The 72089-nt window shown below is 42.0% G+C and overlaps 1 protein-coding gene across 4 annotated transcripts; it reads right to left on the bottom strand.

Annotated features, from left to right (window-relative positions):
- Window positions 1–532: 532 nt before the first annotated feature.
- Window positions 533–59595, bottom strand: clcn6 (chloride channel 6). 4 transcript variants are annotated; one of them, XM_061902410.1, is made up of 23 exons: window positions 59433–59595; window positions 56140–56199; window positions 52521–52586; window positions 50534–50590; window positions 50385–50451; window positions 46674–46780; window positions 42271–42397; window positions 40589–40656; window positions 40426–40484; window positions 40230–40362; window positions 37838–37951; window positions 33781–33947; window positions 33607–33718; window positions 31432–31561; window positions 25140–25293; window positions 24797–24953; window positions 19077–19186; window positions 16474–16660; window positions 10628–10788; window positions 5934–6090; window positions 2617–2724; window positions 2429–2554; window positions 533–2341 (listed from the first exon to the last, which is right to left on the bottom strand). In XM_061902410.1, the coding sequence occupies exons 1-23, from the start codon at window positions 59502–59504 to the stop codon at window positions 2261–2263; spliced, it is 2580 nt and encodes an 859-aa protein (XP_061758394.1). In that variant the 5' UTR covers window positions 59505–59595; the 3' UTR covers window positions 533–2260. The 4 variants fall into 4 exon arrangements, with proteins under 4 accessions (XP_061758394.1, XP_061758392.1, XP_061758393.1 ...); XM_061902408.1 differs by having other exon boundaries at window positions 50525–50590; XM_061902409.1 differs by having other exon boundaries at window positions 19077–19183; window positions 50525–50590; window positions 59433–59594.
- Between the last annotated feature and the right edge of the window lie 12494 nt (window positions 59596–72089).

Here is a 72089-nt window from a genome sequence, read left to right on the forward strand (position 1 = left end):
AAGAAGGGACACTGAAGAAAAATAAAGGTACATACAATTATGAATACATTCCAACTAAATTAATAATAAATAACATTTATGATTCTTAAATAAACTGTCAGTAAAGTTGAAGTGCAAATGAAAATGTTGTCATATTTTTTGCACTTGAGAAAATTGTCAATGACTTTAGACTTGAAGAGAATTGCTAGCTTGAAGTAAAATGCTGTCAACAATTAGGGAATGATGACACAAGCAATATGTACATCGTATTTTAATATTCATACCAAAAGGCTGATCACCTTCTGTCAGCCAAGTACTAAAACACACGTTTGTATTTAAAGCACTTCTGTTTGAAATGTATCAACACAAATAAATCAATACTCCGATTGTAAAGAAAGAATTACTTAGACATAAAAGTGTGAGTAGAAATGTATCATCTTCTTTTGGGATGATATAAAGATGAGTTCATCATTTGGGTTATTACACTGTAAGTACTGTACTGGAGGAATCTGTCAAACGTATGTTTGGTCTTGTAGGAGAGAAAAAAGTCTCATCATTTCAACACCTTTAATAAAACAAAGCAATATCAGTAAATACAAACAAAGAGTCTAATAATGGGTGATAATGAGAAGAGAGAAATATGAAAGTACAATTGTGAAACTGTACTAAGGATGGCTACTTTCACTTTTTAGCCCCGGCTGTGTTTTTCTTTGCTGTAACACATGCTGACTTGTCAAATATTTTCTTTTCATTTACACTCTTAATATTTTCTTACACTTCTGAGTCTCACTTGCAAGGACACGCTCCTTTCAGTGTGTTGCTGCAGCCAGGAAGTAGTCTTTGCCATGATGTTAAATGTTCTAGTCGTGTCCTAAGTGTTTGTACTGTAAGTATTGTACTTTTTACACACTGTCACTTACCAAATACAGAGGTGTTGATGTCGCCATGTAAAATTGCTAATGCTAATCAGTAGCATGTATATGGCCTATCTAATGCACATTAGCATTGAGCTAGCACATTATGGGAAAGTGGAGGCTTGCTTTGGAGCACTTTTCACTCAGAGAGGTTGGTTTTGTTGGCTCCTGCAAAAGTACTGAACTTAGTAGCCATCCCTAAACTAGCACGTGTCGGTATATATCCGTCAAGAGCATTCGCTTTGAGAAGTAGTCTTTGCCATGACGTTAAATGTCTCAGTCTCTTCCTTTGTTGGGTCCTACAAAGTGTTTATACTGTAAATATTGTACTTTTTACACACCTAAACACGGAGGTGTTGACGTCGCCATGTAAAATTGCTAATGCTAATTAGTAACATGCATAAGGCGTATCTATTGCAAATTAGCATTGAGCTAGCGCATTATGGGAAAGTGGAAGCTTGCTTTGGAGCGCTTTTCCATCTGAGAGGTTGGTTTTGTTGGCTCCTGTAAAAGTACCAAACTTAGTAGCATCCCTAAAGTAGCATGTGTAGGTATCTATCCGTCAAGAGCATTCGCTTTGAGAAGTAGTCTTTGCCATGATGTTAAATGTTCTAGTCTTGTCCTAAGTGTTTGTACTGTAAGTATTGTACTTTTTACACACTGTCACTTACCAAATACGGAGGTGTTGACGTCGCCATGTAAAATTGCTAATGCTAATCAGTAGCATGTACATGGCCTATCTAATGCACATTAGCATCGAGCTAGTGCATTATGGGAAAGTGGAGGCTTGCTTTGGAGCGCTTTTCCATCAGAGAGGTTGGTTTTGTTGGCTCCTGCAAAAGTACCAAACTTAGTAGCCATCCCTAAACTAGCAAGTGTCGGTATATATCCGTCAAGAGCATTCGCTTTGAGAAGTAGTCTTTGCCATGACGTTAAATGTCTCAGTCTCGTCCTTTGTTGGGTCCTACAAAGTGTTTATACTGTAAATATTGTACTTTTTACACACCTAAACACGGAGGTGTTGACGTCGCCATGTAAAATTGCTAATGCTAATCAGTAGCATGTATATGGCGTATCTAATGCACATTAGCATCGAGCTAGTGCATTATGGGAAAGCAGAGGATTGCTTTCGAGCGCTTTTCAATCAAAGAGGCTGGTTTTGTTGGCTCCTGTAAAAGTAGCAAACTTAGCAGCCATCCCTGAACCAGCACGTTTTGGTATCTATCCGTCAAGAGCATTCGCTTTGAGGTCCAACGCTCACATTGTTTTTCACAGACGTCTGCTTGGTACCTCGACTGTAGCTGGACCTTCTTGGCGAGTGGAATGGTGGGAAAAGAGCGTTGAAGAAGTGAAGAAACGTAAGGCCGTTAAATGGTGATGGAATGTTGTCGAAGTTTGGCCAGGAGGAACTCGTGGGTCAGGTTATGTCTGGTGATGATGCCCACCATCTGGAAGCGGGAATGAAGCGTGAGAAGAGGACACAGGACAGAGGACAGAGGACAGAGGACAGAGGCTGAGGGACAAGAAGGACTCACTTCTCCCACGGCGTTGACCACAGGTAAATGTCGCAGGCCCATGGTCCTGAAGAGGTTGAAGACCTGCGAGATGCGGGTGCTGGGCGACACGGTGTAAGGACACGGGTTCATGTAAGGAGTCACGTCCTGCAGACACAGGAAGTCATCTGGGGAACCTAATATGGTCACGGCTGCCAAACTGTACCCACCACGATCATGCGGGGGCTGAGCTGGGTCAGGTCCAGGTCGTGGATGTCGGGGTAGCGGGGGTAGTCTTCTGTCATCTCCGCGTACGTCAACCTGGGCTGGCTGGCACTCTGATGACAGGAAACTTAGCAAGACCACAAACTACTAATAACCTCATCAACATGTATCGCCATGATCAATGTCCATGGAGATGTGTTTGCTTCTTAGTCAGAATAAACAGGAAGTATGCAAGCAAGGTTGGTTGCATGAACAAAGTCACTCGCTCTCTGGTAACCAGGAAGTGATCAGTGATCACGCCCCAGCATCAACTATCATGTTTGGTTGACTCTTTGCATGCAGTCAGAAGAGGAAGTCAACATGAAGAAATTGTGGATAAAAGAGAAGTCACCTGGACATGTGACCTGCTCTAGTTGATGAAGTCTATGTAGTGCTTGGCTTCACCTTGCATGATAATATAATATAATGCATGCAGAGGTGGACTTAGAACCAATTTGTAGACAAATGATAGTATTTAAGAATGTTGATAAGTACACAGTGCTATGCAGAGGTGGACTTAGAACAGTTTTATACACAAATGATACAATCTATGAATGTTAATAAGGAGACAATGTTATGCAGAGGTGTACTTATATACATTTTGTACAAAAACTAAACTATGTATATTTGCTGTGGAGAATGTGTGTGTGTGTGTGTGTGTGTGTGTGTGTGTGTGTGTTCTTCCTGGGGGGCATAAAAGACAATAATTGAGAAGCACTGCCCTGGGTTGAAACAAAGACATCCCATAACTTCAACTTGTCTTCTAAGTGTGTTTATTTGCCAAACTACCGGGAATTCTGGCCTATAAGCCGCTACTTGTTTGCTACTCTTAGATCCCTACAATTGTTCTACGCTGGCGGCCATAAGGCAAACAGTTGTCATAAAACACATTGTTTGTGCTCTGGCGCCATCTTTTGGAGCAGTTCTCTTACTGCAGGTCCTGCTGGGTGACGCTGTGCTGTTTCCCGCCGTTTAAAGCTCTGAACCCAAACCGTCTTCAATCCATCCGTAGCGTTTCTACTCGTATGGATTCTTCTTTCATCACTCCCAGCAACGTTTGTGACTTTTACAATATAACTAAAACAAGTCTTAGTTACTAGAGTGTTCCATGTGTGATGTCTGCAGGAGTGTTTTCATGCATAAATTACCATAGCACATACAAATAGATCAATAAAGTACTATCGACCTATCTATTTGTACGTGCTATCGTAATGTAATCAAGCTAGCGTCGTAAGCATTAGCTAATAAGCTAACACGTTTACAAGTATCTGTGTTAGTAATATTAACTTACAATGACATTCTTTTTGTAGTGTTTCACTTTCTGAAATCCCTCAGTAAATTCAGCAGAACGTCAGAGTGGAGTGTTTGAGTCTGATTAGCTGATTGGAGAACTAGCTTGTGCAGCTAGTGCGTCCATGACCATGACTTCTGTTTTGTTTGATCAGCCGTTTTACTGCCCTGTTACAGACACTGTTTGGAAACAATTAAGGTACATTTCACAACGTATATATCTGCGGCTACTACAAATCACGTTTCCATATGAGTTGGGAAATTGTGTTAGATGTAAATATAAACAGAATACAATGATTTGCAAATCCTTTTCAAGCCATATTCAGTTGAATATGCTACAAAGACAACATATTTCATGTTCAAACTCTTAAACTTGATTTTTTTTTGCAAATAATAATTAACTTAGAATTTGATGGCTGCAACACGTGCCAAAGTAGTTGGGAAAGGGCATGTTCACCACTGTGTTACATCACCTTTTCTTTTAACAACACTCAATAAACGTTTGGGAACTGAGGAAACTAATTGTTGAAGCTTTGAAAGTGGAATTCTTTCCCATTCTTGTTTTATGTAGAGCTTCAGTCCTTCAACAGTCCGGGGTCTCCGCTGTCCTATTTTACGCTTCATAATGCGCCACACATTTTCCATGGGAGACAGGTCTGGACTGCAGGCGGGCCAGGAAAGTACCCACACTCTTTTTTTATGAAGCCACCCTGTTGTAACACATGCTGAATGTGGCTTAGCATTGTCTTGCTGAAATAAGCAGGGGCGTCGATGAAAATGACGGCACTTAGATGGCAGCATATGTTGTTCCAAAAGCTGTATGTACCTTTCAGCATTAATGGTGCCTTCACAGATGTGTAAGTTACCCATGCCTTGGGCACTAATGCACCCCCATACCATCACACATGCTGGCTGTTCAACTTTGTGTCGATAACAGTCTGGATGGTTCGCTTCCCCTTTCGTCCGGATGACACGATGTCGAATATTTCCAAAACCAATTTGAAATGTGGACTCGTGAGACCACAGAACACTCTTCCACTTTGCATCAGTCCATCTTAGATGATCTCGGGCCCAGAGAAGCCGGCGGCGTTTCTGGGTGTTGTTGATAAATGGCTTTCACTTTGCATAGTAGAGCTTTAACTTGCACTTACAGATGTCGCGACCAACTGTATTTAGTGACAGTGGTTTTCTGAAGTGTTCCTGAGCCCATGTGGTGATATCCTTTAGAGATTGATGTCGGTTTTTGATACAGTGCCGTCTGAGGGATGGAAGGTCACGGTCATTCAATGTTGGTTTCCGGCCATGCTGCTTACGTGGAGTGATTTCTCCAGATTCTCTGAACCTTTTGATGATATTATGGAGCGTAGATGTTGAAATCCCTAAATGTCTTGCAATGTCACTTTGAGAAAGGTTGTTCTTAAACTGTTTGACTATTTGCTCACGCAGTTGTGGACAAAGGGGTGTACCTCGCCCCATCCTTTCTTGTGAAAGACTGAGCATTTTTTGGGAAGCTGTTTTTATAGCCAATCATGGCACCCACCTGTTCCCAATTAGCCTGCACACCTGTGGGATGTTCCAAATAAGTGTTTGATGAGCATTCCTCAACTTTATCAGTATTTATTGCCACCTTTCCCAACTTCTTTGTCATGTGTTGCTGGCATCAAATTCTAAAGTTAATGATTATATGCAAAAATCAGTTTGAACATGAAATATGTTGTCTTTGTAGCATATTCAACTGAATATGGCTTGAAAAGGATTTGCAAATCATTGTATTCTGTTTATATTAACATCCAACAAAATTCCCAACTCATATGGAAAATAATGTTTCCCTTCTAAAATGTAGTGGGCGCAGCTTATATGCCGATGTGCTCTATAGTCCAGAAACTAGGGTACTTCTGGGTAAAACTTGCCAAAAATACCTTCATATGCCGGTTATCTGTTTGGCCATTTTGCCTGATTTGTTGATGGTTTTGAAAGCAATATCGATTCTTACCGACTGGTTCTCAGCGTAACAGACGCCTCTCATGAGCAGGTTGACCAGCTGAGAGCGCAGGATGAGGCCGTGGAAGGTCAGCGGTCGGAAACGCTCCTCCATGGTCCACTCCTCGCTGGGGGACTGGTCTGGGCACAGGTTGGGGTACGGCATATGCCTAAACATGGCGTAGAACTGGATGAGTGTGATTTGAAGGAGCTGAATAGTAGCAGGCATGGGAGTTCAACTTCATGAAAAAGACTGAAAATAAGAGTAGAAATAATGATGTCCGCTACTGTCTTGTTGTAAAACACCAATGAAAATGACATGTAGCATTTAGACGGGCTACACTGTCGCAGAACTCATCCAGGGCTCCAACTTAACCACAGCAAAAGCCAGGACCGCCCTCGTCAATTGTCCTAAAGCAATTGACCAACATCTGACCGCCCTTGATGTTTTACTTGTTAATGGTCGAGGGATGTATTAATAAATGCTATAATGATAACGTGTGATAAAATTCCAGACGGTTAGTAATACGTCTCATTTTTTAATTGCTGAAAAACTGTCATTTATTAATTAATGCATTTTAGGCAACAGGAAGTCAGGCGTGGTCTGGTTTGATAATCATGGCGGAGCAGATTCCCCCTCGGAGTAAACAAAGCCAAGTGCTTGGTTTAAGCTCAAATTCCCTCGCTTCCCTGCTGTGTTTAGATGGAGACAGGTGTGTCCCAACACTGAAAGTATACCCTGCAGTGTTTAGATGGAGACAGGTGTGTCCCAACACTGAAAGTATACTCTGCAGTGTTTAGATGGAGACAGGTGTGTCCCAACACTGAAAGTATACCCTGCAGTGTTTAGATGGAGACAGGTGTGTCCCAACACTGAAAGTATACCCTGCAGTGTTTAGATGGAGACAGGTGTGTCCCAACACTGAAAGTATACCCTGCTGTGTTTAGATGGAGACAGGTGTGTCCCAACACTGAAAGTATACCCTGCAGTGTTTAGATGGAGACAGGTGTGTCCCAACACTGAAAGTATACCCTGCAGTGTTTAGATGGAGACAGGTGTGTCCCAACACTGAACGTATACCCTGCTGTGTTTAGATGGAGACAGGTGTGTCCCAACACTGAAAGTATACCCTGCAGTGTTTAGATGGAGACAGGTGTGTCCCAACACTGAACGTATACCCTGCTGTGTTTAGATGGAGACAGGTGTGTCCCAACACTGAAAGTATACCCTGCAGTGTTTAGATGGAGACAGGTGTGTCCCAACACTGAAAGTATACCCTGCAGTGTTTAGATGGAGACAGGTGTGTCCCAACACTGAAAGTATACCCTGCAGTGTTTAGATGGAGACAGGTGTGTCCCAACACTGAAAGTATACCCTGCAGTGTTTAGATGGAGACAGGTGTGTCCCAACACTGAAAGTATACCCTGCAGTGTTTAGATGGAGACAGGTGTGTCCCAACACTGAAAGTATACAACACACTATTTGATGTTGCTTTTATTTTCCCAACTCAGCTGCTGTGACTGAGAGTTAACACGCAGCAGGTGATGGATGTCACAACATGTTTATAAAGTCTTTACTTTGTTTACTGGGATGTTCACTCCTCCTTCATTTAACTGCTGTCAATCTTTATTTTTGTTGGCCAAACTGTTGCACTGATGGGAGGGAGGCGTTGGAGAAGAACAAAGCTCGTTTATTAGACTTCACATTCATTAGCTAAACTGTTTGGTGTTTTAATTTTGATATCAAAAAGTAAACACCATGTTTTTAGACATTACTTGTGTATTTTTCATGTCACAAAGGTGTTACTTTAAAAATCACTCATGTGACACAGCATTTTGTTAACGAGTTATTATGTATCGTTAATTCCTATATGACATATTTCTGCTCAAACTCTTAATGGATCTGTCCAGATACAGAATCTACATATAAATGTACATAACATAACTCCCTCTATTAAAATTTAAAAATAAGAGGCGTCATGTAATGACAAAAAGTTGACAAGTTTATATTAATAATTAATTTAAAAAAAACTGTTCACGCACGCACGCACGCACGCACGCACGCACGCACGCACGCACGCACGCACGCACGCACGCACGCACGCACGCACGCACGCACGCACGCACGCACGCACGCACGCACGCACGCACGCACGCACGCACGCACGCACGCACGCACGCACGCACGCACGCACGCACGCGCACGCACACACACACACACACACACACACACACACACACACACACACACACACACACACACACACACACACACACGTACTGTATATGCCTGGAAAGACAATCATGTTTGCCTTGGTGCCCTAAAATATGAGCCCTCCTTTAAGGCAACACTTGCCTTGACGTTAAAAAGTGAAAATTGGAGGTGAGTGGAATCACATGTGGCCCTGCGATGAGGTGGCGACTTGTCTAGGGTGCACCCCGCCTTCCACCCGATTGTAGCTGAGATAGGCACCTAAGCCCCCGCGACCCCAAAGGAAATAAGCGGTAGAAATGGATGGATAGAATCCCATGCCTGCCACAACCATGTGTGTTCTTAAATGTGTATTCCAGTTTTGATGTGGTCTTCCATGGTGAAGAAGTCTAATGAATGTTTTATTACATTAGTCCAAATGTGTCCAACATTGTGGGTTTGCTGGACGGGGTCCACATGGCTAACAGAAACATCTCTGCCATCTTAAATGGGTTGTACTTGTATAGCGCTTTTCTACCTTCAAGGTACTCAAAGCGCTTTGACACTACTTCCACATTCACACACACATTCACACACTGATGGAGGGAGCTGCCATGCAAGGCGCCAACCAGCACCCATCAGGAGCAAGGGTGAAGTGTCTTGCTCAGGACACAACGGACGTGACGAGGTTGGTACTAGGTGGGATTTGAACCCGGGACCCTCGGGTTGCGCACGGCCACTCTCCCACTGTGTCACGCCGTCCCATCTTCCACTGGTTCTTTATATATGCATCTTCTCTTCTCTTCTACGACACTTTTGTGAATTGTGTGAATTATATTTATATAGCGCTTTTCTCTAGTGACTCAAAGCGCTTTACATAGTGAAACCCAATATCTAAGTTACATTTAAAGCAGTGTGGGTGGCACTGGGAGCAGGTGGGTAAAGTGTCTTGCCCAAGGACACAACGGCAGTGAATAGGATGGCGGAAGCGGTAATCGAACCTGCAACCCTCAAGTTGCTGGCACGGCCACTCTACCAACCACTTCTTGGTTCCATGACCCGCCCTGTCTTGCCTCTGACTGGCCTGTCCCTAATGTCAACCAATGGTGACTCATCATCATAACGTAACCAACAATGATGTTCTAATACATCAGGGGTCGGCAACCCAAAATGTTGAAAGAGCCATTTTGGACCAAAAATACAAAAACAAATCTGTCTGGAGCTGCAAAAAATTGAAAGCCATATTACATACAGATAGTGTGTCATGAGATATAAATTGAATTATGAGGACTTAAAGGAAACTAAATGAGCTCAAATATAGCTACAAATGAGGCATAATGATGCAATATGTACATACAGCTAGCCTAAATAGCATGTTAGCATCGATTAGCTTGCAGTGACCAAACATGTCTGATTAGCACTCACCCCAAGTCCATAACATCAACAAAACTCAACGTCATTAGTTTGGTGGACAAAATGAGACGGAAAAAGAAGTGGCATAAATCACGTCTTAGAAAGTCGGAGAAAGTTTTGCATGTAAACAAACTAGGGTGAGTTCAAGGACCGCTAAAATTAGTAGGACAAAACGGCGCTCGCCAAATACTGGAATCAGTGAAGCATGTTTAATATAAACAGTGTGCTTTATAGCAATTAGGGAGGTTTGTGTCATGTTTGTCCTCCAACAGAACCAAATTAAAACAAAAAATATGTTTTTTCCCCCTCATCATTTCCATTTTTCATATATTTTTGAAAAAGCTCCAGAGAGCCACTAGGGCGGCGCTAAAGAGCCGCATGCAGCTCCAGGTTGTTGACCCCTGCTATACGTAAACCAACCAATCATCATTGATGTTTCCCCTATATTTTGTGGACTTGTTTCACTCCGCAGCTTTCATTTTTGTTGGAAAACCCTACTTTTTACCACTAGATTATCCAAAAGAAAAACGGAAAATATTTAGTTTTTTACTTTTACAGAGATAATAACGATAGATTAGTGACTATTAGGGTTGCAAAGGGGTGGGAACTTTCCGGATATTTACCACGGGAAGTTAAGCTCAGGAAGTTTGGAAATTTTGAGCATTTTTTGATGATTCAAAGTTGGACCCCCTGGCTTGTAAAAGACTAATTCAATGCCACACATAGTCAGCTAAATGATTCAAAGTTGGACCCCCTGGCTTGTAAAAGACTAATTCAATGCCACACATAGTCAGCTAAATGATTCAAAGTTGGACCCCCTCGCTTGTAAAAGACTATTGCAATGCCACACATAGTCAGCTAAATGATTCAAAGTTGGACCCCCTCGCTTGTAAAAGACTAATTCAATGCCACATAGTCAGCTAAATGATTCAAAGTTGGACCCCCTGGCTTGTAAAAGACTAATTCAATGCCACATATAGTCAGCTAAACAATTGGAGTAGTCTTGCAAAATGTTTTTGGACAAATGACTAGAAATATGCTAGATGAGTAAATGAAGAGTCAATCAGCATGCTAAATCAAACTAGTTTGAGTGTGGATCTTACCTCCTGTCCAACATCTGCTGGAAGAGGTCCTCTCCCTCCCCGGCCGGCTCTACCACAGCTGCCTGCTCGTCGCACACGTTCCTGAGTTCGCTGGAGGGGTAGGACTTCATGGACTGGCAGCGGCGCCGTTGCTCGCCGGCACGCGACACGATGCTGGATTTCTACACGAGCAAACGTCCAAACACCAACATTTGACTCTCTCAAGCAGGGCAGACCCAACTGTGGACGCTCTTTACTTTTCTTGGACCACAACATATTTCCCAGAAAAACAGTAAAAAGGTAAGTAAAAAAAGAGCAGAAAGACGTAATGTAATTAGAAAAAAGATTAATGTTTTATACAAAAGTAATACAAATTAACTCAAAAAGTATGTGGGGGACTTTGTGATGTTTATTTTATTTTGTAAAGAAAAAACCGCTCCAAACAGACATTACATAATATCAAAACTTGTGTTACAGGTGATTATTGTATTATTACGAGTATGAAAATGTAAGCTTTTTCTCATGTATTTCCACTCTTTTTTCTTTTCCAACTATATTCCAAGCGAAGCCGAGCAAATTGTTGCACTTAAGACCCGCCTGTGATAACTCCTGACTTTGTCACCTGTAACACAAAGCTATGTCATCTCTCTTCATGCAATGCAGGCTTCGCATGGCCCCTTTTGTCCTGCTTTACCCGACACATGAAAGGTGACACATTTGGGGTACGCTCTATCCACCACTGTTGAATATCTTGAAATGTGTGTTAGGCTATTCAAACTCTGACCACAGCGTCAGTTACTATGCAGAGAGGTGCTTTCATTTATTTTTGGCAGACTGCATTGCTAATTGATTATCCCCTCTCTTCCTCTCATGCGAGATGTATGTCTGTTTTCAGCATTTTTGTTTTTTTTTACAAAAAGAAAATGGTCCCCATATAAGTTGACTTGATGCTACTCGGTGAACACAGTTTGGCCGCCCCTTATGTCATATTGCTCCAAATGATATGGGCTGGCATGGAACATGTCTCATACAATCAATTCTGTCTTTTCTTCTATTCAGTCAAGTCATTTACAAAAGGTAAACATGTAGGCTACTAGGAGCTAGCAGCTACACGACAGCTAAGCACACAAGTTAGACATAGCTAGTAAGTGTCCTTAAAGGGGAACATTATCACAATTTCAAAAGGGTTAAAAACAATACGAATCAGTTCCCAGTGGCTTGTTGTATTCGCTATTTGCGATGCGACTGTGACGTCACACAGTGCTGCCAATACAAACAACATGATGGTTACCACAGCAAGATATAGCGACATTAGCTCGGATTCAGACTCGGATTTCAGCGGCTTAAGCGATTCAACAGATTACGCATGTATTGAAACAGATGGTCGGAGTATGGAGGCAGATAGTGAAAACGAAATTGAAGAAGAAATTGAAGCTATTGAGCGAAAAGCTATTGATGCTATTCAGCCATAGCGTGGGTGTACCTAATGAAGTGGCCGATAGCATGGCTGCCTTATTAGCATCGCCGGTAAAATGTGCGGACCAAACGATCAGGACTTTCGCATCTTGTGACACTGGAGCAACTTAAATCCGTCGATTGGTAAGTGTTTGTTTCGCATTAAATGTGGGTATCTAGCTTCAAATGTACATACAGCTAGCGCAAATAGCATGTTAGCATCGATTAGCATAGCATGTTAGCATTGATTAGCTGGCAGTCATGCCGTGACCAAATATGTCTGATTAGCACATAAGTCAACAACATCAACAAAACTCACCTTTGTGATTTTGTTGACTTAATGGTTGCAAATGCATCTGCAGGTTATCCATACATCTCTGTGCCATGTCTGTCTTAGCATCGCCGCTCAAATGTGAAGACACTCTGGTACATTCAATGGGGGTCTGGCGGCAGATTTCTTGCCAGTGGTGCAACTTGAATCCCTCCCTGTTAGTGTTGTTACACCCTCCGACAACACACCCACCAGGCATGTCTCCAAGATTCCAAAAAATAGTCGAAAAAACGGAAAATAACAGAGCTGAGACCCGGTGTTTGTAATGTGAAAATGAAAATGGCGGCTGTGTTACCTCGGTGACGTCACATTCTGACGTCATCGCTAAAAGAGCGATAAACAGTAAGTCGTTTAATTTGCCAAAATTCACCCATTTAGAGTTCGGAAATCGGTAAAAAAAATACATGGTCTTTTTTCTGCAACATCAAGGTATATATTGACGCTTGCATAGGTTTGCTGATAATGTTCCCCTTTAATTGAACAATATTGCAGTCTATGGCGGCAGATTTGTCAATATAATCAAGTATCAAATAATGATAGCTGCTCTTTATTTACACATGCAAAGTCTCCCAGGCTGAAGTCTATTAGAAAGTACGCAGTTAAAAAGGCGTCGACAAGCATGATTTTGTACAATATTGTGATTGTTTCCAACTGTGTAACACTACAAAGTGCAGGTCTACCATAACAATATTGTGATTGTGTCCAACTGTGTAACACTACAAAGTGCAGGTCTACCATAACAATATTGTGATTGTTTCCAACTGTGTAACACTACAAAGTGCAGGTCTACCATAACAATATTGTGATTGTGTCCAACTGTGTAACACTACAAAGTGCAGGTCTACCATAACAATATTGTGATTGTGTCCAACTGTGTAACACTACAAAGTGCAGGTCTACCATAACAATATTGTGATTGTTTCCAACTGTGTAACACTACAAAGTGCAGGTCTACCATAACAATATTGTGATTGTGTCCAACTGTGTAACACTACAAAGTGCAGGTCTACCATAACAATATTGTGATTGTTTCCAACTGTGTAACACTACAAAGTGCAGGTCTACCATAACAATATTGTGATTGTTTCCAACTGTGTAACACTACAAAGTGCAGGTCTACCATAACAATATTGTGATTGTTTCCAACTGTGTAACACTACAAAGTGCAGGTCTACCATAACAATATTGTGATTGTTTCCAACTGTGTAACACTACAAAGTGCAGGTCTACCATAACAATATTGTGATTGTTTCCAACTGTGTAACACTACAAAGTGCAGGTCTACCATAACAATATTGTGATTGTTTCCAACTGTGTAACACTACAAAGTGCAGGTCTAACATAACAATATTGTGATTGTTTCCAACTGTGTAACACTACAAAGTGCAGGTCTAACATAACAATATTGTGATTGTTTCCAACTGTGTAACACTACAAAGTGCAGGTCTACCATAACAATATTGTGATTGTTTCCAACTGTGTAACACTACAAAGTGCAGGTCTACCATAACAATATTGTGATTGTTTCCAACTGTGTAACACTACAAAGTGCAGGTCTACCATAACAATATTGTGATTGTTTCCAACTGTGTAACACTACAAAGTGCAGGTCTACCATAACAATATTGTGATTGTTTCCAACTGTGTAACACTACAAAGTGCAGGTCTACCATAACAATATTGGAGCTCTGAGTATTGCTGTCCAAAGCTATGTAGCAGGAATCAAACGTACTTTTGTTTAGTTTGGTTGGGAAAAATACGTTAGAAAAGGTTTGACAAATGAAATGAGTCAAACAGAACAATGGAAGGTATAAAAACACTAACCTATTTATTATTAACCCTCTGGAGTGGACTTCTGCTGTCTTTAAGTTAAGGTGAAGTGGTAGTTGCAATTTGGCCACAATAATTCATAAAGTTAAATTCATGACGTATGTTACTGGATACTGCATAATACTGCCTTGGAGACTTTGTATGTGGAAGTCAGGGGTCACCAACACCAGGTCGCCCGTAAGGACCAGATGAGTCGCCCGCTGGCCTGCTCTAAAAATAGCTCAAATAGCAGCACTTACCAGTGAGCTGCCTGTATTTATTTATTTATTTACTAGCAAGCTGGTCTCGCTTTGCTCGACATTTTTAATTCTAAGAGAGACAAAACTCAAATTGAATTTGAAAATCCAAGAAAATATTTTAAAGACTGGGTCTTCACTTGTTTAAATAAATTCATTTTTGTTTTTTTTAACTTTGCGTCTTATAACTTTCAGAAAGACAATTTTAGAGAAAAAATACAAGCTTAAAAATGAATGCGTGGGTTCCTTCCGGGTACTCCGGCTTCCTCCCACCTCCAAAGACATGCACCTGGGGATAGGCCCCTCCCACCTCCAAAGACATGCACCTGGGGATAGGCCCCTCCCACCTCCAAAGACATGCACCTAGGGATAGGCCCCTCCCACCTCCAAAGACATGCACCTGGGGATAGGCCCCCCCCACTTCCAAAGACATGCACCTGGGTATAGGCCCCTCCCACCTCCAAAGACATGCACCTGGGGATAGGCCCCCCCCACTTCCAAAGACATGCACCTGGGTTAGGCCCCTCCCACCTCCAAAGACATGCACCTGGGGGATAGGCCACTCCCACCTCCAAAGACATGCACCTGGGGATAGGCCCCTCCCGCCTCCAAAGACATGCACCTGGGGATAGGCCCCTCCCACCTCCAAAGACATGCACCTGGGGATAGGCCCCTCCCACCTCCAAAGACATGCACCTGGGGATAGGCCCCTCCCACTTCCAAAGACATGCACCTGGGGATAGGCCCCTCCCACCTCCAAAGACATGCACCTGGGGATAGGCCCCTCCCACCTCCAAAGACATGCACCTGGGGATAGGTTGATTGGCAACACTAAATGGTCCCTAGTGTGTGAATGTTGTCTGTCTATCTGTGTTGGCCCTGTGATGAGGTGGCGACTTGTCCAGGGTGTACCCCGCCTCCCGCCTGATTGTAGCTGAGATAGGCGCCCCCCGCGACCCCAAAAGGGAATAAGCGGTAGAAAAGGATGGATGGATGGATGGATTTAAATTTTTTGACGAAGAATATTTGTGAAATATTTCTTCAAACTTATAATGATTTAAATTCAAAAAAATTATCTTGGAAAATCTAGAAAATCAAATTTAAATCTTATTTCAAAGTCTTTTGAATTTCTTTTAAAATTTTTGTTCTGGAAAACCTAGAAGAAATAAGGATTTGTCTTTGTTAGAAATATAGCTTAGTCCAATTTGTTATATATTCTAACAAAGTGCAGGTTGAATTTAACCTATTTAAAAAATGTCATCAAAATTCTAAAACTAATATTAACCAGGAAAAATTACTAATGATGTTCTATAAATTCTTTTTTAAATTTTTTCAAAAAGATTCGGATTAACTAGTTTTTCTCTTCATATTTTTCGGTTGAGTTTTGAATTTTAAAGAGTCGAAATTGAAGATAAACTATGTTTCAAAATTAAATTTTCATTTTTTTCGTGTTTTCTCCTCTTTTAAACCGTTCAATTAAGTTTTTTTTCATAATTTATTCTCTACAAAAAACCTTCCGTAAAATTAAAAAAAAAGTATGACGGAATGACAGACAGAAATACCCATTTTCTATATATATATAGATTTATTTATTAAAGGTAAATTGAGCAACTTGGCTATTTCTGGCAATTTATTGAAGTGTGTATCAAACTGGTAGCCCTTGGCATGAATCAGTACCCAAGAAGTAGCTCTTGCTTTCAAAAAGGTTGCTGCCCCCTGCTGTAAGTAGTATGCAAATATAATTATTTTAACTTGTTTATGTTGACAATTTGTTTGATTATGACGTGCTATTGTGCGCTTAGCTGTTGTGTAGCTGCTAGCTCCATGTAGCCTATATGTTTACCTTTTTGTAAACGACTTGACTGAAATAGAAGACCAACAGTGTGTGCTTATTGGAGGACGTTTGGATGTTAAGTGGACTGCTGTATCGCAGATTTCAGAGACGAGCCCATTGAATGCGATACGTACATATTTGCTGATAGGAACGATATCAATAGTCCAAGAAGGGGAAGTACCTTGAAGTGGATGTTGTTGCTGACCAGGATGTTTCCCTTCATGAAGTCCCGCTCGTTCTGGCGATTCTCGGTGACCACGGGGAAGGCGTGATAAATGGTAGTCCGCAGGATGCTGACCAGGGACTGGACGCGGGTGTGCGGGTACACGTAGGTCAGGTTGGGCTCCATGATGTCGCTGGCCGTCAACCTTTGGTAGATGGAACATAAGACAGGCTGTTAGAAGAATGATATACAACTTATCACACAACTCTTATGCTTTAAGGCCGTTGCTCTAGTTATTATTTATTGTGCTCAAGCTGTACTTTGATTTTCTTACAAAGGCACACAACTTGTTATCTTCCACTGCAAGTTAGGAGTGGCCTCGCCGCAGATGTTTCTGTCTTTCAGGCTGCTAACAGCCAAGCACGAACCAGCACCTCAACGAAGTTAAAGCGACAGCAGGCAGACAAAGCAGAGACAAGGCGCAATCACAAGGCCCCCAACACATTTCCGTTCCGAATGATTAATTATTGAGCGTGCTGAGCTGCTCGCATATAATGTGTGACCCCTCCCTTTAGAAGCAGCCACAGCGATGTAACTAGGGAACTCTCAAACTGAATAAATAGAGGAACACGTGGGCTGTTCATCAGAGCGTAGGGTGAGACTGTAACTGAGTGTGCAGCTCCATGCGTTCTCCTCATGAGCAAAATTGAACTCTGTCTCTGCCTGATTCCTTGCTTCTTGTTCTGTTTAATAGATAGTTCGGTGTTTAAACCTGACACAGGTGTTCAGCGATCCTGTTCTGTCTCCCTGTAATGTTTGTCTGATCTTGAATGGGATTGTGCTGAAAATTGTAACTTTCCTGAAGGAACTCTCCTGACGGAATAAATAAAGTACTATCTATCTATCTATAAAGTTATACTGATTCAGGACACCTTGAGTACAAGGTTTTGATTCAAGTTTGGTGATTATAGCTCATAGAAAAGGAAAACCCACAAATCTGTGACTCGGAAAATGCAAATATCGTCAATACTGGAATCATGTCACAACCAAATCAATCAATCAATCAATCAATGTTTATTTATATAGCCCCAAATCACAAATGACTCAAAGGACTGCACAAATCATTACGACTACAACATCCTCGGAATAACCCAGAAAAGGGCAAGTAAAACTCACACCCAGTGGGCAGGGAGAATTCACATCCAGTGGCAATGCTGACTATGAGCAAATGAACTCAAAACATTTCAAGTGTCCAAAGTAGCTCATTTTTATTAATGGCCCGCGGCACAAAAGTTAGCTTTCAAATATTATTTTTATTAATTTTGCAGAACTACGCCTCAGCTTCTAATATTTTGATACTTGCTTGTCAGCACGTTAACTGCTATATTTTTTGAAGCTAGTTTTGTAGGCGTACACCCCAGTCAAATTTTAGTACTGGATGCATGCTAACATTAGCATGCTAACATTAGCATGCTAACATTATAAACAGATTCTTCAGGTACACACCTCAGAGTAATATACAGTATTTGTGTACTTGACGCATGTTACAGTTAGCATTTTAGCATGCTAAAATTAGCTTGCTGGCTTTTTTTATAGCGAATTTAACAGGTATACACTTCAGTGTCATATATTTTGGTATTTCACTAATGCTAACTGTACGCATGCTATTGGTGGTAAGCTACTATTTTTATCTAGTTTTGTAGCGACACACCTCACTCATATTTTGGTACTTGATACATGCTAACGTTCGCATGCTAGCATATTAAACACATTTTTAGGTACATACCTCAGAGTAATATATTTTGGTACTTGACAACATTTTAGCATGCTAATTTTAGCATGCTAGCTTTATTAGGTAATTTATCAGGCATACAGCTCAGTGTCATACATATTGCTACTTCACTAATGCTAACTGTAAGCATGCTAATGTAAACACAGTATTGTTAGCATGCTATGTTTTTAGCTCATCTTGCTAATATTTTTGTTACTTGACACTATCAGTCCAGCATGCTAACTCTTAACATTTCAGTCTAACTTTCGCTCTTCAAAATTCACACAAAATTTGTAGCAAAATTGCATTTTCTAGCTGTTTGAAAAAAAATCGACATATCATACTGGTTTTGAAGATGAACACTATCAAAATGGGCCCCACATTCTTTGATTTGTCAGTCTGTGGCCCTCAGTGTAAAATGTTTAGGCCCCCCTGCTAGTGTATATGAGAACAACACGCAATTGACAGGTGTTCATACACCAATCATAGTTCAACAAAGCATCGCTTTTCAAAATAATCTTAAATACCAAGCTGTGTCTGAAAACTACATATGCTGCCATATTTACATCTAACACAATTTCCCAACTCATATTAAAACGGGGTTTGTTCATTTGAGTTTTTAAAAAATCTACTAATAAAATGCATAAAAAATGCTGTAATAATAGTATTCACTGTTAGAAGCGGCCCTCTGGGGCCAAACATACAGTAAGTGCCATGTGGCCCTCAGTGAAAACCACTTCCACACCTCTGGTTGGGTGCCACGGTTGCTCTCATCCCCAGGTGGCCCAAACATTATCAGATGTGCAAAAACCTTGCGGCACTTTTCTCCAAGTCCAGAAATCCCACGTACTTGTCCATCTCCACCTCAGTCTCCCAGTCCAGAAGCGGCACTCCCCTCAGCTGAATGTGGATGTCATAGATGCCCTTGTTGAACATGTCTCCGGTCCACTTGGCCACCTGCTGGCCAGAGGGGCAAATGTTCAACAAATGACTTCATGATGTTGATACACGTATATTAAGGTTATTTATATATGTCCCAAAGGGCTGAACACATTTAAACAGAAAGGTTAACAACAAATAATAATCACAATGAGTACGGATTATTCTATGCATAAAACATAGTTGAAATGCACAAAAATACAAAACAAAATAAGGTGAAAGATGAATTTGCTATGTAAATAATAATAAAAGCAATTTAAAAGGAGTTACAATTGCTGCTGTAAAATGTTCCCTCTAATGTTCCAAATGCGTGAGCAGACACAAAAACTCCTTGAGCGTTGAGGGGAGCACATGTGAGCGATGTTAGATGTAGACGTGCACATGTGAGCGATGTTAGACGTAGACGTGCACATGTGAGCGATGTTAGACGTAGACGTGCACATGTGAGCGATGTTAGACGTAGACGTGCACATGTGAGCGATGTTAGACGTAGACGTGCACATGTGAGCGATGTTAGACGTAGACGTGCACGTGTACTGTGGCCACAACAGAACAACACCGCTAACAAACATGACTAAATAACAAGTTAAATGTTTTATTATTAGAATCAAATGACAGCAGTGATTTCCATGTGATTATTTTCTAATATAAGTATTCCGGCCCAATTACTATGACAATAACAAAAAATATTGTTTTTCATGAGCTGTGTACTAATATTGTATGTCTGGGTGGAGTTCCTGCTTTGGAAATAATTTGTACTCCTTTCAGATATCCAACAAAAACCTTCCCATGTTACACAATAAGATGCAAACATGGGATCATGAGTACAGTCCTGGAACTTTGGTTGTCAAATATATCTTTATTAGTATTTATTTAATATAATAACATGGTTAATATTTATAAAATAAGATAAAATTAAGAAAAAAACTTTTTTATTGTTCACTAAAGAAGGGTTGGGTGAATGTGTGTATGAAACTGGTGGGCTTGGGTACCTCCAACAAGGTTTGGAACCACAGCTTTAAGGTGATGCAGTGTCACACAACTGCAGTAATAAGAATAAACATATTGTTAAATGTATGCTCTCTGGCAATGTGATCATTTTGAATATTAAATGGCTTATTACTGTTGAAAGGGCTCATTAGATTGTGGCCTGGCATATTGGACCACTGAGGTTCGTGTTAACTTTTTGTTTACCCTGCAGTTGGAAAGTCTTCTATGACAGATGATACTTTAAGATGATTAAAAGCGGAATATGTTATTAAAGAAAAAGAAGGAAGAGTTACAGTGAAAAGCATTTTTAACGCTGCACATAGTGCAGAATGAGACTATCTCATTGATTGAGTTTACAAATTCAAAGGCATAGTTGTTGCCTCGCCAGCTTTCTGGTCCACTCACATACTTTCTGGTCTACTCACATACTTGGCCATGTGATCGGGGATTTGTTGAGCATTGATGCATTCATTTTGAAGGCAAGGAAAATGTTGTCAATGACAACTTTGACTTGCTTGGGGTCAGATTTTGTTTTGTGTGACAGCTCGTTCCTTTTCAATCAATCAATCAATGTTTATTTATATAGCCCCAAATCACAAATGTCTCAAAGGACTGCACAAATCATTACGACTACAACATCCTCGGAAGAACCCACAAAAGGGCAAGGAAAACTCACACCCAGTGGGCAGGGAGAATTCACATCCAGTGGGACGTCAGTGACAATGCTGACTATGAGAAACCTTGGAGAGGACCTCAGATGTGGGCAACCCCCCCCCCCCCCTCTAGGGGACCGAAAGGAATGGATGTCGAGCGGGTCTAACATGATACTGTGAAAGTTCAATCCATAGTGGCTCCAAGACAGCCGCGAGAGTCCCGTCCACAGGAAACCATCTCAAGCGGATCAGCAGCGTAGAGATGTCCCCAACCGATACAGGAGAGCGGTCCATCCTGGGTCTCGACTCTGGACAGTCAGTACTTCATCCATGGTCATCGGACCGGACCCCCTCCACAAGGGAGGGGGGGACATAGGAGAAAGAAAAGAAGCGGCAGATCAACTGGTCTAAAAAGGAGGTCTATTTAAAGGCTAGAGTATACAGATGAGTTTTAAGATGAGACTTAAATGCTTCTACTGTCTTTTGCGTTTTCCCGCAATAATGTACCTGAAGTGTTATAAATAACACACTGGGTACCGATCCTCGGTCCCATCTTGAGTCTTCCTACAATTCCAACAGCTTTCAAATAACTGTTCTGCTGAATGTGACGCTTGAGGTGGTCCAACTTCCATTCAGTCCACATTTTTCCCTCCAAAAACTCATTTGCTACTTTAGCTTGGCGGCATGTTTTGCAGAGTAGACATCTTCTCACTCGAAAGAGAAAAAAATCTCACCCAGCTTCACCGCTTGTTCTTCTCTTTGAACATACTGGGACAGCCATTCCGTCTTAAAAGAACCACATTTGTTTTTCACAAGGTCTTGGTGAGTGCATGTGTCGTTCGCCATGATAAGGAGTTATTGTCAACATCAATGGTGTCAAAGCTATGATTGGCTGCGTAGTGTAAGAGAACCGAGTCGTGTCATTGGCTGGACGCCTGTCACTCACTGAGTTACCTTGCAAAATGGTACGGAAAACAAAATTATTATTATTATTGGTTTAATTGATTAGACAAGATTAGGACTAATATTAGCTATTAATTAATATGTTTATGTTGAATTTTATTTTATGCGCTGCATAGATTTCCAGTGAGGGTTGGACTCCGCCAAGGCTGTCCTTTGTCACCCATTCTGTTCATAACTTTTATGGACAGAATTTCTAGGCGCAGTCAAGGCGTTGAGGGGTTCCGGTTTGGTAACCGCAGGATTAGGTCTCTGCTTTTTGCAGATGATGTGGTCCTGATGGCTTCATCTGGCCGGGATCTTCAGCTCTCACTGGATCGGTTCGCAGCCGAGTGTGAAGCGACCGGAATGAGAATCAGCACCTCCAAGTCCGAGTCCATGGTTCTCGCCCGGAAAAGGGTGGAGTGCCATCTCCGGGTTGGGGAGGAGACCCTGCCCCAAGTGGAGGAGTTCAAGTACCTAGGAGTCTTGTTCACGAGTGGGGGAAGAGTGGATGGTGAGATCGACAGGCGGATCGGTGCGGCGTCTTCAGTAATGCGGACGTTGTACCGATCCCTTGTGGTGAAGAAGGAGCTGAGCCGGAAGGCAAAGCTCTCAATTTACCGGTCGATCTACGTTCCCATCCTCACCTATGGTCATGAGCTTTGGGTCATGACCGAAAGGATAAGATCACGGGTACAAGCGGCCCAAATGAGTTTGGGTCTCTCCCTTAGAGATAGGGTGAGAAGCTCTGCCATCCGGGAGGAACTCAAAGTAAAGCCGCTGCTCCTCCACATGGAGAGGAGCCAGATGAGGTGGTTCGGGCATCTGGTCAGGATGCCACCCGAACGCCTCCCTAGGGAGGTGTTTAGGGCACGTCCAACCGGTAGGAGGCCACGGGGAAGACCCAGGACACGTTGGGAAGACTATGTCTCCCGGCTGGCCTGGGAACGCCTCGGGATCCCCCGGGAAGAGCTAGACGAAGTGGCTGGGGAGAGGGAAGTCTGGGTTTCCCTGCTTAGGCTGTTGCCCCCGCGACCCGACCTCGGATAAGCGGAAGATGATGGATGGATGGATGGCATAGATTTGTGCGCTGAGAATGTGTGAGCAGTGCAGGAATGCCCGAGCGCAGCTTAGATGGAACATTGCTGCTGTATTATTTTCTCAAAACTATTATCAATCCACTCTCTGACTCACTGTTAATATCGGCCGTGACACTTCTGTTCCAGTGTAATGTGCACTTGTGCATATGTAATATATGCTCCATTGTTTGTGTATACAACCTAGTGCAGTGTTTCTTAACCATAGGGCTGGGGGCCCCCAAAAATATTTGTTTCTCAGCTGTGGTGTCCGTACTCAGTTGTAAGACCCTTTTCCACTACTTGTGGCAGCTATGACAATATCAACCAAACAGAAGAAGGCTGGAGCTAAAGTCAAAGAGAAGTTTCTTAAGCGCAAAAATTATGACTAAAGGGGTGAAGATGTAGTTTCATTTGCTCTTCAATTTTATTAACAGTTTAGTTAATAAACATATTCATTATAATTTTACATTATTTTTCACCAGTCATTTATATCCATCCATCCATCCATTTACTACCGCTTATTACCTTTTGGGGTGGCGGGGGGCGCTGGCGCCTATCTCAGCTACAATCGGGCGTAAGGCGGGATACATCCTGGACAAGTCGCCACCTCATCACAGGGCCAACACAGATAGACAGACAACATTCACACTCACATTCACACACTAGGGACCATTTAGTGTTGCCAATCAACCTATCCCCAGGTGCATGTCTTTGGAGGTGGGCGGGGCCTATCCCCAGGTGCATGTCTTTGGAGGTGGGAGGGGCCTATCCCCAGGTGCATGTCTTTGGAGGTGGGAGGAAGCCGGAGTACCCGGAGGGAACCCACGCATTCACGGGGAGAACATGCAAACTCCACACAGAAAGATCCCGAGCCTGGATTTGAACCCAGGACTGCATGAACTTCGTATTGTGAGGCAGACGCACTAACCCCTCTGCATATCGTTAAGTATATTTGGTCAGTATTTATTTTTCTAATTAACCTGACCAAAGTGTATGTGTCCAATAAATAATAATGATCTTGATTAAGACATCCTTTCATGTTTTAAAAAATCAAGAGTAATTCAGTCTTAACATTTGAAGTGGAAAAGTCGGGCCCCCAAGGTGAAAAAAGTTGAGAACCCCGGCCCTATGGTATATTACAAGAACAATATTTCCACTGCTTCCTTCATTTGTGTCGGCCCCTTCGAACTGATGGGATGGCATCATATTTAGCTTCCTCACATGGAGGTGGTCTGCCAGAGAATAAGAAAACGTAGCAGGAGGGATGAGTGTTAAGTATTCAGCACCTTCTGGATTGCTTTTTTTTCTCCTATGTCCCCCCCTCCCTTGTGGAGGGGGTCCGGTCCGATGACCATGGATGAAGTACTGACTGTCCAGAGTCGAGACCCAGGATGGACCGCTCGTCGGGACCCAGGATGGACCGCTCGCCTGTATCGGTTGGGGACATCTCTACACTGCTGATCCGCTTGAGATGGTTTCCTGTGGACGGGACTCTCGCGGCTGTGTTGGAGCCACTATGGATTGAACTTTCACAGTATCATGTTAGACCCGCTCGACATCCATTGCTTTCGGTCCCCTAGAGGGGGGGGGGTTGCCCACATCTGAGGTCCTCTCCAAGGTTTCTCATAGTCAGCATTGTCACTGGCGTCCCACTGGATGTGAATTCTCCCTGCCCACTGGGTGTGAGTTTTCCTTGCCCTTTTGTGGGTTCTTCCGAGGATGTTGTAGTCGTAATGATTTGTGCAGTCCTTTGAGACATTTGTGATTTGGGGCTATATAAATAAACATTGATTGATTGATTGATTTTCAACTTTTTGTGGTCTTTTGGACAAGTCCGTATGGCTCTTCTCAACCAGCTGCTTTTTGCTGACCTTTATTGTCAACGTCCCTCAAAAAATGGTCATGACGACGTCATTGACTGCCGCCCTGCGGTAAACATTGTTTGAAATAAATACGGACAGACATACCATCAGGGTGATCATGATGGGGAGCCCGTATGTGATCTCGTTGGTGGACTCGATGAGGATGACGGTCAGACTGATGGTCATCCGGACCACTCCCCCCAGGAACGCAGCCGCTCCAATGAGGGCGAAGGTCCCGGCGTAGATGTCCATGCCCAGCTTCCTGCCACAGGATACACAGGGTGAGAACCTTCCCGCCTTGGGCACGACAACAACAGAGCGCAAAGTGTGAAAAGTGAAGTGAGAGAAAGTCCTGAAAGAAAAAGAGTCCAGCAGGAAGGCAGCAGGACAGTTGCAAATAAAAGACCTCAAAGTCAACCTGGGCAGACATGATGAGTTGCTGCTTTACACTTTAAGGATGTTGGCAACCAAGCGTCCAAAGGCGGCCCCGCAGAGCAGTGAAGGCACAAAGAGACCGCTGGGTACGGACACACCGTAGGTCCAACACGCCAACAGGAAGTAGAGCAGGAAGAAGACTGACAGAGTCACGGGGCTGAACGTACCTGAGAGGAGGGACAGGTAGCAAGCAGGAAGTCAAAACCTCTTCACATTTTTCACACCATAAGGCGCACCGGATTATAAGGCGAACTGCTAATGGGCGGCTCCATTTCCACCTATTTTGATAAGGATGATAAGGCGCATTAAAGGAGTCATATTATTATCAGTTTTGTCTAAGGGTAAAAGACTTTTATGCGGCCTACTTAACATGGAATGCTGCTTCTTTGCTCCAAATGTTGCATAGATCAGAGTTTTTCAACCTTTTTGGAGCCAAACTGTCAGGCTTTCCCCCGACAGTTTGTCTATGTTTTAGTTTTTTTCTCTGTATTTTTCTGTTTCCTCTGTGTTTGGTATCTCCTGTCTAGTGCTCTTATTTTGTCAGCTTCCTGTCTTGTTCCCTGAGTGCTGTGTTCCTCCTCAGCTAGGGGTTGATTGGCACCTGGCCACACCTGTTGCCAATCAGCCCGCTCCTATTTGTACCTGCTTTGTCTTGTGTGAGTTGCTGGATGATTGTATTGTCGTTGCCACATGTTGTGTCGTTTTGTTACAGCTACTACCTGTCGTGCTACATTCTGTCCTGGTCGTCGTAGCGGTAAGCTGTTTCTGTTAGCATTAGCCATTTCCAGTTTTTTCTGTTTGCTACCCGCTAGCTTCCACGCTAGGTCCTTTTCTGTTTCTTGCTAACTTCTATGCTAAAGACCCTTAGTTTGTTATTCCGCCCATGTGCGCGCTTCTTGTTTGTTCTTGTTCTATTATTTCAATTAAATCATGTTTCCCATTCAATGCCTGCCTCCATCTCTGCATCTTAGGGTTTGTCACCAAATAATATTGACACAAGCCACACCGCCAGCAGAAATCATTCAAAAACGAAACACAGCAGCCGATATTGACAGTAAAAAGTTGTTGTTGCAATTGTTGGATATGACTTTAAAGCAGGAGTGTCAAACAGTCCTTGAAAAGGTTTTATCCGGCCCGCATGATGAATTTGCCAAATATTAAAATGAGCTGCTTTTTTTTTTTTTTTTTATGAAATAAACTGCTGTTCTAAATGTGTCCATTAGATGTCACAATAGCAATTCTGTTAGGCAAGCACGGTTTATACCTGGGGCAAGCAAGAGGTACACAATAAAGGGTGACTGTGGCTCCTCCTCCTCGACCCACAAGAAACCTAAAATCTGCAGTTTTTTGTCTTGTGCTTCGAACACATGGTCATTTGGTACCCTCGTTGCCCCAAAATGTCTCTGTCAAACACGAGAAAAGAGAACTTAACCCTTTTGAATAGTTTTTACTTACGTTTCTTACAGTTTGTTGAGTTAACAATGGATTTATACGTGGACATGACGAAGGAGGTATTTGATACCTAGAAGAGTTTACATGTGGTGTATTTTGTTCAATCCCAGAAAGACTTTGACTCAAAGTTGAATCCTGGCTTTGTAGATACACTGAGACAAAGTCTATGCTCATTTTGTTTCTCAAACTGCACCAATTGCTTCAGAATTTTCAACAAACCAGAAGTGTTTTGTTCAGATGATTATCCGTGATTTGTACATTTTCAGACTGCACTTGTTCTACTTTTGGCCAAAGTAAAACAAAGAAAACAACCTGGAGTTGTCTTTATTTTCAAGTTATCATGCCATGATTTTACCCTTCCGGCCCACTTGGGAATAGATTTTCCTCCATGCGGCCCCTGAGCTAAAATGAGTTTGACACCCCTGCTTTAAAGCATAACCAAGCATGTATCACTATAGTAGATGTGCTGTATCAAAATAGGTCTTGTCTCAAAATAGATGTACTGTATCAATATAGGTCTTGTCTCAAAGTAGATGTACTGTATCAATATAGGTCTTGTCTCAAAGTAGATGTACTGTATCAATATAGGTCTTGTCTCAAAGTAGATGTACTGTATCAATATAGGTCTTGTCTCAAAGTAGATGTACTGTATCAATATAGGTCTTGTCTCAAAGTAGATGTACTGTATCAATATAGGTCTTGTCTCATAGTAGATGTACTGTATCAATATAGGTCTTGTCTCAAAGTAGATGTACTGTATCAATATAGGTCTTGTCTCAAAGTAGATGTACTGTATCAATATAGGTCTTGTCTCAAAGTAGATGTACTGTATCAATATAGGTCTTGTCTCAAAGTAGATGTACTGTATCAATATAGGTCTTGTCTCAAAGTAGATGTACTGTATCAATATAGGTCTTGTCTCAAAGTAGATGTACTGTATCAATATAGGTCTTGTCTCAAAGTAGATGTACTGTATCAATATAGGTCTTGTCTCAAAGTAGATGTACTGTATCAATATAGGTCTTGTCTCAAAGTAGATGTACTGTATCAATATAGGTCTTGTCTCAAAGTAGATGTACTGTATCAATATAGGTCTTGTCTCAAAGTAGATGTACTGTATCAATATAGGTCTTGTCTCAAAGTAGATGTACTGTATCAATATAGGTCTTGTCTCAAAGTAGATGTACTGTATCAATATAGGTCTTGTCTCAAAGTAGATGTACTGTATCAATACAGGTCTTGTCTCAAAGTAGATGTACTGTATCAATATAGGTCTTGTCTCAAAGTAGATGTACTGTATCAATATAGGTCTTGTCTCAAAGTAGATGTACTGTATCAATATAGGTCTTGTCTCAAAGTAGATGTACTGTATCAATATAGGTCTTGTCTCAAAGTAGGTGTACTGTATCAATATAGGTCTTGTCTCAAAGTAGATGTACTGTATCAATATAGGTCTTGTCTCAAAGTAGGTGTACTGTATCAATATAGGTCTTGTCTCAAAGTAGATGTACTGTATCAATATAGGTCTTGTCTCAAAGTAGATGTACTGTATCAATATAGGTCTTGTCTCAAAGTAGATGTACTGTATCAATATAGGTCTTGTCTCAAAGTAGATGTACTGTATCAATATAGCTCTTGTCTCAAAGTAGATGTACTGTATCAATATAGGTCTTGTCTCAAAGTAGGTGTACTGTATCAATATAGGTCTTGTCTCAAAGTAGATGTACTGTATCAATATAGCTCTTGTCTCAAAGTAGATGTACTGTATCAATATAGGTCTTGTCTCAAAGTAGGTGTACTGTATCAATATAGGTCTTGTCTCAAAGTAGATGTACTGTATCAATATAGGTCTTGTCTCAAAGTAGATGTACTGTATCAATATAGGTCTTGTCTCAAAGTAGATGTACTGTATCAATATAGGTCTTGTCTCAAAGTAGATGTACTGTATCAATATAGGTCTTGTCTCAAAGTAGGTGTACTGTATCAATATAGGTCTTGTCTCAAAGTAGATGTACTGTATCAATATAGGTCTTGTCTCAAAGTAGATGTACTGTATCAATATAGGTCTTGTCTCAAAGTAGATGTACTGTATCAATATAGGTCTTGTCTCAAAGTAGATGTACTGTATCAATATAGGACTTGTCTCAAAGTAGATATACTGTATCAATATAGGTCTTGTCTCAAAGTAGATGTACTGTATCAATATAGGTCTTGTCTCAAAGTAGATGTACTGTATCAATATAGGTCTTGTCTCAAAGTAGATGTACTGTATCAATATAGGTCTTGTCTCAAAGTAGATGTACTGTATCAATATAGGTCTTGTCTCAAAGTAGATGTACTGTATCAATATAGGTCTTGTCTCAAAGTAGATGTACTGTATCAATATAGCTCTTGTCTCAAAGTAGATGTACTGTATCAATATAGGTCTTGTCTCAAAGTAGGTGTACTGTATCAATATAGGTCTTGTCTCAAAGTAGATGTACTGTATCAATATAGGTCTTGTCTCAAAGTAGATGTACTGTATCAATATAGGACTTGTCTCAAAGTAGATATACTGTATCAATATAGGTCTTGTCTCAAAGTAGATGTACTGTATCAATATAGGTCTTGTCTCAAAGTAGATGTACTGTATCAATATAGGTCTTGTCTCAAAGTAGATGTACTGTATCAATATAGGTCTTGTCTCAAAGTACATGTACTGTATCAATATAGGTCTTGTCTCAAAGTAGATGTACTGTATCAATATAGGTCTTGTCTCAAAGTAGATGTACTGTATCAATATAGGTCTTGTCTCAAAGTAGATGTACTGTATCAATATAGGTCTTGTCTCAAAGTAGATGTACTGTATCAATATAGGACTTGTCTCAAAGTAGATATACTGTATCAATATAGGACTTGTCTCAAAGTAGATGTACTGTATCAATATAGGTCTTGTCTCAAAGTAGATGTACTGTATCAATATAGGTCTTGTCTCAAAGTAGATGTACTGTATCAATATAGGTCTTGTCTTAAAGTAGGTGTACTGTATCAATATAGGTCTTGTCTCAAAGTAGATGTACTGTATCAATATAGGTCTTGTCTTAAAGTAGGTGTACTGTATCAATATAGGTCTTGTCTCAAAGTAGATGTACTGTATCAATATAGGTCTTGTCTCAAAGTAGATGTACTGTATCAATATAGGTCTTGTCTCAAAGTAGATGTACTGTATCAATATAGGTCTTGTCTCAAAGTAGATGTACTGTATCAATATAGGTCTTGTCTCAAAGTAGGTGTACTGTATCAATATAGGTCTTGTCTCAAAGTAGGTGTACTGTATCAATATAGGTCTTGTCTCAAAGTAGGTGTACTGTCACCACCTGTCACATCACACCCTAACTTATTTTCACTTTTTTGCTCTTTTCCTGTGTGTAGTGTTTTACTTCTTGTCTTGTGCTCCTATTTTGATGACTTTTCCTGTTTTGTTGGTATTTTCCTGTAGCAGTTTCATGTCTTCCTTGAGCGCTATTCACCAAACCTGCTTTGTTTTGGCAATCAAGAATATTTCAGTTGTTGCTATCCTTCTTTATGTGGACATTGTTGATTGTCATGTCATGTTCAGATGTACTTTGTGGACGCCATCTTTGCTCCACAGTAAGTCTTTGCTGTCGTCCAGCATTCTGTTTTTGTTTACTTTGTTCAGTTTTAGTTTGGTTCTGCATAGCCTTCCCTAAGCTTCAATGCCTTTTCTTAGGGGCACTCACCTTTTGTTTATTTTATGGTTTCAGCATTAGACACCTTTTTACCTGCACACTGCCTCCCGCTGTGGTCTGCATATTGTGATCACCACAAATCATGTTCAGACATCTACAAAGCAATTAGGTACCGGCTGCCACCTACTGATATGGTATGGTATAACATGGTTACTCTGCCCAGCTCTAGACAGCACAGACACTCAACATTGTTTGCAGACTATAATCACTGCTTTACAAAAATATTTTCAACCCAAACAGGTGACATTAAATCATCTCCCCCGGCACACCAGACTAGTGTGCCGCGGCACAGTGGTTGAAAAATGATGTTTTACAGATCATCTTCAAGTCACTTTCTGACAGTCGCTTCAGGATGTGCCTTTTGTTTTTGGGCGGCCTTATTTACGTGCCTCCACTTCGACATTGTATTCTCCCCACCATCTTTGTTGTCCTGGTCATTTTTAGCGCTCCCATAGCGAGTCTACTGACAGATATAAGTTAGAACTTTACCCTACTTTATATTAGAAATATATGTCCCATAACAAGAAGAGGAAGAAGCTTATTGACAAGGGCACAGACTAAAATGGGCGGCACGTGCACATTCTCGGAACTTATACAGATCCCAAATACACATCAGCAGGTACCAGAAGGTAGGAAAAGTTGGATTTGCATAACATTGTGAAACCAAACAGCAGATAATGTCTGCTAAAAGGTGCCATTGTGGGGTCCTCATACATACACCATAATAATAGTGTATGTTGAAGCACAGGACGTCTGACTATGCTAGCCTTAATGCTCCCACAATCCATTCAGCGGTGCGGCTAAGTAGCTTACCAAAAGTTGTGTTACAATATTTTGAAAGGTTTTTGAGAGCCGTGTGTAATGTTCCATATTCTCAATGGAACATTAAAGTTTTGGGCTTGCTAGCGTTATTTACTGAAAAGGGGGCGTCAACCCCATCATTACACCTTGTGTCAAACAGAATGAAGACGTGGGCACTGGCCATTTTGGAGAAATGAAAGGATTTTAAGTGCACCTTGTAGTCTGAAAAATATGCTCCACATTTAGTCTGGTCCAAGCGTGTGTGTGTGTGTGTGTGTGTGTGTGTGTGTGTGTGTGTCTCACCATCCTGGTGAAACAGCTGGTGGATGGCAGCTTCCTGTGGGTTGAAGAAGAGCGTGGCCATGTCGTTATAAGTCTTGTTGGGGCAGAAGAAGTGTCGGATGGTGGAGTTGATGTCCTGGCCCGCAGACAGCTGCAGCAAGTGCCCTCACACATGACTTCTTCACATGGAAGACTCCACCACAATCATTTCACTTCAAACACAGTGGTACCACACCTCACATTTTTGGATTATTCCTTCTTACACAAAATTCTGATGCCCCAATTTTAGTACGATTCCATTTTTCAACAAAATTTAAATGATTTGTTTTTCTCTAAAAACATTTTGTATGCCACATTTTTCAAATGTTTTGGTCTTTCCCCCAAAATTGAATGCACGTTCGTAGGATTCGGTCTTGACAAAATTCGGATGCTGCACTTTTTGTATAATTAGTTTTTTCCACAAAAATTGCATGCACAACTTTTCATGTGATTCTATTTTGCCACCGAATGTGTTATATTAGTTTATATTATATTACAATTAACCTGCCCCACTTGATCATATGATTCAGTTTTTCCACAAAATTGGTATTCCCTTTCTTACGCTTCGATTGTGACAAAAATGGTATGCCCCACTTTTTGTATGAGTCGGTCTTTCAACTAAATTTGTGCGCTTCATCTTGGTATGACTCAGTTTTTCCACTCAACTTTCTTTATTGTTGATTTCTGTGTTTTCAAAAGGATTCCCATAAACGATTTGCTTTGTCCACCAAATTTGGAAACCCCACTTTTCCTATGATTTTTTTATTTGGGAGCGAATGTGTATGCTCCACTTTTTGTAAGTTTGTTTTTATTGCCAAAGTTCATAAACACCATGTTCATATGATTCTGTTTTACAACCAAACTTGCATGCCCCACTTTTCCTATCATTCCTTTTTTTAATAAACTTTACCCTAAATTACGGACTTTAAGCTGCTACTTTTTTCTTACACTTTGAACCCTGCGGCTTACAAAACGGTGCGGCTAATGTATGGATTTTTCTTTGCTGGCGGCCATAACAAAAATATTGCAAAGTACATTTAAAACTAAACTGGCGAGTTCTCTCACTGTAGGTGCTGCAGTGTCCTTCATTTTAGTACTTTTAACAACCAAAAGTACAGTGCCGTTTAGTCTTTTAGCCGTCCATGAAGATTCTACAATTCTTTTTTCATTTATTCCAAGCAACGCTTGTAAGTTTTACAATAAAACTAAAACAACTCTTACAAACTAAATTGTCCCACATGTGATGTCTGTAAGTGTGTTTTCATGCACATTTGTACCTGCTATCGTAATGTATTGATGTTAGTTAGCATTAGCTAATATACTAAAGTGTTAACAAGTGTGTGTTAGTATTATTAACTTTCTATGGCATTCCTTTTGTATAATTCCTCAACAAATTCTGCAAAACGCCACATGGAGTTATTGAGTCTGTTAAGCTGATGGGAGAGCTAGCTTCCACAGCTAGTGGGTCCTGACGTTTTGTTTGATCAGCCATTTTACTGCCGTGTTACAGATATAACAATTAGGTATGTAAAATACCATTTACAGAATATTTTTATGTAAATAACTAATTTCCCAACAAATATATCTGAGGCTTAACGTCATGAGCAGCTAACATATGGAAAAACATTTAGGGGGGGGGGGGGGGGGGGGGGGCTAGTCGGGAAAATATGATATGTGTCCCACTTTTTGTACAATTATTTATTTTGACAAAGTTCATAAAACACAAGTTTTATATGATTTGGTTTTTCGACCAAATTCGTAAAGCCCCACTTGTTCTATGATTCGTCTTTTGTTGTGACAAAATTCATACCACACTATTCCTAATAGTCCGTCTTTCAATAAATTCATATGCCCTACTTTTTGTGTCAATAGGTTTTTCGACAATCTTTTTATGATTTGTTTTCTTTATACTAAATCCGGATGACTTGCTTTTCATACGACAAAACATTGCGCTAACATTTTCCTGTCCCATCTTATTCATCGTACGGCCAAATGTTAGGTTTGTTAAGCTAGCGTTTGCATGCTTATTTATAATACAGTCTCCATAAAATAATCCACTTTTGTGAGTTTTGGTACGATTCAGACTTCATGTACATTTTTGGAAGGGAATAGTAAGAAAGCCAGGTACCACTGTACTTGATAGTACTCAGTACTTACTGTTGTGTTGTGGCTGTTGGGGGAGTACAAGTCCCTGCACTCCCCCAACAACAAGGACGCAGCAAATACAACCAGTGAGGTCACCATGGCAACCAGCAGACTCTCTATCAGCCTGCAAGGCCAAAGAGAAAAGTGCTGGGATAGGAATGAGAGCGTTTGGTGGACAGGTGTTACCTTATGAACTTGGCCTTGGGGTGGATGTGTCTCATGCGGTACTTGGCAAGGTTCTTGTTCATGCAGTTGAAGAGCGCCCCCAGCAGGCCACCCGCTATCCCCATCAGGACAAAGAAGGCCAGGTCCACTGCTGTCCACAGGTGGCACTTTTTATCTCCGTCGGGACACTAACAAAGAAAACATGACTGCTGATCTTTTTGGATTCAACACGTTCAAATTGTATATTGTCCTTGCATGTCGAGCAGATAGGTGTTTAGCAGGTGAGCATAAGGCAGCGTACTCTCCCCAAATGATGATAAAGAACTTCAGTCAACTCTTAATAACATCACTATGAGCCCGTTGACCTTCCAGAAACTTAACTGCAGCTCAGCTCGCTCGCAGTCCTGGTTTGAGGTGAAGGCTAATTAGCTTTTAGCGTAACGTTAGCTCATTTTGCGGTGTGTGTGTGTTTGTTTTACTGAAAGAAAAGCTTTGAATGGCAGGGTCCCTTCTATCACATATTGACAAAAATATAACATTTACATAATAAAAATCAACTACAGGCTTCCCAAATGCTGTAATAAATTAAGCATGAGTTGACTTGAAACTGTTTAAAGTTGCACTTTTTATATGTAGAAGAAAAGTTTTGTCATTTTATTTAATCTGGGCAACAATTTGAGGCATTTTTAATGTTTATTAACGTGGGCAGAATTATTATAGTGTTCCCAATGTTAAAAGGATAAAGCCATTGTTTACAAATTTGGTAAATAAATAACCAAAATAATTATATTTTGTTGTTTTCTTACTGTACCGAAAATGAACCGAACCGTGACCTCTAAACCGAGGTATGTACCGAACCAAAATTTTTGTATACCGTTACACCCCTAATATATACATACACATGTATACATACATACATACATACATATATATATATATATATATGAATATATATATATACACATACACACATATACACACACACACACATACATACATATATACACATTCATACATTATATACACACACATACTAATATACATATGTGTGCATATACACATTCATATATACAAACACACATAAGTATACACACATATACACTGAGAAACAAGAAGACAAAAGTAGTTTGTTTTTTTTGCATTCCAACTTATAAAAAAATGGTCTCGTTCTAGGTGGCTAGCAATTTAGCTAATGTTAGCCATCATTTTCAACCTCTATTTCACTTTATAAATGCATTCAAAACCCATCAACAATACTTCATTTATGTTGTGTAACCTGCATAATAAACAAACTGTAGTACCTATGTTAATGTCAAAGTGAACACTGAGAAACCTTTTCTAGCGTACTAACACATCGGCGCGCTACGTTATTAGTCGTAAAAGCTAACTACAGAAAGTGAAGTGAATTATATTTATATAGCGCTTTTCTCTAGTGACTCAAAGCGCTTTACATAGTGAAAGCCAATATCTAAGTTCCATTTAAAGCAGTGTGGGTGGCACTGGGAGCAGGTGGGTAAAGTGTCTTGCCCAAGGACACAACGGCAGTGACTCGGATGGCGAATGCGTTAATCGAACCTGCAACCCTCAAGTTGCTGGCACGGCCACTCTACCAAACGAGAACGAGATAAGCTAGTTTCTACATAAGCACGAAACACCGATGAGTTTGTAATACACAACACTGTGATACCACACTAATCTGTTCTGAGGGAAAAACAATCATATTACATTATCTGTAAAGTATTATTTTATGGTTGTAATAACACACATGACGTGTATCATGATCAATAAAAGTTGTGACTCACTCCATGGACAGTTGTCTGTTTGGTCCAGCTGGCCCGCAAAGTTTGTTCTCGGTTTATTTGGGTAAGCACCGCATTTATGTCGAAATTGCATGGCTTCAAATTCCACATTTTGCAGTTTCGAGTTACTTTCACCTGACACTCTCAGCTTAGGTCTGCTCCAATGTCTCACTCTTCCTTCATACTGGATTCTATAAGCAGTAGTTCATCCTCCGTATATTCAGCTTCAAAAAGATAAGGTTGTGAATCTTCATTTGTCCAAAAATAGTAGTTTTTGTTGTTTCTTACCGAAACTGCCATGATTACCACACACACATGCCTTTGTTTCTGGAAGTAGGAAGACACATTTGTTGCTAGGAATCGGAAGTGAGCTGCTATGGAAACGGAAATCAATGTGCCGAGGAATTAGTTCCAGCAATGAGTAAAATTACCAAAACACGGTAAACATTGTACATATTACATATTGTTATGAAAGTGTGTGTTACTACATTATATATATATATATATATATATTTGCAGTGTGTATATTGTACATACCGTATTCCATTAAATTGCGGCCGGGGCGCTAATTAATTTAAAACCTCTTCTCAGTCCGGCGTTTACCAAAGGCATGCAGTAAATTTAGGCCTGCGCTTATAAATTTGAGTGTGATGTAAGGATACCATCATGAAAAGCACATTTAATAAAATAAACGTTATTATGGTCTCACCCTTACTTATAAATGAAGTCCATGCGCAGCTCCTTCTGATCAAAAGCATCGATAACTTGTTTATAGAAGTCTTCCTTATCTTTCTTCAGTTTTAAAAGTCTCTCTGTCTCGATGGAGATCTTCCTTTATTACCTCCTGCTTCCATTGAAAGTCCAGTTTAGAAAACTGTTTTATTTTAGATATGTAATCCTCCATGTTAAAAGTGCAAGCGAGAGGAAAAAATAAAGGATCGCTGCTTGTTGTCACTTCTTCTGCAGCCGAGTAGTCGCAAGAAGGATCACTAGCGCCCTCTACCACCAGGAGGCGGGAGTCATTTAATGACTCATATTTGACACACGCAGCTACGGTATATTAATAATACATAGCTGCTTACTGTTCTTTTTAGCATATTCAATAGCTTGGACCTTAAATCCTACTGAATAGCTCTTAATCTTCTTCCCTTTATGCCATTTCAAATGATTGAAATCAGCCTCCTCCATTTTTAAAATGATGACAGGTGAAGTGTCACTCGTGATGTGACGAGTTTGACCCGGTGGAAATTCTAGACATGCGCTAATAAAAATAATTTTTGCGAAACGAGTTTGACCCGGCATTAATTCTAGGCAGGCACATACTATATACCCGGCGGCAGTTCAAGGAAATACGGTATTACATATTGTTATGAAGGTGTCTGATACTACATGATATATATACTTGCAGTGTGTATATTGTACATATTACATATTGTTATGAAGGTGTCTGTTACTACATGATATATATACTTGCAGTGTGTATATTGTACATATTACATATTGTTATGAAGGTGTCTGTTACTACATGATATATATACTTGCAGTGTGTATATTGTACATATTACACATTGTTATGAAGGTGTCTGTTACTACATGATATATATTCACCAAGTTGCAGGTGACAATGCTAACAAGACGGCGGCTCATGCTAAGAAGTCTGCGGTCAGCAGCAGTCCAGACAATGTAAGTGGAGATGAACTTTGACATCAATAACACAGCCCTGGCTCCACATGACATAGGTGAGCCTTTGACTTGGGTGACATGGACTGACAACACGGGACATGCAATGCCAGCAGCAAAGCTAACGGTCGAAGCTGCAAATGTTAAGTTGGCCAAGTTTTTGCGGAACAACGTATGGCTGTGGGTTCAGCACATGGAAGGCCAGTTCTAACTGGGAGGAACTAGCCAGGATGTGATGAAGTATTTCCATGTAGTGGCTGGGTGATGTTTAGAGGATAAGGTGACTTATTTTGTGTTTCGAGGCCTCTAATAATGACCGATTTTTCATGCGTTGACTATGAAAATGTCCAATGTATTAATAGTAATTAATACTAGTACAATCTAACATGGAACTTCTGTTGTTTACGCTTGTGTTGTTTTAAGCTAGTTTAGGGATTAGCATACCTCATTCTCCAGTGATAACACTACTTGTAAGAAATGTACTTCATTTGCCACAATAGAGGTGACGATTATTGACTTGGGGGAGCGGCTCCACACTGTGTATGAACATACACTGTTAGTCAATGGGCTAAAAGTCTGCACAATTATTATTCATTCACCTTGAATTCTCCAAAGTTGAGCAGGCCAGGAAGCTGGAAGGAGCCCCACTTATTAAAGTTGATACCGGAACGGAAAAAGTTGAGGGTGAATGTCGCCGACATTGAGCAAAAGAGCTGCAACACAAGATTGAAAAGTAGCACTGAGGTGAGGAAGCGTTCAGTTCAGGGCCGTCCAAAGTGTGGCCTGCGGCACATTTGAAAAATCATATAAAAAAATAAAAAAACGTTAAAAAGCGGAATAAAAGAGCAAGCAGGCGTAATGTAAATGAAATTGTTGCAATATTTACGATAGCAACACAAGTTGTTTTACTTTAAAACTGTCATTGCTCATAAAGTAATAAAAACATATAATTGACAAATAGATCTGAAGTTGATCTAGAGATTTAAGCATTGAAAGTAAAAATAATATTTATTTGTATATTTGTCAGAATGTTGTTTGTCTATCTGTGATGAGGGGGTGACTTGTCCAGGGTGCACCCCGCCTTCCGCCCCAATGCAGCACCCCGGCGACCTCAAACAGGACAAGTGGTAGAAAAATGGATGGATGAATTGTTTTAACACTTTTATGAGTGGGGGACTTATAGTCTGATCTTTTTTTTTAAACTGTCATTGCCCAAAAAACAAAACGCAAAGGTATAAATTATTGGCCAACTTACAAGGGAACTGCACTTTTTTATTTATTTTCCTATCGTCTACAATCATTATGAAAGACATGAGGACTTTTTATTAATGCATTATAACTCAATGGGAGGTCCTCTTTTCCGCCCATAAAACCAAATAACAAAACATCCAAAAAGTGCCAACAACATCCATTTACATTAGGTGACCTGAATAGTAACCAAGTATTGGTGATATTGTTACTGTAAGCACTAATGCAGACCAACTATTCATAGCGGCGCCCTGGTCACGAGCTTGCGTGACAATGTAGACATCATCAAGTGGCAAGCTGCTTCCTCCTTTCCTTCCTCATCAAACTTTATTGTAGATCATAAATCGTGGCTTTCACCTGGATAGTACAAGGCTGAGGACGTATTCTGACAAGTTGGTACACTTTGACAGCCAATTTAGACCCAAAAATGCCAAGACCGACACGAAAAGACGCTAGGGTCCACCCCTTTTTGCGAGGATTATGAGTCAATCTTCATCTAAATGGCAATATAAGAAGTTTCTAGCATGATAGCAGACCTTGTACAGTAAGTGATGTTTTATTACCAAAATAAATAGGGTCTGCAAATCCGTTACAACATGACATATATATATATATATATATATATATATAGATGTGTGTATATATATATATATATATGTGTGTATATATATATATATATATATGTGTGTATATATATATATATATATATATATATACTTAAATCATGTATATAAAATCTTAATGGAGGTGTCTGGATGTTTTTTTTGATTGATTGATTGAAACTTCTATTAGTACATTGCACAGTACAGTACATATTCCGTACAATTGACCACTAAATGGTAACACCCCAATAAGTTTTTATCTTGTTTAAGTCGGGGTCCACGTTAATCAATTCATGGTTTTAAGGGTTTTATAGGCATAATAGAGTGACTCCTATAGGTTCCTTTGTAAGCGGACTTTTAATCGCATTGATTAAAAATTAAGAATGCATTAAAAGAAATACATCTGTCATCGTGTCTTTCATAATGATTGTGAATTCTAGGCAACATTTTCCAAAAAGTGCAGTTACCCTCTAGGTCTGCGATTATTTCATATCACACTGAACATTGAAAAAAAAATTTTTTGGGGGGGGGGGGGGGGGGGGTATTACATATTTTGTGATTTACATATTAAAAACATGGTTGTGATAAAAAGGGAATAAAACTATATACATTTAATGTCAATGGATAGATATGAAGTTCTTATACAGAAATTTAAACTGTGAATGTAAAAAAAAAAATGTATATAAAACTTATTTTTAACACTTCAACAGCTAAGACCCTTTTGGGTCCCCGGGACCTTTAATGTTCAGCACAACTGAAGGAAGCCCTAAGGTTTCCAAGTTATATCATGAAAAATATGACAATTGCCCTCACATACTAACATTTTTCAGCGTTTGGACACCCCGGATTAAGTTCTTAAATCCGGTGATAAAAGGTCAAAGCCTAGATAAACCCTAGAGGGGGGGTTGCCCACATCTGAGGTCCTCTCCAAGGTTTCTCATAGTCAGCATTGTCACTGGCGTCCCACTGGATGTGAATTCTCCCTGCCCACTGGGTGTGAGTTTTCCTTGCCCTTTTGTGGGTTCTTCCGAGGATGTTGTAGTCGTAATGATTTGTGCAGTCCTTTGAGACATTTGTGATTTGGGGCTATATAAATAAACATTGATTGATTGATTGAACTATTCAAAAAAAGAATTCCTACCACTTTCCAGGTGAGGGCCTGGTTCCAGAAAGAGGAACCCTCCTCTAGGCTGAAGAGGGTTCCCCCGATGGGGGCCCCGAAGGCAGCCGCGACCCCAGCGGCGGCACCGGCTGACACAAAGTCCCGCTTGTCCCTTCAGGTCAAAAAGACTTTAGTCAGCAGAAAACATATTTCAAAATCCAGCAGCGTACTATACCTGTCACTTCGGAAGACGGGGAAGTTGAATTTGATCCTCCTAAAAGTGATGCTTTGGAGCTGACAGACACAACACATCACATGTCATGATGATGATGATGATGGTGATGATGAGGGTACACCCTTCACAGCAGGATTATCAAGACCTGCACCAGGATGTTTACCTGAGGAAGGCCGGCTCCCAAGATGGCTCCACTGTGTATCATTGGACCTTCTTTGCCCACAAAGAGACCTGAGTGGACACAAATGCAACATATTCTGGGAAATGTGGGCGCACTCAGTTGTCCCCTCGGAGCCGGGCTGTCCAATGTCAGCCCACAGCTCCTTTTTTATTGGTCCTGGGCAGGTGGTGCAAATGTAATGTAGTCATTATGTTGGGAGTGATGCTGTCAAACTATAGCTTTTGAAAATGACATAATCACACTTATGAGTTAATGATGATTAATCACAGATATTACGAGCACTATTGACATGCTTACATCATCTCAATTCACTTGAAAGTTTCGGTTAAAGTAAAAAAGACCACAATACTTGGTAACAAACGCAGTTATATTGTACATAAATGGTGAAGTAGCACAATAAATTGCGTATGTGTGTGTATATATATACATACACACATATATATACATACATACATATATATATATATATATATATATATAAATATATATATATTGTGTGTCTGCCTCACAATACGAAGGTCCTGCAGTCCTGGGTTCAATCCCGGGCTCGGGATCTTTCTGTGTGGAGTTTGCATGTTCTCCCCGTGACTGCGTGGGTTCTACTCCGGCTTCCTCCCACCTCCAAAGACATGCACCTGGGGATAGGCCCCTGCCACCTCCAAAGACATGCACCTGGGGATAGGCTCCTCCCACTTCCAAAGACATACACCTGAGGATAGGCTCCTCCCACTTCCAAAGACATGCACCTGGGGATAGGCCCCTCCCACCTCCAAAGACATGCACCTGGGGATAGGCCCCTCCCACCTCCAAAGACATACACCTGGGGATAGGCCCCTCCCACCTCCAAAGACATACACCTGGGGATAGGCTCCTCCCACTTCCAAAGACATGCACCTGGGGATAGGCCCCTCCCACCTCCAAAGACATGCACCTGGGGATAGGCCCCCCCCCACCTCCAAAGACATGCACCTGGGGATAGGCCCCTGCCACCTCCAAAGACATGCACCTGGGGATAAGCTCCTCCCACTTCCAAAGACATGCACCTGGGGATAGGCTCCTCCCACTTCCAAAGACATGGACCTGGGGATAGGCCCCTCCCACCTCCAAAGACATGCACCTGGGGATAGGCTCCTCCCACCTCCAAAGACATGCACCTGGGGATAGGCCCCTCCCACCTCCAAAGACATGCACCTGGGGATAGGCTCCTCCCACCTCCAAAAACATGCAACTGGGGATAGGCCCCTCCCACTTCCAAAGACATGCACCTGGGGATAGGCTCCTCCCACCTCCAAAGACATGCACCTGGGGATAGGCCCCTCCCACTTCCAAAAACATGCACCTGGGGATAGGCCCCTCCCACCCACCAAGACATGCACCTGGGGATAGGCTCCTCCCACCTCCAAAGACATGCACCTGGGGATAGACCCCTGCCACCTCCAAAGACATGCACCTGGGGATAGGTTGATTGGCAACACTAAATGGTCCCTAGTGTGTGAATGTTGTCTGTCTATCTGTGTTGGCCCTGTGATGAGGTGGCGACTTGTCCAGGGTGTACCCGTCTTCCGCCTGATTGTAGCTGAGATAGGCACCAGCAACCCCAAAGGGAACAAGCGGTAGAAAATAGATGGATGGATATATATATTATTTCCATGGCCATACTTTACCTCCGGCGACGCTGAACACAACTCCGACAGCTTTGCAGAAAAAGGTTCGTAAACGGACGATCTCGGGAATCTTCACTCCGTTTAAGTAACTTTTGATCTCTGGAATCCCCGAACCAGCAGCTACAGGCTGAATGACAACACACAAGGAATATATATCAATACTTTTCATATACTGTGACACTCAGGTGGAGTGTTCCCATCAGGACTTGGAGATGCCGATACCAAACATCTGGGAGTGATATCGGCCGATACAGATTACATGTATCAACTGTCAATTATTTTTAAATGATGGTAACAATATCAACACAATATTAAAACTAGTTCCTAATTTCGTTACATACAATCGTGTTATAAAAACAATGTCAATACAGAAGTACACAATAACTAAACAAAAGTAAAAAATATAATTTACCTCTCTTTTAAATACTTAGTTTTTTCCCCTCGAAGCCCAAATGCCATTACTGTATTGTTTCAAACAAGCTTAGCGATTAGGAAGCCTTCTTATCTGCTCCTACTCAGTAACATGTATAGCCACTCCCTCCAGTCTTCCAGTGATAATGATACTTGTAAGAAATTGTATATTTGCTGATTTTTCTTTTTCTTTTTCCATGTACTTCTTAGTCTTGAAAAGTGCGTAAATGTTTCTTCTGGTGTCAGATAAAAACACTTATTTTACAAGTGCATTGTGTTAGTTGCTGCAGGTTGATACAACCATGCTTTTATTTTGAAGCCTTACTTTGCACTGAACAGGACGTCACTGTGTTTCAATGTTGTTTAACCAGAGGTGGCTTGGCCATAATACAAAGATACAAGATACGAAGAATACAAGATATTTCATGTTCCAGCTGACAAACTTCATTTTTTTTTTGCAATTAATCATGAAGTTAGAATGTAATGGCAGCAACACATGTCAAAAAAGGCATTTTTACCAGTGTGTTACATGGCCTTTCCTTTGAACAACACTCAGTGCAGGTTTGGGAACTGAGGAGACACATTTTTGAAGTGGAATTCTTTCCCATTCTTGCTTGATGTACAGCTTAAGTTGTTCAACAGTCTCCTGCCTCATATTTTAGCCTGCACACATTTTCAATGTCTGGACAACAGGCAGGCCAGTCTAGTACCCACACTCTTTTACTATGAAGCCACATGGCTTGGAAATGTCTTGCTGAAATAAGCAGGGGCGTCCATGATAACAACATATGTTGCTCCAAAAGCTGTATGTACCTTTCAGCATTAATGGTGCCTTCACAGATGTGTAAGTTAGCCATGCCTTGGCCACTAATACACCCCCATACCATCACACATGCTGACTACAACACTTTCACCCTACAACAATCACTAATACACCCCCATACCATCACACATGCTGACTACAACACTTTCACCCTACAACAATCACTAATACACCCCCATACCATCACACATGCTGACTACAACACTTTCACCCTACAACAATCACTAATACACCCCCATACCATCACACATGCTGCCTAGAACACTTTCACCCTACAACAATCACTAATACACCCCCATACCATCACACATGCTGACTACAACACTTTCACCCTACAACAATCACTAATACACCCCCATACCATCACACATGCTGACTACAACACTTTCACCCTACAACAATCACTAATACACCCCCATACCATCACACATGCTGACTACAACACTTTCACCCTACAACAATCACTAATACACCCCCATACCATCACACATGCTGACTACAACACTTTCACCCTACAACAATCACTAATACACCCCCATACCATCACACATGCTGACTACCACACTTTCACCCTACAACAATCACTAATACACCCCCATACCATCACACATGCTGACTACAACACTTTCACCCTACAACAATCACTAATACACCCCCATACCATCACACATGCTGACTACAACACTTTCACCCTACAACAATCACTAATACACCCCCATACCATCACACATGCTGACTACAACACTTTCACCCTACAACAATCACTAATACACCCCCATACCATCACACATGCTGACTACAACACTTTCACCCTACAACAATCACTAATACACCCCCATACCATCACACATGCTGACTACATTACTTTCACCCTACAACAATCACTAATACACCCCCATACCATCACACATGCTGACTACAACACTTTCACCCTACAACAATCACTAATACACCCCCATACCATCACACATGCTGCCTAGAACACTTTCACCCTACAACAATCACTAATACACCCCCATACCATCACACATGCTGACTACAACACTTTCACCCTACAACAATCACTAATACACCCCCATACCATCACACATGCTGACTACAACACTTTCACCCTACAACAATCACTAATACACCCCCATACCATCACACATGCTGACTACAACACTTTCACCCTACAACAATCACTAATACACCCCCATACCATCACACATGCTGACTACAACACTTTCACCCTACAACAATCACTAATACACCCCCATACCATCACACATGCTGACTACAACACTTTCACCCTACAACAATCACTAATACACCCCCATACCATCACACATGCTGCCTAGAACACTTTCACCCTACAACAATCACTAATACACCCCCATACCATCACACATGCTGACTACAACACTTTCACCCTACAACAATCACTAATACACCCCCATACCATCACACATGCTGACTACAACACTTTCACCCTACAACAATCACTAATACACCCCCATACCATCACACATGCTGACTATAACACTTTCACCCTACAACAATCACTAATACACCCCCATACCATCACACATGCTGACTACAACACTTTCACCCTACAACAATCACTAATACACCCCCATACCATCACACATGCTGACTACAACACTTTCACCCTACAACAATCACTAATACACCCCCATACCATCACACATGCTGACTACAACACTTTCACCCTACAACAATCACTAATACACCCCCATACCATCACACATGCTGACTACAACACTTTCACCCTACAACAATCACTAATACACCCCCATACCATCACACATGCTGACTACAACACTTTCACCCTACAACAATCACTAATACACCCCCATACCATCACACATGCTGACTACAACACTTTCACCCTACAACAATCACTAATACACCCCCATACCATCACACATGCTGACTACAACACTTTCACCCTACAACAATCACCATGGTTCTTTTCCTCTTTGGTCCACAGTTTCCAAAAACAATTTGAAATGTGGACTCGTCAGACCACAGAACACTTTTCCACTTTGCATCAGTCCATCTTAGATGAGCTAGAGCCCAGTAAAGTGTTTCTGGGTGTTGTTGATAAATGGCTTTGGTTTTGCATAGTAGAGTTTTAACTTGCACTTACAGATGTAGCGACCAACTGTAGTTACTGACAGTGGTTTTCTGAAGTGTTCCTGAGTTCATGTTGTGATATCCTTCACACACTGATGCGGCTTTTTGATGCAGTAGCACCTGAGTGATCCAAGGTGCGTAATATCATGGCTTAAATGCAGTGATTTGTCCACATTCTCTCAACCTTTTGATGATATTACAGAGCATAGATGGTGAAATCCCTAAATTCCTTGCAATAGCTGCTTGAGAAATGTTGTTCTTAAACAATTTGACAAAGTGGTGACCCTCGCCCCGTCCTTGTTTGTGAATGGAAGCTGCTTTTATAGCCAATCATGGCACCCACCTGTTCCCCTGTGGGATGTTTCAAATAAGTCTTTGATGAGCATTGCTCAACTTTCTTACTCTTTTTTGCCACTTGTGCCAGCTTTTTTTAAACCTGTTGTAAGCATCAAATTCCAAATGCGCTAATATTTGCAAGAAAAAGGAAAGTTTGTCAGTGTGAAGATGAAATATCTTGTCTTTGCAGTCTATTCAATTGAATATAAGTTGAAAAGGATTTGTTGTATTCTCTTTTTATGTAGCATTTACACAAGGTGACAACTTCACTGCTTTTGTTGTTTGTACATCTCCAATCAAATATATTTCTCTCCTGGTCCTTGGTTTCAATAGGTCATAAAAATATCAATATTTTTCATCCCTATATGCACATTTTAAATAGTAATGATGAATTGAAATGAAGTGAATTATATTTGTATAGCGCTTTTCTCTAGTGACTCAAAGCGCTTTTACATAATCCAATATGTAAGTTCCATTTGAAGCAGTGTTGGTGGCACTGGGAGCAGGTGGGTGAAGTGTCTTGCCCAAGGACACAACGGCAGTGACTAAGATGGCAGAAGCGGGAATGGAACCTGGAACCCTCAAGTTGCCGGCACGGCCAGTCTACCAAACGAGCTATACCGCCGAATTGGTGGACTCAGGCGGGTTCTGTTTGCCTGGGACATGCCACCTTCGCAGAGAGTTGCAGTCTCACCTGGATGAGGACCAGCACGCTGGCAATGAGCACGAAGGTCATGTTGAAAGCCAGCAGCTCCAGCAGAGACAGAGGGAGGCAGCCCTTCTCACTGCACGCTTCCACAGCTGGAGGCTCCAAACTAAGGCAGCATCACCGGCAAGCCAAGTGGCAAAAGAGGCCAATGCAGACACACATACAGAACATTTGCCCATCCCTTCTTCAGGGAACGCCGGCTCTAGGACTGTGGATAGACGTGACGTCTATCCACAGTGCCGAACGCCTTCCAAGAGAACAATCGCAGTGAAAAGGTGAGTATCATTGTTTAAAATCAAAATCATTGTAATACATTTTGATAAATACTGCTCATTTACTGGTGAGGCTTTGCTAAAGTGAAAAATAGAGATATTAATGTCTTTCCCTATTGAAAAGACACATTCCCCAATATAAACTTCTATAAACACATGACACATTAAAAAGATATTCAATTGTGGACAATAATCTGCAGGCTGTGCTCCCTTCCAGAGATCCAGCCATACTTCAACCAGAAGTGAATTTGTGTGACGTCACATAAAACTCAACACACGTTTCTTTTAAACATTGAAAAAAAACAGTCTTTAACAAATTGAAACAGAAAAAGATAAACATATTTAAAAACTCAAATAAAAATAGTAGGTCTCTCAAGTAGCCGTTATTATTTCTTGTCTAAAATACAAACCCTGTTTCCATCTGAGTTGGGAAATTGTGTTGCATGTAAATATAAACAGAATACAATGATTTGCAAATCCTTTTCAAGCCATATTCAGTTGAATATGCTACAAAGACAACATATTTGATGTTCAAACTCATAAACTTTATTTATTTTTTAGCAAATAATAATTAACTTAGAATTTCATGGCTGCAACACGTGCCAAAGTAGTTGGGAAAGGGCATGTTCACCACTGTGTTACATCACCTTTTCTTTTAACAACACTCAATAAACGTTTGGGAACTGAGGAAACTAATTGTTGAAGCTTTGAAAGTGGAATTCTTTACCATTCTTGTTTTATGTAGAGCTTCAGTCCTTCAACAGTCCGGGGTCTCCGCTGTCCTATTTTACGCTTTAAAATGTGCCACACATTTTCCATGGGAGACAGTTCAGGACTGCAGGTGGGCCAGGAAAGTACCCGCACTCTTTTACTACGAAGCCAAGCTGTTGTAACATGCGCTAAATGTGGCTTGGCATTGTCTTGCTGAAATAAACAGGGGCGTCCATGAAAAAGACAACGCTTAGATGGCAGCATATGTTGTTTCAAAAGCTGTCTGTACCTTTCAGCATTAATGGTGCCTTCACAGATGTGTAAGTTACCCATGCCTTGGGCACTAATGCACCCCCATACCATCACACATGCTGGCTTTTACACTTTGTGTCGATAACAGTCTGGATGGTTCGCTTCCCCTTTGGTCCGGATGACACCATGTCGAATATTTCCAAAAACAATTTTAAATGTGGACTCGTCAGACCACAGAACACTATTCCACTTTGCATCAGTCCATCTTAGATGATCTCGGGCCCCTGCGTTTCTGGATGTTGTTGATAAATGGCTTTCACTTTGCATAGTAGAGCTTTAACTTGCACTGACAGATGTAGCGACCAACTGTATTTAGTGACAGTGGTTTTCTGAAGTGTGCCTGAGCCCATGTGGTGATATCCTTTAGAGATTGGTGTCGGTTTTTGATACAGTGCCGTCAGAGGGATGGAAGGTCACGGTCATTCAATGTTGGTTTCCGGCCATGCCGCTTACCTGGAGTGATTTCTCCAGATTCTCTGAACCTTTTGATGATATTATGGAGCGTAGATGTTGAAATCCCTACATTTCTTGCAATGTCACTTTGAGAAAGGTTGTTCTTAAACTGTTTGACTATTTGCTCACGCAGTTGTGGACAAAGGGGTGTACCTCGCCCCATCCTTTCTTGTGAAAGACTGAGCATTTTTTGGGAAGCTGTTTTTATAGCCAATCATGGCACCCACCTGTTCCCAATTAGCCTGCACACCTGTGGGATGTTCCAAATAAGTGTTTGCTGAGCATTCCTCAACTTTATCAGTATTTATTGCCACCTTTCCCAACTTCTTTGTCACGTGTTGCTGGCATCAAATTCTAAAGTTAATGATTATTTGCAAAAACAAAAATGTTTATGAGTTTGAACATGAAATATGTTGTCTTTGTAGCATATTCAACTGAATATGGCTTGAAAAGGATTTGCAAATCATTGTATTCTGTTTATATTTACATCTAACACCATTTCCCAACTCATATGGAAACGGGGTTTGTAGACACAGGTGGTTCCTGTAATAATTATGAGCACATTGTAGAACTACCAACTTCATAAACTTAAAGGAGGTGTGTGAGTTCAATAAAATGATTACAACTGAACATGTAAAGTAGAAGTGGTCGATCCAGATGTCGATACTATCGATACCTCGTATAGTATCGGTATACAAACGATACTAAAGTGATTAGATTGATATTGTTTTTTTTAATCAATATTAAAAAAATTGTTTTTGGGTGGTAATTCTTATTGTTTACAAACTCAGGGAGTCTTTTTGTGGATACAGAAATGAGTAAAATGGAAGGCTAAGGTAGTTTTTGCTTTTGTTTAGCTATTTTGCAGCACTAGACACTTTATTTTTCTTTATAAAAAAAATAAATAAATAGATGTATATATATTTATATAGGGGCATTTTATACATGGTCTGATTAACAACAATACTAACAAATTCTACATTTAATAAGATAATAAGCTTTATAAAAATGTGTAACTATGTTTACTTTGGTTGCTTGCTATAAAACAGTGCTGGGGGGGTGGTTTGAGGTAATAGCATCATTAGTGTTAATGAATAACTATTTGACACATACAGATTTGAAAAAAAAACACATTTACTTTAGGGGGGCCGGGGTGGGGTGGTTGGGGGGCGTGAGCGAAAATAAATGAGAACCACTGGGGTGGGGGGGTGAGGTGTCAGGGGAAGGGTGCATGTGAGCTAATAGCATCTTTACTGTTAATAAACAACTGTTTTGACACATATAGATTAAAAAAAATAATGCTGGAAATAGATGGTGTTCCCTGGCGGGTGGGGGGGGGTGTCTAGGGAAAGGGTGCGTGTGTGAGGTAATATCTTAATAGCAATAGTGTTAATAAATAACTGTTTTGACACATACACATCGAAAAAAATTTAAATTACTTCAGGGGGGCACGAAAAAATGCTGTTCCCTGGGGTGTGGGGGGCATGTAAAAGGTAGGGGGTGTCAAAAAAATCTATTTTGGAATGAATTGTGGTTCTTTTTTGTAACGATTCTTAATTGATTCAAAAACTGATTTTTAATTAATTTTTTTTCAATGTGTCCTGTGCAGCCACTCAGACTAATTAATCATCATGTAGATGCAGATGATCTAAATCTGACTTTACAAAATAGATACTTCTCTTCTTGCCTTATTTGGATTTGACTTTATTAAATGTTTGGCTCGAATTTTAATCAACAAAACCAGTTTTCTTTTAAGTAATATAGAAATTGATTGATTAAAAAAAGGATTGATTTTTAATCGGGAATCTAAATTTGAATGTAAATGTTAGCCCCCAAAATGAAAAGGATTGGTAGATTGAGAGCCCTCTACAAGGCACAAGTGAAAAGATGCCAGCGATACTGTTGCGGCTCTGTGCGATACCAGAGTGAAGGACTCACAAAAGGATACAAGCACCGACCAAGGAGAACTTGAGTTTGGTGAAGAAGCGTACAAAGAAATCCACAAACAAACCCACCTAAAAAAAGGAAAAAGTGATTAATGGATAATATCTTTCAAGGACAAAAGCTGTCATGTTCAGGAGCAGATACCAATCCAACAGACGCTCCGATCCAGAACACCATCATCCATCGTAGAGCTTCATACTTTTTGGCTTTCTGTTAGATGAAAGACAGATTTGAACGACAATATTCAAGAACACGACAACACGGGGTGTCCTGATACAACCTGCCGATACCATACCGATATTGGAGCCTTGAGTACTGATACCAATACTGATATTACTAGAATATCAGCAGGAATAATACACACTTGTATTTCTCTGTAGTGTGGAATGTTAGGAAAGTTGTGATCTAGTGAAATGAGTCTAAAGGACAACGATGAAAAACACTAACCTATTTAGTGTTAACCATCTGGGATGGACTTATACCGTCTTTAAGTTGAAGTAGAGTGGTAACTGTTTGTTTGACCACAATAACTGATAAAGTTAAGCTGATGAACGCATTAAGTTGAATGATGCGGACACGCTTGTTACTGGATACTTTCCAACAAGACTGTAATCATCTATATTGACAAATATGCTGTTTGATTGTGCTTTTCAATGATTTGATGTGATGCCCCGCCCCCCGGAAAGAAGAAAACCATTAGCCACCCCAGTCTCCACCACGACTATAAATAGTATCATTTCTCTATAAAATTGTTATAAGTACACCTCGGCATAGTGTTGTATCCTTATTAACGTAACAGAAAAGAAAAGAAAGAAGTAAATATAGATCAAGTTACAACAAAGAATAACTTCTCAGGCTGTGAATCTTTGGGCACCACACAATTAGATTCGATTCTTGAGGGTAACGATTTGATTTACAATCGATTCTCGCTTAAAAAACAATACTTTAATGACATTGGATGTCAGTTCTATGCTTAACAACATTCCTCCATACAGCTTTTGTTTATTAGAACTCTACCCAAACATTTAATATATATATACACACACACATATATATATATATATATATATATATATTATTTTTTTTTTTTGTATATATATATATATATATATATATATATATATATATATATATATATATATATATATATATATATATATATATACCACTGTTGTAAGGTGTGCTGGATGCAAGAATTTGCCATGTTATTGAATATTCAACATTATTGTCTTTGAGGTTCCAAATGTGTTTGCTGAGTTCTGTAGAATTCCGCAAAGTCTATATATATACATATATATGTATATATACATATGTGTGTGTATATATGTATATATACACACACACACATATACACACAAAGTCTATATATGTATAAATATATATCTATATCTATATATATATATATATATATATATATATATAGATATAGATATATATTTATACATATATAGACTTTGCGGAATTCTACAGAACTCAGCAAACACATTTGGAACCTCAAAGACAATAATGTTGAATATTCAATAACATGGCAAATGTTATTGGTAATTACAGTGGTAATAAAAGATGCAACCTATGCTTAAAAGAGAAACTGTTTATTATATATCATCCAGATCTATCATCCCTCAACAAGCGCAGTGAAATCATTTCAACATGCCGCCACAGGCGGAAACACCTCCTAGGTAACACATGAGCCAATCACCACACCCTACGCCTGCCTGTACCCGCCCACTCTGTGCCCTATATAAACCATTGTATGTGAATGCTTCCATTAAAATCTCCTGATGATTGAGGGAACCCCTCATGAAACACTTCTGTAGAGACGAAGTAGTCTTGTGATTTTTCCCACACCTACATATACATATACATATACATATATATATATATATATATATATATATATATATATATAGAGCTTTCAGCCATACCTCTAAGCCATATTTAAGGTAACACTGAACTTTTAATTTAGTAAGAAAATACTACAATGCTGACAGAGCATCATTATCAACATTTCACTTTTTTTAAATCATTTTTTCATATTTTTGTGGGGTTTTTTGTTTTGTTTTCGTGATTGTTTTAAATGTTCCAATGTGCCGCATGACCTGGTTCTCAGCTGTGATTGAGTAGACCAAACTTCCCTTACCTTGTTGTCCATTCCCTCCAGAACCTCCACGTAGGGCTCACTGACACATCGGTCGTAATCCAGGCTCTATGCACAGAAAAAGGTTCATTTGAACAAAGACATATTTAATAAAGTGACAACTAGGGATGGGTACCAAATCCGGGGCTTTTTTGGCACCGACTGAATCCCGCCAATCCTACACGGGCACCCATTTACCTAAATCCAGCGGTGCCGTGTTACAATTAATTGGCTTGCACGTGATGTCACACCTTCTTGCCTCTTTGCACTTTGCCCCCTCAGCGATCACTCCAGCAGCACTGAGAGCAGCCAACCAACTCAAGGTAATGTTGCCATTTTCGATGCCAAGAAAGAAATTGAGTCAAAAAAACGCTCTAACGAAGGTTAAGTAAGGCTGCACATTTCCATAAATGTGCTAGCTTGATGCTAATATCAATTGACATGCTGCTGATTAGCATTAGCAATTTTACATGGCGATTTCAATGCCTTTTAAATGTGATACTGAAAACTACAACTAAGATGCACGTTACAATCAAACCTGTCCATAGTGACCACCATGAATTGATTAACGTGGACCCCGACTTAAAGAAGTTGAAAAACTTACTGGGGTGTTACCATTTAGTGGTCAATTGTAGGGAATATGTACTGTACTGTGCAATCTACTAATAATATGTACTGTACTGTGCAATCTACTAATAATATGTACTGTACTGTGCAATCTACTAATAATATGTACTGTACTGTGCAATCTACTAATATGTACTGTACTGTGCAATCTACTAATAATATGTACTGTACTGTGCAATCTACTAATAATATGTACTGTACTGTGCAATCTACTAATAATATGTACTGTACTGTGCAATCTACTAATAATATGTACTGTACTGTGCAATCTACTAATAATATGTACTGTACTGTGCAATCTACTAATATGTACTGTACTGTGCAATCTACTAATAATATGTACTGTACTGTGCAATCTACTAATAATATGTACTGTACTGTGCAATCTACTAATAATATGTACTGTACTGTGCAATCTACTAATAATATGTACTGTACTGTGCAATCTACTAATAATATGTACTGTACTGTGCAATCTACTAATAATATGTACTGTACTGTGCAATCTACTAATAATATGTACTGTACTGTGCAATCTACTAATATGTACTGTACTGTGCAATCTACTAATAATATGTACTGTACTGTGCAATCTACTAATAATATGTACTGTACTGTGCAATCTACTAATAATATGTACTGTACTGTGCAATCTACTAATAATATGTACTGTACTGTACAATCTACTAATAATATGTACTGTACTGTGCAATCTACTAATAATATGTACTGTACTGTGCAATCTACTAATAATATGTACTGTACTGTGCAATCTACTAATAATATGTACTGTACTGTGCAATCTACTAATATGTACTGTACTGTGCAATCTACTAATAATATGTACTGTACTGTGCAATCTACTAATAATATGTACTGTACTGTGCAATCTACTAATAATATGTACTGTACTGTGCAATCTACTAATAATATGTACTGTACTGTGCAATCTACTAATAATATGTACTGTACTGTGCAATCTACTAATATGTACTGTACTGTGCAATCTACTAATAATATGTACTGTACTGTGCAATCTACTAATAATATGTACTGTACTGTGCAATCTACTAATAATATGTACTGTACTGTGCAATCTACTAATAATATGTACTGTACTGTGCAATCTACTAATAATATGTACTGTACTGTGCAATCTACTAATAATATGTACTGTACTGTGCAATCTACTAATAATATGTACTGTACTGTGCAATCTACTAATAATATGTACTGTACTGTGCAATCTACTACTAATATGTACTGTACTGTGCAATCTACTAATAATATGTACTGTACTGTGCAATCTACTAATAATATGTACTGTACTGTGCAATCTACTAATAATATGTACTGTACTGTACAATCTACTAATAATATGTACTGTACTGTGCAATCTACTAATAATATGTACTGTACTGTGCAATCTACTAATAATATGTACTGTACTGTGTAATCTACTAATAATATGTACTGTACTGTGCAATCTACTAATAATATGTACTGTACTGTGCAATCTACTAATAATATGTACTGTACTGTGCAATCTACTAATAATATGTACTGTACTGTGCAATCTATTAATAATATGTACTTTACTGTGCAATCTACTAATAATATGTACTGTACTGTGCAATCTACTAATAATATGTACTGTACTGTGCAATCTACTAATAATATGTACTGTACTGTGCAATCTACTAATAATATGTACTGTACTGTGCAATCTACTAATAAAAATATCAATCAATCAATCAATCAAAAACAAAGAGAGTGACCGCTACATGCAGGCTGGCTGCCATTTTGACTTCCCTTACATGTCGACCTTTAAACAAGTACGTGTGTATGTTTCATTGAAATAAAAACAACAATCGTACGTGACACTACATACATCATTCATTACCACGCAAATAAACGAACAAAAAAGCAGTGAAAAAACAGCAGAACAGTTCTTGATTACAGCACAGAAAGCACAAACATGAATCGCTGGTAAACATTCTTATTTTATTCATGTCATCAATTTCACGGACCGTGGTACGGCACATTTTGATATCGGTGGCCGCTATACCGAGTCCAAAAACTGTTTTGTGATGCAAAACGAGTGGCCGCTATCGATGAGGATAATAACTACTTTTTTCTGTGGGGGACATTTTTGTGGCCGCTATAGACAGGTGGTCACTAACACAGCTTTGACTGTACAATACTTACAGTATGAACACTTTTAGGGCGCAACAACGACAAAAACACACCATAAACTATCCCCTACTGCAGGGGTCGGGAACCTTTTTGGCTGAGAGAGCCATACAAGCCAAATATTTGAAAAAGTATTTCCGTGAGAGCCATATGCTATTTTTTTAAACACTGAATACAACAAAATGCGTGCATTTTTTTTAGTAAGACCAACGTTTTTAGAGTATAAAAAGTGTCTTATTCGTTTTAATAACACTGTTATTCTGAAGCTGACCGACAATAAATAAAATACTTTTTACCATTAATGCGACATCTTGAACATGTGCGGTAGAAACTGGATGGATGGATAAAAATGCATGAGAATGTTTTATATTTTCAACTTAATTTTTAACACTGTGATTACCAGCAAAATTATTCATTACTTATCGTGTTAAGCAATGTCAGCTAAGATTTATCAGAGAGCCAGATGCAGTCATCAAAAGAGCCACATCTGGCTCTAGAACCATAGGTTCCCTACCCCTGGTCTACTGCCTTTAATTGCAACATAATGTCATAATTGCAAATGAGACTCGGAAATATGACAACAACAAGATCTGGACAACAGTTATCACTCCTTGTTAAATGTTGCAATAAAAACTAAGGTCCGTTATCAACTCAATTACTATTGATGAACACACACTAAAGTACTGGCAATTGGAACAGTTAAGTACCAGTATCGACCCGGGAACTGAGAATCGTCACCGTATCGGTGTGGACGGTATCCACCCCTAGACCAAAATCAGCATGTTCTTCATGATGATCTCACCTCATAGTCCTTCCTTGGCAGAATCTCATCTTCTTCATCTTGGATGTCTCCAAGAATTGTCTGCAAACACAATGCTGCTATTAATGAGAAGACATCAAGAAAGAAGGACGCCTGTACGGGACATGCTAACAAGCAAGGCCTACTGAAAGCCACTACTAGCGACCACACAGTCTGATAGTTTATATATCAATGATGAAATATTAACATTGCAACACATGCCAATACGACCGCTTTACTTTACTAAATTGCAATTTTAAATTTCTCGCCGAAATATCCTGCTAAAATGTCTGGGTATGATGACGCGTGCTCCTGACGTCACAGATTGTCGAGGACATTTTGTTCCAGCACCGTTCACAGCTGTTAGCTTGTCTGTTTTCATCGCGAAATTCCACATTATTCTGGACATGTGTGTTGCTGAATCTTTTGCAATTTGTCCAATGGACAATGGAGACGTCAAAGAAGAAAGCTGTAGGTGGGAAGCGGTGTATTGCGGCCGCCTTTAGCAACACAAACAGAGCCAGTGTTTTATTGTTTACATTCCTGAAAGATGACAGTCAAGCTTTACTATGGAACATAGATGTCAAGCGAACACAGCTGGATTGGACCACACACACAAAGTACAGTGTATTATGCAGCCATCATTTCGAAAGATCGTGTTTCGAAGAGGGTCCCTTGTGAAGGGCAGAGATGGGCATCGCCACCACCTGTCGACTGATGCTGAAGAAAGGAGCGGGGCCGACCTTCAGGTAGTACAGGTACGACCATATAATCTCACTAAAATACTAGTAACACAATAAGCAGATAAGGGATTTTACAGAATTATTCTAGTAAATTTGTTTAATAACATCTGAATCGCTCCCAATGTATAGTCTTTGTTTTATTTTTAATTTTTTTTCACTTTCCTTATCCATGAATCTTTCATCCTCACTCAAATTAATGGGGAAATCGTTGCTTTCTCAGTCCGAATCGCTCTCGCTGCTGGTGGCCATGATTATAAACAATGTTCAGATGTGAGGAGCTCCACAACCCGTGACGTCACGAGCACATCGTCTGCTACTTCCGGTACAGACAAGGCTTTTTTATTAGTGACCAAAAGTTGCCAACTTTATGGTGGATGTTCTCTACTAAATCCTTTCAGCAAAAATATGGCAATATGGTGAAATGATGAAGTATGACACATAGAATGGAGCTGCTATCCCCGTTTAAATAAGAACATCTCATTTCAGTAGGACTTCGGACATGCTAACAAGAACTTACAATGTTGGTATTAATAAGAAGATAGAATAGAATAGAACAGAGTTTAATTGTCATTATTACAGTGAACAGGTTCAAAGAACAAGGAAATTGGAGCAGATCCCCTAAGGCAGTGGTCTTCAACCTTTTTTGCACCACGGACCGGTTTAATGTCGGCATTATTTTCAGGTAGCGGCTTTCCACTTGTGTCGGATAAATACAACAAAAATAAGTGCATGAAAAAGACAAGTCACTATAACGCTGAATTAGTGGGAGGCCTGGACTTGTTTCTTTTTAATGAAATGCGGATGAGAATCAGCCTTTGGTTACAATCTGTCACATTTATATTTGATATGTTAATGTGCATGGTGTCATGTCACAAAGTTAGAACACATAGAACAAAATAGCAACTTCCTAACAGGAGTTTTATTGCACATCTATAATCAAGCTCATTGGTGTGTGTAGTGCAGTGCTTCTCAAATGGGGTACTTGAAGGTATGCCAGGGGGTACGTGAGATTTTAAAAAAATATTCTAAAAGTAGCAACAATTCAAAAATCCTTTATGAATATATTTATTGAATAATACTTCAACAAAATACGAATGTAAGTTCATAAACTGCGAAAAGAAATGCAACAATGCAATATTCAGTGTTGACAGCTAGATTTTTGTGGACATGTTCCATAAATATTGATGTTAAAGATTTCTTTTTTTATAAGGAAATGTTTAGAAGTAAGTTGATGAATCCAGATGGATCTCTATTACAATCCCCAAAGAGGACATTTTAAGTTGATGATTAGAAATCTTTATTTATAATTCAATCACTTGTTTATTTTTCAACAAGTTTTTACTCATTTTTATATCTTTTTTTCCAAATAGTTGAAGAAAGACCACTACAAATGAGCAATATTTTGTACTGTTATACAATTTAATAAATCAGAAACTGATGACATAGTGCTGTATTTTACTTCTTTATCTCTTTTTTTTTCCAACCAAAAATGCTTTGCTCTGCTTAGGGGGTACTTGAATTAAAAACATGTACACAAGGGGTACATCACTGAAAAATGTTTGAGAACCACTGTTGTAGAGGGACAGGCAAAAGTTCAGTTTGAGAAAATGCAGTCCTTCCATCCATCCATTTTCTACCGCTTATTCCCTTTTGGGGTCGCGGGCGGCGCTGGCGCCTATCTCAGCTACAGTAGGGCGGAAGGCGGGGTACACCCTGGACAAGTCGCCACCTCATCGCAGGGCCAACACAGATAGACAGACAACATTCACACTCACATTCACACACTAGGGACCATTTAGTGTTGCCAATCAACCTATCCCCAGGTGCATGTCTTTGGAGGTGGGAGGGGCCTATCCCCAGGTGCATGTCTTTGGAAGTGGGAGAAAGCTGGAGTACCCGGAGGGAACCCACGCATTCACGCGGAGAACATGCAAACTCCACACAGAAAGATCCCGAGCCTGGATTTGAACCCAGGACTGCAGGACCTTTGTATTGTGAGGCAGACGCACTAACCCCTCTGCCACCGTGAAGCCTGTCCTTTCTAAATGATTTAATGTTTCCCTGCAGCCTGGTAGCAAAAGTGTCAAGGACCGGTGGTTGGGGGCCACCGCCCTCAGGTGCATACACAATTATTCAGTAATATCAATAGTAAAAAAGATAAAAAAAGAAGATATGTATCTTTATATATGTATATATCCACACACATGCATGTATCCATACATAGCACATATATACATACATATAAACATACACATATACACCTACATACACACATTTATATGTATATATGTATATATATGCATACATACATAATATATAAAGAAAGAAGCATATGCTAATAAGAACTTCCAATGTTGATATTGATATTAAGAAGAAAGAAAGAAAGAAAGAAAGAAAGAAAGAAAGAACTTCCAAAGGCTAACAACAATACACAAGTGCGGCTGTCCGCTAGCTGCCCCAAACTGCACTTTTAAGTCAATGTAATGGCAAACAAATGCTCCCCAGACAGTTCCCGTACACGAGCAGTAGTGAAGGCCAGCAACAGCATCTTACCAGTTCCTCGGGCGTGCGGCTTGCTTCTTCACTGCAGCGTCGCAAGCCCAAACAGTTCCCGCAACACGCCATCTTGCTTCCGCTGTCACCGCGCTGCCTTCACGGCCCACAAGGAAAAACGCAACACGCCATCTTGCTTCCGCTGTCACCGCGCTGCCTTCACGGCCCACAAGGAAAAACGCAACACGCCATCTTGCTTCCGCTGTCACTGCGCTGCCTTCACGGCCCACTAGGAAAAATGCAACACGCCATCTTGCTTCACCGCGCTGCCTTCACGGCCCACAAGGAAAAACGCAACACGCCATCTTGCTTCCGCTGTCACCGCGCTGCCTTCACGGCCCACAAGGAAAAACGCAACACGCCATCTTGCTTCCGCTGTCACCGCGCTGCCTTCACGGCCCACAAGGAAAAACGCAACACGCCATCTTGCTTCCGCTGTCACTGCGCTGCCTTCACGGCCCACTAGGAAAAATGCAACACGCCATCTTGCTTCACCGCGCTGCCTTCACGGCCCACAAGGAAAAATGCAACACGCCATCTTGCTTCCGCTGTCACCGCGCTGCCTTCACGGCCCACAAGGAAAAACGCAACACGCCATCTTGCTTCCGCTGTCACCGCGCTGCCTTCACGGCCCACAAGGAAAAACGCAACACGCCATCTTGCTTCCGCTGTCACTGCGCTGCCTTCACGGCCCACTAGGAAAAATGCAACACGCCATCTTGCTTCACCGCGCTGCCTTCACGGCCCACAAGGAAAAATGCAACACGCCATCTTGCTTCCGCTGTCACCGCGCTGCCTTCACGGCCCACAAGGAAAAACGCAACACGCCATCTTGCTTCCGCTGTCACCGCGCTGCCTTCACGGCCCACAAGGAAAAACGCAACACGCCATCTTGCTTCCGCTGTCACTGCGCTGCCTTCACGGCCCACTAGGAAAAATGCAACACGCCATCTTGCTTCACCGCGCTGCCTTCACGGCCCACAAGGAAAAACGCAACACGCCATCTTGCTTCCGCTGTCACCGCGCTGCCTTCACGGCCCACAAGGAAAAACGCAACACGCCATCTTGCTTCCGCTGTCACCGCGCTGCCTTCACGGCCCACAAGGAAAAACGCAACACGCCATCTTGCTTCCGCTGTCACTGCGCTGCCTTCACGGCCCACTAGGAAAAATGCAACACGCCATCTTGCTTCACCGCGCTGCCTTCACGGCCCACAAGGAAAAATGCAACACGCCATCTTGCTTCCGCTGTCACCGCGCTGCCTTCACGGCCCACAAGGAAAAACGCAACACGCCATCTTGCTTCCGCTGTCACCGCGCTGCCTTCACGGCCCACAAGGAAAAACGCAACACGCCATCTTGCTTCCGCTGTCACTGCGCTGCCTTCACGGCCCACTAGGAAAAATGCAACACGCCATCTTGCTTCACCGCGCTGCCTTCACGGCCCACAAGGAAAAATGCAACACGCCATCTTGCTTCCGCTGTCACCGCGCTGCCTTCACGGCCCACAAGGAAAAACGCAACACGCCATCTTGCTTCCGCTGTCACCGCGCTGCCTTCACGGCCCACAAGGAAAAACGCAACACGCCATCTTGCTTCCGCTGTCACTGCGCTGCCTTCACGGCCCACTAGGAAAAATGCAACACGCCATCTTGCTTCACCGCGCTGCCTTCACGGCCCACAAGGAAAAATGCAACACGCCATCTTGCTTCCGCTGTCACCGCGCTGCCTTCACGGCCCACAAGGAAAAACGCAACACGCCATCTTGCTTCCGCTGTCACCGCGCTGCCTTCACGGCCCACTAGGAAAAATGCAACACGCCATCTTGCTTCACCGCGCTGCCTTCACGGCCCACAAGGAAAAATGCAACACGCCATCTTGCTTCCGCTGTCACCGCGCTGCCTTCACGGCCCACAAGGAAAAACGCAACACGCCATCTTGCTTCCGCTGTCACCGCGCTGCCTTCACGGCCCACAAGGAAAAACGCAACACGCCATCTTGCTTCCGCTGTCACTGCGCTGCCTTCACGGCCCACTAGGAAAAATGCAACACGCCATCTTGCTTCACCGCGCTGCCTTCACGGCCCACAAGGAAAAATGCAACACGCCATCTTGCTTCCGCTGTCACCGCGCTGCCTTCACGGCCCACAAGGAAAAACGCAACACGCCATCTTGCTTCCGCTGTCACCGCGCTGCCTTCACGGCCCACAAGGAAAAACGCAACACGCCATCTTGCTTCCGCTGTCACTGCGCTGCCTTCACGGCCCACTAGGAAAAATGCAACACGCCATCTTGCTTCACCGCGCTGCCTTCACGGCCCACAAGGAAAAACGCAACACGCCATCTTGCTTCCGCTGTCACCGCGCTGCCTTCACGGCCCACAAGGAAAAACGCAACACGCCATCTTGCTTCCGCTGTCACCGCGCTGCCTTCACGGCCCACAAGGAAAAACGCAACACGCCATCTTGCTTCCGCTGTCACTGCGCTGCCTTCACGGCCCACTAGGAAAAATGCAACACGCCATCTTGCTTCACCGCGCTGCCTTCACGGCCCACAAGGAAAAATGCAACACGCCATCTTGCTTCCGCTGTCACCGCGCTGCCTTCACGGCCCACAAGGAAAAACGCAACACGCCATCTTGCTTCCGCTGTCACCGCGCTGCCTTCACGGCCCACAAGGAAAAACGCAACACGCCATCTTGCTTCCGCTGTCACTGCGCTGCCTTCACGGCCCACTAGGAAAAATGCAACACGCCATCTTGCTTCACCGCGCTGCCTTCACGGCCCACAAGGAAAAATGCAACACGCCATCTTGCTTCCGCTGTCACCGCGCTGCCTTCACGGCCCACAAGGAAAAACGCAACACGCCATCTTGCTTCCGCTGTCACCGCGCTGCCTTCACGGCCCACAAGGAAAAACGCAACACGCCATCTTGCTTCCGCTGTCACTGCGCTGCCTTCACGGCCCACTAGGAAAAATGCAACACGCCATCTTGCTTCACCGCGCTGCCTTCACGGCCCACAAGGAAAAACGCAACACGCCATCTTGCTTCCGCTGTCACCGCGCTGCCTTCACGGCCCACAAGGAAAAACGCAACACGCCATCTTGCTTCCGCTGTCACCGCGCTGCCTTCACGGCCCACAAGGAAAAACGCAACACGCCATCTTGCTTCCGCTGTCACTGCGCTGCCTTCACGGCCCACTAGGAAAAATGCAACACGCCATCTTGCTTCACCGCGCTGCCTTCACGGCCCACAAGGAAAAATGCAACACGCCATCTTGCTTCCGCTGTCACCGCGCTGCCTTCACGGCCCACAAGGAAAAACGCAACACGCCATCTTGCTTCCGCTGTCACCGCGCTGCCTTCACGGCCCACAAGGAAAAACGCAACACGCCATCTTGCTTCCGCTGTCACTGCGCTGCCTTCACGGCCCACTAGGAAAAATGCAACACGCCATCTTGCTTCACCGCGCTGCCTTCACGGCCCACAAGGAAAAATGCAACACGCCATCTTGCTTCCGCTGTCACCGCGCTGCCTTCACGGCCCACAAGGAAAAACGCAACACGCCATCTTGCTTCCGCTGTCACCGCGCTGCCTTCACGGCCCACAAGGAAAAACGCAACACGCCATCTTGCTTCCGCTGTCACTGCGCTGCCTTCACGGCCCACTAGGAAAAATGCAACACGCCATCTTGCTTCACCGCGCTGCCTTCACGGCCCACAAGGAAAAATGCAACACGCCATCTTGCTTCCGCTGTCACCGCGCTGCCTTCACGGCCCACAAGGAAAAACGCAACACGCCATCTTGCTTCCGCTGTCACCGCGCTGCCTTCACGGCCCACTAGGAAAAATGCAACACGCCATCTTGCTTCACCGCGCTGCCTTCACGGCCCACAAGGAAAAATGCAACACGCCATCTTGCTTCCGCTGTCACCGCGCTGCCTTCACGGCCCACAAGGAAAAACGCAACACGCCATCTTGCTTCCGCTGTCACCGCGCTGCCTTCACGGCCCACAAGGAAAAACGCAACACGCCATCTTGCTTCCGCTGTCACTGCGCTGCCTTCACGGCCCACTAGGAAAAATGCAACACGCCATCTTGCTTCACCGCGCTGCCTTCACGGCCCACAAGGAAAAATGCAACACGCCATCTTGCTTCCGCTGTCACCGCGCTGCCTTCACGGCCCACAAGGAAAAACGCAACACGCCATCTTGCTTCCGCTGTCACCGCGCTGCCTTCACGGCCCACAAGGAAAAACGCAACACGCCATCTTGCTTCCGCTGTCACTGCGCTGCCTTCACGGCCCACTAGGAAAAATGCAACACGCCATCTTGCTTCACCGCGCTGCCTTCACGGCCCACAAGGAAAAACGCAACACGCCATCTTGCTTCCGCTGTCACCGCGCTGCCTTCACGGCCCACAAGGAAAAACGCAACACGCCATCTTGCTTCCGCTGTCACCGCGCTGCCTTCACGGCCCACAAGGAAAAACGCAACACGCCATCTTGCTTCCGCTGTCACTGCGCTGCCTTCACGGCCCACTAGGAAAAATGCAACACGCCATCTTGCTTCACCGCGCTGCCTTCACGGCCCACAAGGAAAAATGCAACACGCCATCTTGCTTCCGCTGTCACCGCGCTGCCTTCACGGCCCACAAGGAAAAACGCAACACGCCATCTTGCTTCCGCTGTCACCGCGCTGCCTTCACGGCCCACAAGGAAAAACGCAACACGCCATCTTGCTTCCGCTGTCACTGCGCTGCCTTCACGGCCCACTAGGAAAAATGCAACACGCCATCTTGCTTCACCGCGCTGCCTTCACGGCCCACAAGGAAAAATGCAACACGCCATCTTGCTTCCGCTGTCACCGCGCTGCCTTCACGGCCCACAAGGAAAAACGCAACACGCCATCTTGCTTCCGCTGTCACCGCGCTGCCTTCACGGCCCACAAGGAAAAACGCAACACGCCATCTTGCTTCCGCTGTCACTGCGCTGCCTTCACGGCCCACTAGGAAAAATGCAACACGCCATCTTGCTTCACCGCGCTGCCTTCACGGCCCACAAGGAAAAATGCAACACGCCATCTTGCTTCCGCTGTCACCGCGCTGCCTTCACGGCCCACAAGGAAAAACGCAACACGCCATCTTGCTTCCGCTGTCACCGCGCTGCCTTCACGGCCCACTAGGAAAAATGCAACACGCCATCTTGCTTCACCGCGCTGCCTTCACGGCCCACAAGGAAAAATGCAACACGCCATCTTGCTTCCGCTGTCACCGCGCTGCCTTCACGGCCCACAAGGAAAAACGCAACACGCCATCTTGCTTCCGCTGTCACCGCGCTGCCTTCACGGCCCACTAGGAAAAATGCAACACGCCATCTTGCTTCACCGCGCTGCCTTCACGGCCCACAAGGAAAAATGCAACACGCCATCTTGCTTCCGCTGTCACCGCGCTGCCTTCACGGCCCACAAGGAAAAACGCAACACGCCATCTTGCTTCACCGCGCTGCCTTCACGGCCCACAAGGAAAAATGCAACACGCCATCTTGCTTCCGCTGTCACCGCGCTGCCTTCACGGCCCACTAGGAAAAATGCAACACGCCATCTTGCTTCACCGCGCTGCCTTCACGGCCCACAAGGAAAAATGCAACACGCCATCTTGCTTCCGCTGTCACCGCGCTGCCTTCACGGCCCACAAGGAAAAACGCAACACGCCATCTTGCTTCCGCTGTCACCGCGCTGCCTTCACGGCCCACAAGGAAAAACGCAACACGCCATCTTGCTTCACCGCGCTGCCTTCACGGCCCACAAGGAAAAATGCAACACGCCATCTTGCTTCCGCTGTCACCGCGCTGCCTTCACGGCCCACTAGGAAAAATGCAACACGCCATCTTGCTTCACCGCGCTGCCTTCACGGCCCACAAGGAAAAATGCAACACGCCATCTTGCTTCCGCTGTCACCGCGCTGCCTTCACGGCCCACAAGGAAAAACGCAACACGCCATCTTGCTTCCGCTGTCACCGCGCTGCCTTCACGGCCCACTAGGAAAAATGCAACACGCCATCTTGCTTCACCGCGCTGCCTTCACGGCCCACAAGGAAAAATGCAACACGCCATCTTGCTTCCGCTGTCACCGCGCTGCCTTCACGGCCCACAAGGAAAAACGCAACACGCCATCTTGCTTCCGCTGTCACCGCGCTGCCTTCACGGCCCACTAGGAAAAATGCAACACGCCATCTTGCTTCACCGCGCTGCCTTCACGGCCCACAAGGAAAAATGCAACACGCCATCTTGCTTCCGCTGTCACCGCGCTGCGTTCACGGCCCACAAGGAAAAACGCAACACGCCATCTTGCTTCACCGCGCTGCCTTCACGGCCCACAAGGAAAAACGCGACACGCCATCTTGCTTCCGCTGTCACCGCGCTGCCTTCACGGCCCACAAGGAAAAACGCAACACGCCATCTTGCTTCCGCTGTCACCGCGCCGCGTTCACGGCCCACAAGGAAAAACGCAACACGCCATCTTGCTTCCGCTGTCACCACGCTGCGTTCACGGCCCACAAGGAAAAACGCAACACGCCATCTTGCTTCCGCTGTCACCGCGCTGCGTTCACGGCCCACAAGGAAAAATGCAACACGCCATCTTGCTTCACCGCGCTGCCTTCATGGCCCACAAGGAAAAACGCAACACGCCATCTTGCTTTCGCTGTCACCACGCTGCGTTCACGGCCCACAAGGAAAAACGCAACACGCCATCTTGCTTCCGCTGTCACCGCGCTGCGTTCACGGCCCACAAGGAAAAATGCAACACGCCATCTTGCTTCACCGCGCTGCGTTCACGGCCCACAAGGAAAAATGCAACACGCCATCTTGCTTCACCGCGCTGCCTTCATGGCCCACAAGGAAAAACGCAACACGCCATCTTGCTTCCGCTGTCACCGCGCTGCCTTCAGGGCCCACAAGGAAAAACGCGACACGCCATCTTGCTTCCGCTGTCACCGCGCTGCGTTCACGGCCCACTAGGAAAAACAAAGACACTCGGAGAAAAAGATGTATGGCAGAGTTCAGCGGACATGTTTGTGATACAACTGTACATGCTTTAAATCATCTTGAAAATAAAAGTATCAAATAACCATTTGACTTTGTAACAGCGACTGTAGATGTCAGGTGTGTCAGGTGTGTCAGGTGTGTCAGGTGTGCTGTCAGGGCCAGCAAGGCCTTCTCTGCTGGCTCAACGTAACCAGAAATCCTCATCATAATTACAGATAAAAGTCATTTTTAATGTATTTCCTAAATATGTGAAAGTATTCATATTCTCCTCAGGCCATGTTATGTTCCTTCCAGTCCTGTTGTTTTTAGCTTGGAGTTTTTATCCAATCAGAATTCAGCTCGTTTATGTTGCCATGCTGTACCAAATCTGCCCGAGGCCTTCAGCGTCAACAATGCTGGCGTCTGTGCACTGTAAGTGAAACGGAACATACAGTTGATAGACAATTGCGAGAGCCAATCAGATCAGGCCTTGTCGTCAGTAAGGCCTTCCAGACGGCCTCAGGTAGATATCTATAGTGATGTTATGAGCCAGGTCACATAAGAACTCCATTACCCAGCATGCCACAGTAGTGTAGAGCGTGCACAGCAGCCCCGTTTAGATTGTTGAACTAACCATGCCCGTGTTGTGCCAAAAAGTGATTTCCTTGAGAGCGGGAGCGTGCACCTGTGGCCACACCTGCACTGCTTGTCTCCTTCTGACTGACCACAGAGTCTTACTAGCTGGGAGACTTCATCTTCCTGTTGCTGGAACACTACTTCTTTCACATTATCAGTATTTATTTATCATGTCTGGAAAATGCCTTTGCTGTGGTATGAATGAGATTTAAAGGAGTGTTGTTAGTCCCATGATGATGTGATAAATCCTCTTTCTTGTTTGGAACAAACATACAAATATACATGTTCTTTCTTCCTGCACATAATAAATATTTATCAAGTGTTTGGATGTATTCATTTATGTCAAATGTTCATTAAATGAATTATTGCCTGACAAAAAGTGATTCAAAAGTGATATTTTGATATTTACACATTGCATATTTACACACACATATTTGACTAGAATACCCTTATGAACATTACATATATCAACAACAAGTACCTACTGTACTGTTTACTTGTTGAAATACTTTTTACAAAGCTAAAATATACCCAAACGGCCACTTTGTTGCTGCCAAAAATGTATTTCAAGTAATATTCTGATACTGACACATCTGATCTCTGCATATTCTACTTGAATACTCTTCTGAACATTACATAACATCAACATCAAGTAACTACTGTACTGTTTACTTGTTGAAATACTATTTATATTTGATGCATGTATGTATGTGTGTGTGTATATGTGTATATATATATATATATTTATATATATATATATATATATATATATGTGTATATATGTATATATATATATATATATAAATACATATATATGTATATATATATATATATATATATATATATATACATATATACATATATATATATATATATATGTATATATATATATATATATATATATATATATACATATATACATATATATATATATATATGTATATATATATATATATATATATATATATATATCGTTGTTTTTTAACCCGTTCACTGCATGACAAATAAAATCAAACACAACTCTGATTTTTTCCTTCTGCAGATGGTGTACACCATGATGTGGAACATACCAGGTTTGCCACATTTAAATGCCAGATCTTCCACAGGCACTCTTTCAGCATAACCACAGATAATGATGATGTGCATGAACATGGTGTAGTCCGCATGGAATAAAGCATCCCTTCGGAACCTTCTTTTTAAATTCAAGGTGCGTTGCTCTGCTAACTTGTTGTTATCAGGCATGCACACATTTCCCTTTTGTAAAGTCAAACCAAAGTTGTAGTGACCATCCTCCAGCTCAACAGAACTCATTGGGGCCGCTTGTACCAGTGATCTTGTCCTTTTGGTTATGACCCAAAACTCATGACTGTAGGTGAGGATGGGAACGTAGATCGACCGGTAAATTGAGATCTTTGCCTTCCGGCTCAGCTCCTTCTTCACCACAAGGGATCGATACGGCGTCCGCATTACTGAAGACGCCGCACCGATCCGCCTGTCGATCTCACCATCCACTCTTCCCCCACTCGTGAACAAGACTCCTAGGTACTTGAACTCCTCCACTTGGGGCAGGGTCTCCTCCCCAACCCGGGGATGGCACTCCACCCTTTTCCGGGCGAGAACCATGGACTCGGACTTGGAGGTGCTGATTTTCATTCCGGTCGCTTCACACTCGGCTGCGAACCAATCCAGTGAGAGCTGAAGATCCCGGCCAGATGAAGCCATCAGGACCACATCGTCTGCAAAAAGCAGAGACCTAATCCTGCAGTCACCAAACCAGAACCCCTCAACGCCTTGACTGCGCCTAGAAATTCTGTCCATAAAAGTTATGAACAGAATGGGTGACAAAGGACAGCCTTGGCGAAGTCCAACTCTCACTGGAGGCATTTTTAAAAAAGGAAGCAAATTAGACCCTGGTAACTACTGACCTGTTTCTGTTCTCACTTCCATTTCCAGGGTAATGGAACAATTAGTTTATGAACAGGTGGATAGATACCTGGCTACTAATAAACTTATGTACAGATTCCAATGTGGCTTCAGAAGTAAGAACTCCACTGACACATGTCTTCTCTATCTGACCAACCACATCAAACATGAGGTGGACGCCGGCAAATACTGGACATGCTGGACATTATAAATACTGCTGGACATGCTGGACATTATAAATACTGCTGGACATTATAAATACTGCTGGACATGCTGGACATTATAAATACTGCTGGACATGCTGGACATTATAAATACTGCTGGACATTATAAATACTGCTGGACATGATGGACATTATAAATACTGCTGGACATGCTGGACATTATAAATACTGCTGGTCATGCTGGACATTATAAATACTGCTGGACATGCTGGACATTATAAATACTGCTGGACATGCTGGACATTATAAATACTGCTGGACATGCTGGACATTATAAATACTGCTGGTCATGCTGGACATTATAAATACTGCTGGACATGTTGGACATTATAAATACTGCTGGACATGCTGGACATTATAAATACTGCTGGACATGCTGGACATTATAAATACTGCTGGACATGCTGGACATTATAAATAATGCTGGTCATGCTGGACATTATAAATACTGCTGGACATGCTGGACATTATAAATACTGCTGGACATGCTGGACATTATAAATACTGCTGGTCATGCTGGACATTATAAATACTGCTGGACATGCTGGACATTATAAATACTGCTGGACATGTTGGACATTATAAATACTGCTGGACATGCTGGACATTATAAATACTGCTGGACATGCTGGACATTATAAATACTGCTGGACATGTTGGACATTATAAATACTGCTGGACATGCTGGACATTATAAATACTGCTGGACATGCTGGACATTATAAATACTGCTGGACATTATAAATACTGCTGGACATGCTGGACATTATAAATACTGCTGGACATGCTGGACATTATAAATACTGCTGGACATGCTGGACATTATAAATACTGCTGGACATGTTGGACATTATAAATACTGCTGGACATGCTGGACATTATAAATACTGCTGGTCATGCTGGACATTATAAATACTGCTGGACATGCTGGACATTATAAATACTGCTGGACATGCTGGACATTCAGAAGGCCTTTGACACTGGTAACCACATTGGATAAGCTCTGAGCAATCGGATTGGATGAAACCTGATGGAGCTGGATGCAATCTTACCTGGAGGGGAGGAAACAGGTGGTAGAGGTGTCCCCTCCCCTCTCAGTAAGCTGTGGAGTCCCCCAAGGCAGTATACTAGGACCTTTACTGTTCCTAATATAGGTCAATGACATGCCATCAGCATGACACTGTCAAGTGTTCCTGTTTGCGGATGACTCGGCCCTGCTGGTGTCCGGCAAGGACAAGTCACAGGTGGAACAAATCCTCAGTGCTGAACTCCTCAATATTTGCACCTGGCTCGCTGACAACAAGCTATCCATACACTTAGGTAAAACGGAATCCATCCTATTTGGGTCCCATATCAACCTTCTTAAAGTCAGTGACTTGACTATAAAAGTGGGTGACATTGTTATCACCAGGAAAGATGACATCACCTACCTAGCTTCCATTCTAGAGGCTAATCTTTCTTGTGATAAAATGGCAACCAAGGTGATCAAAAAGGTCAACCGACGGACAAGATTCCTCTACAGAATCTCCTCTCTGGTCAACAAAAGCACCTTGAGGATTCTAGCAGGAACTCTCATTCAACCCTTCTTCGATCATGCTTGCACCTCCTGGTACCCCAGCACCTCCAAAACCCTCAAATCTAGACTCCAAACATCCCAGAATAAGCTAGTCCGGTTAGTTCTAGACCTCCACCCCAGATCTCACCTCACTCCAACCCACTTCTCCAAAGTGGGCTGGCTCAGGGTGGAGGACAGAGTCAAACAACTTGCACTGAGCCTAGTCTATAAAATCCGCTACACCTCCCTGATACCCAAGTACATGTCCAACTACTTCCTTAACGTAAATGACCACCATAACCACAACACCAGGGGGAGCTCCACAAACCACGTTAAACCCAGATTCCCATCTAACAAAGGTCTTAACTCATTCTCTTTCTATGCCACATCAATGTGGAATGCACTCCCAACAGGTATAAAAGTAAGTGCATCTCTATATTCCTTCAAAAGCGCTCTAAAACAACACCTCCAGGCAACTTCAACACTTTACTAATACCCTCCTCCATTCACATCCCATCTCCCCGGATTATAAACAACTCAAATGTACTTCTAAAGTATATACTTGTTCTTATGCTATGTGAACTCACTATGTTCTCTGCTGGCTGTACATATTTATAAAGTATATACTTGTTCTTATGCTATGTGAACTCACTATGTTCTCTGCTGGCTGTACATATCCTACTAAATAAGACCTACACTGTTTCAATGTCCACATTTCTCTGTTGATGACTGAAGTACTGATATCAACCAAAGCTCCTCATCCCACCCCCCAGATTGTAAATAATGTCAATAATTCAATGTACATACTATGATGATTAACTTGTGTGATGACTGTATTATGTTGATAGTATATATTTGTACCATGAATTGATGAAGGTGGACCCCGACTTAAACAAGTTGAAAAACTTATTGGGGTGTTACCATTTAGTGGTCAATTGTACGGAATATGTACTGTACTGTGCAGTCTACTAATAATATGTACTGTACTGTGCAATCTACTAATAATATGTACTGTACTGTGCAATCTACTAATAATATGTACTGTACTGTGCAGTCTACTAATAATATGTACTGTACTGTGCAATCTACTAATAATATGTACTGTACTGTGCAATCTACTAATAATATGTACTGTACTGTGCAATCTACTAATAATATGTACTGTACTGTGCAATCTACTAATAATATGTACTGTACTATGCAATCTACTAATAATATGTACTGTACTGTGCAATCTACTAATAATATGTACTGTACTGTGCAATCTACTAATAATATGTACTGTACTGTGCAGTCTA

The sequence above is a fragment of the Nerophis ophidion genome, linkage group LG06 (assembly GCF_033978795.1).
Source record: "Nerophis ophidion isolate RoL-2023_Sa linkage group LG06, RoL_Noph_v1.0, whole genome shotgun sequence".
Taxonomy (NCBI): domain Eukaryota; kingdom Metazoa; phylum Chordata; class Actinopteri; order Syngnathiformes; family Syngnathidae; genus Nerophis; species Nerophis ophidion.

Coding starts and splice junctions, on each gene's coding strand:
- clcn6 (XM_061902408.1), bottom strand. CDS start 59,504: ATGGCGTGTTGCGGGAACTGTTTGGGCTTGCGACGCTGCAGTGAAGAA. Junction 33,719..33,780: donor CCCAAGGCCAAGTTCATAAG/GTAACACCTGTC, acceptor TTGGCCTTGCAG/GCTGATAGAGAGTCTGCTGG. Junction 6,091..10,627: donor CAGCAGATGTTGGACAGGAG/GTAAGATCCACA, acceptor CGCCATGTTTAG/GCATATGCCGTACCCCAACC.